Here is a 72089-nt window from a genome sequence, read left to right on the forward strand (position 1 = left end):
CAATCATGCAGGAAAAGGGTTACAATTTTCAGTCTCTGCCTGTACCAGAGCTCCGGCACTCCCACACTCCCACGCTGCCCTCCCACTCTCTGTCTCTCTCTCACTCTCTCTCCCTCTCTCTCACTCTCTCTCTCTCTGTGTTTTTCTCAGAGGCAGTCGTACAATCTGAGCATCCATTGGCCTGATTGTAGTGACCACAGCATCCCAGAAATCCCATTTCCAGTCCAACCACCACACGTGGTTTGTTTCTTTTAATTCAGCGGGGAATTAACTGCCACATTGAAGCGTGTGTGGTTTGAAACGTGGCTTCTGTCTGGGTTTACATTTTTTGCAACATATCTGTGATATCTTTGGTCTTTATACCCAACTTTTTGCCGTGTTCCCTTTACCTTTATAGACTGAAGTGTTTGTACTAGTATTCTTAATTCCTATATTTAGGTATTTAATGATACAGGCTTCTCCATGATCTTTTCTTTTGGTGCACGTTCTTCTTTCTGTATGCAAATGTGCTAACCAATTTATACCAAATAAAAGTACCAGGGTTTTTTTCCAGAAAGTGTCTTGCTGTATACAAACTTTCCTCTTGTGAGAATTTAACACTGCAGTCTATGCTCAGAGGTTCAAAATATTATAGAAGTTACAATGACAGATTTCAGTCTATACCTTGATCACTACAGAATATGCTTGAGTACTTTGTCCCTAAATGTACCAGGAAAGTACCTTGAAAGCAAAGTCTACCTCACACTTTCTTTTCCACATAAGATAAAGTATCATTTGACTCAATCTTTCATAGGAAATTAATGCTGTGTGTTTTTTAGGCAGATACATAGCAGCTTTTGTTTTCTGCTTTAGCAGTGTTTCTACTAACATCATAAGATTTCCTTCTATGTAAAACCACACATTTTATTATAAGGCTTGTGAGTTTGTCCATTTCTCACTTTTTTTTTTTTTTTGAGTGAAAATATATTTTGCAGGATTTATCATTTTCAGATAAAGAGGATATATCATATAGCTCAAAAATGCAGTTTTTTCTGTGGTCTGCTGACCTTGCAATAGGTGTTAATGACAGAAGAAACCCCTGTAACGCTTTGACTGATGTGTTTTGTCAATTTTCTCTTAAGATTTGCTGTGTTAAGATTTTCCAGTGTTGACATCCTGGTGTTCAAAGCTTGGTGTAACAAGATTTCTGTATTAAGTCAATTCATTTCTCAGGTGTAGTCTATAGATTTAGAGAGCTACTGCTGTTTTTGAGCTTTGGGTCCCATGCCTTATTGTAAAACAAATGTATTTCCCTATAAATCAACCTTTTTTCTAAGTCTTTAAAAAAGATATGTTGTTTTGCAAAAACTTGATAGTTATTGAGCCAAAAGTATTTTCATAGAATTTTTGGTGAATTTTTACAATGTGTGCATAATAACATATAACTGATTCTTGGTTTTGAAATCTGGTCTTCTAAACAGATTATATAGAAAACTTATTTATCTATGCTCAGTTTTAATCATGCTGTGGTAGATACACTTGAAGACAAGCTCATATTTGGGATTTGAATGCCTCTTGATAGGTAAACTAAAAGAAAAAATAATGTTTTTAATTTTAATATTCTCTCAAAAGCTAAAGGGTAAAATGAATATGCATAAGATCTGTTTTTATTAACTTGTTCATTACGATTTTTAAAATTTTTGAGACTTTAATAATCTGGGGCTATTTTTGTTGGGGTTTTATATTTGTCTGTTTTTTTGGTTTGAGTTTTTTTGGGGGGGCATGGGGTTTTTTGAGTTTTTTTTTTGGTGGCACATGAGTATTGTAAATGCAGGCAACCCTGATGAGGGGAGAGAATGATGCATTTGACTCCATGTTCCTAGAAGGCTAATTTATTATTTTATAATACCATATATATTAAAGAATACTATACTATACTAAAAAATACAGAAAAGATACTTACTGAATGCTAAAAAGATAGCAATTGAAAACTCATGACTCTTTCCAGTCCTGACACAGCTTGGCACTGATTGGCCAATGAGTCAAAACAACTCACACCAGAGTCCAATCAGGCTCTGAACAGTCTCCAAACACATTCCACACGAGCACAGCACAGGAGAAGCAAATGAGATAAGAATCAGTTTTCTTTTCTCTGAGGCCTCCCTCTGCCTTTCAGCTTCCCAGGAGAAAATACCTGGGAGAAGGAATTATGTTTAGGGAATGTGAATGCCACGCATGAGAATAGAAACATTATATGTTTTTAATTTCTCATGGAAAAATAAGAGTCAGAAATGCACTTTGCCCCCAGTTCTGCCTCTTGATTTGAGTTTGTCGCTCAACCCAGACAACAACAAATCTGTGTTCTAGACACTAGAACAAAGGCTCTTCTAGTCTCCTTAACAGCCAGAAAACATTTTTGTACTGAGTTTAATAGAAAAGATGTGAAGTCTTGGCAAAAAAGACCTAATACGATGAGGACAAAAAATAACTCTTGTGAAAAGTTCCCAGTAGGCATAGTAGTACTGTTCCTTAGACCAAATTGTGCTGATTACTTTGTGCACTTTGGTTTAAGAGAGTGGTTGTAAAGATTTTAAATAGTAATAGCCAAAGAGAACATGTAGAATGTAGAGATATCTTGAAGGAATTTGAAGCTGTGAATGGAAAACATTTTGTAACCAATGCTTATCACAGGTTCTGTATGGAATTTCAGACAAATAAACTAGTTTCTGTCTGAGTCTTAATCTAGCAACTGCAATATTTGTCATATTATCCTTCTCTTATAGACTGTGTGATTGAACCTATATATATTTGTGAACTATATATGTTTCAGCATTATATGAAGGATGTGAAAAACTTGTAGTACAAAGTCCTACTAAGCAGAACAAAGAAATGGCAGAAATTTCTTACCTGCCATGAGCTCTGAAGTATACAGTCTTTTTGGAAAAGAGTCTCTCAATCTCCAAACCCCAAATTTACCTACATGAATTTATTTTCCTTCATGTGTGTGTATGTAATTCCCAGACTGTGAGATCAAGAAAGACGTATCTGTTCTCTTCCAGCAGTAGCTGACTGGTACTGAGGGATGAGCTAATCCAGTAATCTCTGCTGACTAGTGAGTAGTTTAAAAGTGAAGTAGCTATGCTGGCTTATGCACAAACAATAATCTCAAATACAGCTAGTGGTCTCCAGGGCAGAACAGCTTTGGAAAATCAAGATTTTGGTGAATTGACTTTTCACAATAGCACTCTTAATTTCATTCTTACTCTGTACTATGAAATCTTCAGGAAATTTTTTAAACTTTATTATTCGGTAACTTTCTTCCTCCCAATTGATTTGTACACTACCACGACTCTACAAAGGACAATGATTCTCAATGTAATCAGGAAGGATTTGTGTATGTATTACATTAGCACTGTCAATTTAAATCCATTTATACCCCTAGTTACTCCTCCTGGAATGTATTTAATTTCCTATGCACGCATATCTACATCCTATGTGTATATGCCTGGAGGTCTTGGGATATGCACTAGGGACGTACATAAGAAAATAAAGTGGGAGATTACCTCAACAAACATGGGCTATGGTCCATAAACCAGACAAGGTGTGAAATATGCCTGGCCTGGTAATGTTCCCATTAAGATATCCGAAATAAGAGAATGGAGCCAGGCTCTTCATGGTGGTGCCAAGCAATGAGAGGAGAGGAAACGGGCAGAAATTATATACAGGAAGTTCCATGTAAAATATGAGGAAAAACTATACTGTAAGGATGAGAGAGCACTGGAGCAGAGTGCCCAGAGAGGCTGTGGAGTCTCCTTCCTTGGACATACTGAAAACTTACCTAGAAGGCAATCTTGTGCAACCTGTTCCAGGTGAACCTGCTTTAGCAAGAAATTAGGCTACATGATCCCCAGTCCTTTTCTGTATTGAGTATACTTTGTGTCATCAGAAAATTTAATTGACATGGGTTACTTATCAAAAGACTAATAAAATTAGGCAGGTCTGGAGGAGCTCAGCTGTTGATGCTGCTTCACTCTTCTCACTCCATTAATTTTATGCTCTGAACTTCTATTCAGACCCCTACAAACTCTTTGGTTTCTTAACTAATGTCTTCTAATGTTTTCTTTATCTATTTCAGTGAAGATATTGAAAATTTGCCTTAGGCATGATGTCTTAGGCATATGCAGATGCTGTATATCTGAGACTTAAAGAAAATGGGTTTGTGAGAACACTAAGTACAGAGGAGAATAGATACACCTTGACCATGGTTAGATCAAAGAGGTACTTAGCAACTGAGATTCTGAAAGAACAGCTCCAATCCCACTTGGAAAGTTCCCTGCTTGGGAATTTTTTTCTCAGTGGAGAGAGTGCTCTCTCATCAAGTCACCCAACAGAAGCGGAAAAGAACAAAACTCATCCCTTACTAGCTGAATGAGAGAGAATTTTCAGAGTTTTAAGAGAAGAATAAGTGGAAAGAAATGTAAAGGTGGTAATTGGGAGCTAATTGTTCCCAGAAGCACTTTCTGTACTCCCTAAGATGCATGCATGGCAAAAGATTGGAAACAAAAGATATGGTTACTTCAGTTTGACCCTTAAGTAAATGTGTAAATAAAAATATACCAAAGGGAATATAAATCCCAGTTTAATGCTGTATTCCCAAAGGAATATCAGTTAACTTCGGAGTCAAAAGTATAAGGTTGATCTTTGTGCATCAGTTTTTTTTTAACCTTTCTATTGAAAAGAAAAAAGGAAAATAATTTCTCCAGTGTTTTGAAATATATTTTTTAATGTTGCACTCATGCATTTGGTATTGCATGAGTTGATAAACGAAAAGAATCCACATAGCGCATTAATAAAATCATGACATATAAATAAACCCGGATTTATTATGACAGAGCAACCCAGTATTCATCTGTAAGCATGTCTGTTCTGTTACATGAAGCCCTGCCAAAAATAGCTGTTTTCTAAATAATTTTCTTGCTAATCTATGCACATCACCTACAGATGACTGATGGTTTTATTTCTTCAGGGTGTACTATTTTTGGCTAGGGAAGAGTTAACTTCCTTCAGTGTTGAGTATGAGGCTGTATTTTGGATTTGTACTGAACACAGGGTTGATAATATAGAGTTATTTTAGTTATTGATGAGCAGGGTTTACTAAGAGGCAAGTCTTTTCTTCTTTTTATATTGCCAAGCTGCTAAGTAAGTTGGGGATACTAATATATATCAGTAGTTATTGCCACCTGACACAGATTTTCTATTTAATATTACAAAGCAAGAAGTAATGCTGAACTGAGAAATGCATAGGTCCACTACAGAATTCTTTGATATAATCACAGCTGGGAAGACTAGAATGTGTGTGGTACCATTCTGAAAATTAAGTATATAAACCAGGAAAAGGCAGCTATTTAAGGCTGTGTGATGTATTCATACTGTGCAGTGCATCTCCAAGATCTGTTTTTTTCCTGTTCTCTGGATGTTTTCACTGACCTTTTTCTCTAATAGAATTCAACAAAGTATTTTTTCTCTTGTCTGCTGAAGGAGATATATTTTTATTGTGTTGCTTTCTGATGCAAAATGCTTTATCAGGGGAAGGCATATTTTAAGCCCAAATTTAGCCTTAGAGATAAAGAAACAATGGGAGGTTAATGAGTGATGTTTCAAGGTGGTGGTAATCACAGAAGTCAAGGTGAGACATGACTTCATTTTTTACAGAGTAATATGGATGCATCTTAAAGGAATATGGACTCACATGATATAAAAATAACCTATTATTCTTTGGAAAGTGGTTGAAACCCTCTGTCTTTCTGATATGGCAAATCTGTTCAGGTGCTTTGCATTTTGTTTATGGGCCAAGCATAATAAAAAATTGAATAATTAACTGTTTTTTTTTTCTAGAATATTGAAGAGAAAGGATGACAAATGAAGAAAAAAAAATGAACAGAGCAGCAAAAGAAATTAATGGGAAAAAATTGTTCAAATAATTTGTATATTTAGCTAAATGTCCATTTAGTGAGTATTTAGCCCAATAATTTAGACCATCATCAGGGAGGGGAATGCACATTTACAAGAGAACATATCTGACCTTCTGGATAATATCACATTTTCTTTCACTGTATATACACATGCCAAAAATAAATCTACTTCTAATTACATATTTTATAATGAGCCATGAGATTTTTTTTACTTTACAGAAATGTAATGCTGTAATAACTCATGCATCTGTAATCTCAAAAATATTGATACTGGTGGTTTGTTTGTTTTTCTGTTTGTTTTTAAAAATGCCTCCCTTAAACTTGGAAGTTCAATCATTAGGAGGAACATATCTGCTCAAAGTCTACTTTCAGAATTGAGGAACTCAGTTTTGGTTGACTTTAACTTTAGTAAGGACCATTTTTTTCTGCTTTGACTAGAGTGAAATTAGTTAAGTTAGAAAAGAATAATTCATAACCCTCAGTAAAAAAGACTGAACAAAACAAAACCAATTAAACTGTGATAAGAATTTATTGACAGTATTAAATGTCAAAATTTTATTTATCTGAGATTCTAACAAAAAACTTAAGTATTTGTTTGTAAGAGAAATCTATCTGCTGCAACCCTGAGTAGAATATAAGAGTTCAGCCTAGAACATTTCTATCAGTTTGCGGTGACTTCATGTAGCTCACTACTGTTCAGAATAAGTTTTTGTATTGCCACGGATATGAATGCAAAAGCCACTTAATTACGGGCAAATAGCCTAATGCTCCTTCTTGTCTAACTTGTTCTCCTAAAAACTGTTGATGAACTGTTCAAGGACTGAGACAATGTACACTTACATATGTAAGATCCTAAATATGTGATTGGTTTTTTATACATGGGCTTCATAGAGAAAACTAACTTCCAGTACTGAAGTGATTCCATTTCCTTTTTATTTTATTCTTCTTTTTCCTTCCCAAAATGGAAAGATTCAGAAAATCTGTGTTTCATCAAACAAAAGTTCTGATGACCTCCTCTGCTGAAGAAAGCAGCATGTTTTTCTCAAGGAAATGTTTCTCTATCCATATTTTGTACAAGTTTTAATTTGTGCAGAATAACTGACTGAAATTATGAGAAACTGATTAGATTTCTACCCTAGCTTTTTTGGTGGTATTCTATGTGTGGAATGGTAGGGACACAAAGGGAAAAATTTCAAAAATGTCAAGATTTGAACTAAGGTTCCACTCTGCACAATTTTAAAGAGATTTGAAATATAAAATTTTATGATGCCTTTCAGCCACCCGCAGGGAGATCGGTCTTCTGTTCTAGGATCAGGTCACCATTCTTAGCTGTATTTGCATTCCTGTAGGCTTTATTTATAGATTTAAATACTTTTACTTAGTCCTTGTGCAGTTGTACTCTTCAAATACAAACACAATAACTTTTTGCTGCTCAGACCCTAGGGTTCTGTCTGCCCTGATCCTGTCCTGTCCTTATTAATGACCTGAAAAGGTGACAAAATGTATTCCATGAGTTCCTCAGTTGACACCTGGTTTTCAGAGTGGAATTTGCTGGGGGAAGGGGCAGCTTTGGGACACTTAACACCTACAGCCTACAAGGTGTCTACAAGGAGGGAATTGAGAGAACAGGGATAAAGAGTAGTGTGAGACTGCTGCCTGCACAGCTAAGGTTCAGACTGCACATGTTGAAATCAACACGTCACCTTGAGGATAAATAACTGGTGCAACAGAAGTCTCATCTGTGGAGACTTCTGGATGCCCTTGGACAAACCCTGTGCTTTCCCGTCTGAGTTCCCTGTTGGCCCTGCTTGAAGCAGGGGATCACGGCTGAGACCTTCCAATGCCCCCTCCCACCTGGATGATCCAGTGGTGCTGTGTACAAAGCAGAGATGCTGAGAACAGTTTATGCCTTTCAGCAGCAGTTTTGAGATGTCACTTATAGGCTGTATAATGAGTACGAAGTACTCTGTCAGTGAAGCAGAATTCTAATCACCATTTCTGTTTTGAGGCTTCCTTTGCTGTTTTTAGTATTCATGTAGGCACCTGTGCTGAACAGATGGGCTTCCTCATAAGTGATATGAGAGTGACCTTTTAGTTTCATCAACTTTCCCATACATTTTCTATTATATTTCTTCCTTTTTTCCCCTTGCTCTTCTCTCAGGTGCATAGGTTTCAATTGTGAATGAAAGTCATTAACAGACAAAGAGAGATGAATTTTGTCTTCCTAGTGCTGGTACATAGCATTCTCTGGAACATACATTTTCAGTAAATATTCTTGCTGTCTCTCCCTTGTAATTATCACAAAAAGTTAGAATTTTACTTTATAAAGAATAATTTTTATACTCTTAAAAAATAAGTATTTTATTGGAATTTTGTTATTTACTGCAAAGGAAAAATAAAATTTCTGAAAATTTTTTTTTCCTATGTATGAACAATTATTTAAAGGAAGACAGGAGATCCTCTCTTTCACCATTCTGTTTCTGGGATTGCTCAGTTACAAAGCTCTAAGAAAAGTGTGGACATAGAGCTGATCTGCCTTACTGTGTCAGTCATGTAAAACTTGGCATACTGGTGCACTTTGAGCTGAAGAGTGGTATACTGGGCAGGTGAAATGGATGTGTGTGAGAGGGGAAGCTTCTAGTAACACCTACTAAATCTGAGAACGAGCTCTTCCTGTCCATAACAAAAGCTGCCTGTATCCAAGCCATGCATGAGTGGCCTCAAAGACTTGTTCATGACAGACCTCCACCTGCCTTTCCATAGCACTGCTCTGCAGCCTCTGATTCACCAGCCTGTCTCTATGTCCAGGGCTGCCCTGCCCCCTGAGCAGAATCTAGCACTCTTAACTCTATATAGTTAAACTTTATATAGGTGGTGATTGCTCAGCCTTCTAATTTGTCTAGTTTGAACTTGAACTTTATGAACTTGAACTTTAGGTTTATGAATTTGAACTTTACCTTTGTGAAGTAGAAGTTTGTGAATTTTGGCTTTAATTTACCTTTAAGTCTCTTGTCCTATATGTAATGTCCTATTACTAAAAATGTAACCACATGAAAAGATATCTTATTTGGAAGGTAACTTCTTTATATGTTATAAAAAGACCAAACCAAACCAAACCCCTTCTTGCTGGCAATGTATTAATAGGTTATTAAGTATGTATTAATATGCATTAGTACGTACATAGTCATATTATTGATCAACTGTCTGCCCCACAGGTAGTTTGAAGCACTCTGAAGTACTTGGCCCTGGTTCATATACTTTTTTGTCCAACAGGAGTTTGAACAGGTAGTCTGTGTCTATAGTGTTTTACAGTACAGTTTCCTATAAAGGAAACCTATTATTTTCTTTTTCTTCCTTGTCATTTTTTTTCAAAGAAAAAGCAGTCCTTAGGAAAAGGTGTGAGGACTATACATTCTCTTCTAATTTACAGTGCCAAATGGCTTTTAAAAGAATCATAGCAAAATTTTTAAATTTTATTCCTTTGTTATAATTCTTTGCATTTGATTTTCTTTTCTGCTGCTGTTCTGTGCTGAGATGGTATTTCCAGTGATCTATCCATAATGACACCAGTATCATTTCACAGAGTAACAATAATTCACCAGCATATATTTGTGAATAGCTTGATTTTTTTTCCTCTTCTTTTTGTTTTACTTTGAACCTAAGGACATTAAGTCCATATGTCATTTTCTGGCCAAACCTTTGGCACGGTAGGAATCTTCAGCATGACTTCACATCAATTGTCATTTTGCCTGTCTTGAAAATGTTATTTCACTTAGAAGTTTTGTCATGGTAAAATTGGTCTCCTTCTCAGGACTTTAAGAATAATTTGACATTGTACTGCAAGGGAGATAAAAACATTCCTTCTTCATGGTTGTGATACATGGCCATATATTACTACAGAATAGTAATAATAACCGGAATGATACTAACCTACCTTTTTGTGGCAAGATTGATTCCTTTTTCTTCTTGGTGTTTCTAAGGTTTCTTGTTTGGAAAGCTTTCTAAAAAATTCAGGTATATTTTTGTCAGACAGATTCCTATAGTCTCTTACCTTTCTAAGTCCTATGAGGTACGCCAGCATAGTTATGTGACATGACTTCTTTCTATAAAAAACATGTTAACCATTTCCCAATACATCATACTTATGCATGTCTGTTATGCATGTCTGTATCTGTTCTGCAATGACTGAAAAGTGTCAAAGAAAGTTTCCTGGTGGACCATCCAGGAGCCACTCTGCAAGTCAAACATGCATGACCTGAGCTGGAACCGAAGTCCCTTCTCAGCTGCCCCCCTGACTGTCACACAGTCAGACCAGCTTTCCTTACCACCTCAACCCCAGGTTTCCCAAATCAGTCTCAGTGGTCTGGATCCTTCAAATAATTTAATCATGGTGCCAACAACGAAATAACAGCTCAAGCTGGTGCCTCCAAGAGGGACCCTGAGCAAAGTAAAATCTGGCCTTTTATACCCTCACAGTCTAAGCCTGTGATTTTCTGGGATTTTCCAGCCGAGTCACTGTCTCCTGCCCTGTTTCAGTGTGTGCTCACCTGGCTGGGCCACAGGGCCCTGTGTATTTTGTCATGCAAAATGCTGGTGCCAGCTCCTGGCCTCTTGCCTTAGGCTCCTGTGATCCAGACCTTTGGAATTTGCATCTCTCACTGCAGCTGCACGCTGAGCTACCTGCACTAAATGTTCTCCTCAACAAAATGTTGGGATAATTTTCAGCATTAATAAATCACTGAGTTTCCCCCACTTACATGTTTAATTTTCTGTAATGTCTTTATCTTCACTTAGATCAAAATTTCCAGCCATTACAAAATGGAAGTATTAATTTTTGCTTAAGAAGGCCAATTTCGTAAAGTTTAAAAGTAAAGGAATAACTATTATACTGCCAATATTAGTAAGGTAGGTTAACACTTCCTAATTTGAGTATCTTCTTCTTTGTCTTAGAGAAAAGAAAGAGGAAATACTTAGCTTTAGAGTACAGTACTCCTTCAGCATGTACAGAAAAATGTTGTCTGTCTTTCTAGATAAGTTTAATATACTAAAGCAATTAAAACATTCAGGTGTTTGCAGCTAGTTTTAAAGATCTGTCTTCAGTTAGGAAGCTAAAAATTAATGGTTTTTTGCATATATTGCCCTAACAAGAAATTTAATAATAACCAGTAAACTCCGTTTTTCCACTGAAGTTGACTGCCACATGATCAAATCTGCTTTGCAAAGAGACAAAATTCTGCCATGAACAGGAAAATCAGAAAGTGCTTGTGACCTGGTTGTAACCCAAAAAAAAAATTTTTTTTGCACTTGGCTGTTTTCATGAATGTTAAATATTCATGACCAGATTTATTCATTACAGAAATGCTCACTCATACCATTAAGTCATATAATGAATTGCTTCCCCTGTTGAAAGTAGTCATTAAAACTTGTATCTCATCCAATCTGTTATTAAATTTTCCCTCTTCTGTTCGCTGAGGTGCTCTTTTAAATTTTTTCTTTTAATTTTATTTTTAAGAAATAACTCTAGGACTGATATCTTACAGGATTAATTACAACCTGCACCATGTAGTTATAGGCACCTGTTAGGCCTTCTGAAATAAAACAGCTACATAAGAGATTACAGATTGTGTGTGAAAATCTGCCTTCTCAAATGAAAATGAGCAATAGTTTCCAAACATCCTTTATACAGACTCTCCTGTTACAATTTATTTCTAAATTTGGACCTTGGACTTTCTTCTGATCAGATTCCTTTTGTGTCCCCAGCATACACTAATTCCTCTGCATTCTCAGAAAGCAAAAAAACACTATTTATATTTTTTGGTTCAGTGACATGATATTGCAGCAGGAAACAGAGTAGAAATCAGAAGGAATAGAAGTCCAGACTCAGGTGAATTCTCCCTTTTTCCTCCATTCTCAGGACCAGGGCTCCAAGGCTCTGACCTCTACCATTTTCATGTTATGTGAAGATTTTTGTCAAAAGTATCAACAAAAGCCATCTCAGTGATTTCAGTATGGCTTCTGCTTTTCTGCTACTCACTTACAAAGCTATTATGTTATTTGTAGTAAAGATTTACTCCAAGATTTATGTCATACACAGCACTGCAGTGCTTTTAGGTGAGGTTCATGGCTTTCCTGTTTTTTGTCCTATCACTAAATTTTATGATCTGAAAAACTGGCTAAGTTTGTAGATACCATATTGTGGGCAAAACTGTTATGAAATACAGAGGTCAAAGGCTGAGACGTGCATGTGTACTTCTGACTGTGTACATGGAATCACTCTCCAAGAATTTGCCAAACTTGTGTATTGGTTTACATGGCAAAATCAACACTCTTAGGAAATTCAATAATAAGCCTGAAAATTAGGCTCTTTGAGGTTCTCCTTTCTCTAATATCACATGGAATTCATAGAAAACTATGGGAATTTTCAGGAAAAATTTTTTTTTTGCTGAAAAAATGTACTCCACAGAGTTCAAAACATAGACTTTTGACCTGAGTCATAATGTTCTTCTTTGGAATCAGAGAGCAGTAGTAGCACTGAACATCTATCACTGCAAGGACCTGAAAGGAGAAGTACTGAGCACAAACACAGTCCTCTGAGATTCCAGGTGGAGTGTCTGACCCCAGGGGTGATGTGGTGTTAGGGTGATTTGTGAATAGCCCTCATGCCTGTTTGTGTGTGTGACTGATGATCTGACACAAACCGACTTGGATACCAAATTATGCTATGTATTCAAGCTTACTTCTTCCATGCTACTAAACAGAATTAGGAACTTGAGAGACAGAATAACACATAAGAATTTGAAAAATGTTGTTTAGTTCTACATTTAAAGCAGAGCAGGATTTTTTATAAATAAATTTATGAACAATTTATAAATTCAATTATAAGGAATTTTCAAAGAAATAATAAAAAGGACTTTTTTTTTCCCTTTTAGATGCAGCAGTTCACCAATTTGTAAAATCTACTGACAATTTCTACTGTAAGGAAATTTTTCATTTACTTATGATGCTGGAATCAGTGGACCTGTGAGGTAATTATAGAGTAGAAAAATGTTTAAACACTGCTTACTAGTGTTATCTTATTTACGGTGGCTTAGGCAGAAATTCTTACACCTTTATTGATGTAATTAAGGGGAAATTTTCTGATCGTGAACTCTCACCTTCTGATATCCACTTCCTTTCATTTTGCCTGTGTGCAGAAAATAAAATTAAGATATTTCTACATGATAGTAGATTAAATCCATTGCATATTGTTAATTCTTATTGAATATTGTTTTTCAAATTACATCTGGCAAGGCTCTGAATTCTAAATAGCCTAGGAGGAAACTGTGCTTTATGATTTATTCATTCCGAATATTTAAAGTTTATGTAAAATTATAATTAAAATTTTGCAGGGAATAAATTATTCTACTCATATGATTTTATTCATTAGACTGAGAATTAGTGCTGGAAATGGTTGCCATATTAAACAAAAATTCTCTCTGCCAGAATTTTCTATTACTCTATTATTGATATTATTTAATTTAATCTCTGTTTAATGTTAAATGAAACAAAACAGCTGCCATGAAAGAAGATTTTAACTATTCTTTACTAATACATGTCTTCGAGGTGGTGAGATTTTTCCTCATTTAACTCAGTAGGTATTTGAAACGTAATCCCTACTGTTCCAAAATAAGTAACAGAATTTATGGAAGTCAAGAATGACCTGGGTTATGCAAAAGCTTGGTGATCTCCTCATGGCACACCTAATGATAGCTTTTTGTTTACTCTTGCTACTCCCCTAAAGTAATAAATGGCATTGATTTTCCTAAATATCCACTATTAAAGATACAGTCTATGAGAGTGGAGTTTGGGGTGGTTTTTTCAGAATAATATAAGGATACACTGAATGTTTCATTGCATGTACTAAGTGTTGCTATGCTCGTTTGGATGACAAAGACCATTTAATTATCAACAATTTCTTCACAAATTATTGAAGTAGCAGAACATCCAGTCCAGGTTGCACAATTGCTGGTACTAAATGCTATCAGTCCAATAAAAGTAATCTATTGAGAAATTATTTGCATATAAAAGAGAAGTAGCTGCAATCCAGTCTTTTCAGTACACATTAACTTTAAGCAAAGCTGGTTGGAGAGTCAGGACCCAAAATTATCCATTCAAATGGCTAACTTTGGATTTTGAAACAAGTAGCTTTGCTGGATATAAAATTAGCAACAATATACTGTATCATTGCTCCATAGTGAGCTAGTGTAAATTAAATTATTTTTGCCTGAAGAGTGGAGTAAATAAAGAGTTTGTGTGTACTGCTGGTTAAATTTTTTACTAGAACTTTCAGAAGAATTAAAATATTGAAATCTCATGCTTTGCAGTTCTGCTGAGATGAAATGGTTTTATCCAAACTCAGGATCTCGTTATGGGTATAATATTACTTTTAATCCTGAAAAAAATGAAATCTTGCAAAATTGGAGTATTTTCAAACTCAGAATGTGAAAATGTGACCCTTATATTGTAAAGTATTGAATCACTTGAAAATAAAAAATTCTGTGTATTGTTAAAACCAACCAATTATGTTAACTATTAAGAATACACAGTGTACATAAACATGAATATTAATATCAATATTAATATTAATATAAAAATAAGTGTGATTTCTTTAGTTTAAAAAAAAACCCCAAAATTTTGGTTTAAATACTCACTGGAACATCACTTTGTTATTTTATATATTTTGGGGGCAGTGGGGGGATGATGGTGGTGGTCCTTTTATTTTGGGGAGGGTGGTATTTTGTTTCCCATTTTATTTTCACTGTCTGTACAGAAATTAAAGAGCATTAACAAAATTAAACAAATTAAAAGCATTAGCAAAGGTAGAAAGTTGAAACCTCAAAGACATCTGTGGTTACTGTCAGCAAAATTTCTATCAATGCATTTCCTGACATAAATTAATGACTGTCTATGAGATAAAAACTTTTTTCATTTTGACAAATGTTAACCTTCCTTTGCCACTTAAAAAGGCATGTGTCATGATTCCTGTCAATTCCTGTCAGACAACTATGAAGAAAAAATAACTTTAAAATACATTTATTACTTCAGAAGAAATAAAAATATTAGGTTTTCCTATTCAACTTTGCCATTCAGTTATTTTTCTTCTGAGAGTTTCTATACAAAATTACTTTTCTTCTCCAAATAAACTAAAATGTTAATATTGTAATTTTTTCAAGTATTAGTTCATTATACTAGAAGTAAAAAAAAACCAAAAAGCAACAGAATAGATGGTAATGAGTGAGAAAGAGGTCAAAGATTTCTTCTCAATTGTTTTGATTCCTAATATATTTATTGAGAAGAATTTTTTTTTTGAAGAATGTTTGTGTTTCTTCCAGACAAAAAAAAACTAAGAAATCTGCTTCTTAATAGATGACTAAAATTTTAAAGTCTGAAGAGACAAGATAACTGCATGCTTGCCACACTTCTAATAATTAAATAAAAAAAGAAGTTAATATACTGACACAGAGTTGTCTGTAAGTAGTCGTATGCAATAGTTTTGATTTTTTTTGAAGGAAAGCATCTGTTCATGATGATGGAGCAAAACAAAAAGCATAAGGAAAGATAAAACAATGAAAAAAACAAAATCAAGGCAAAACTGTGAATTAAAAGAAAGTATAAAATGAAAATTAAGGAAGTGGGAAAAAAAGAAACCAAATAAAAGAAAACTTAAAAAAAGAAAATTAAATGGAAAAGAAAATGGTAAAAGAAGAGGAGAATGAACAGAAAAATGAAAAAGAGTTTAAAAAGAAAAATGAATAGAATAAGAAAAGAATAAACAGAAGAGGAGAAAGAAAAATGGAAAAGATAAATAAAAAAGAGAATAGTTGGTCTCTGATTTCTCTGCTTAAATTTTTTGTTTTTAGTTCAAGTCCTTGTGACATTTTTCTACCCAATTTCACAAAAAAAAAAGAAAACTGAATTTATACAAAATAATTATCAAAAAGTAGGAACTTGCATATTTTCATATTGCAGTGTGGTTTCCTTTTTGTGGAATAGAAGAAAATCTGCCAATGAGTGGAGCAAATGACTGTTGCAACACAGGACAGGAAGGGTAAGAGCAGAGTCACTCCCATGAAATACGCATATTATCACAAAGTTGAATTTCAAGAATAACAAAAAGTCAGTTGTTTTTTTATTCTTGTGTATAGAGATATTCTCACTTTCATGTGAGTGTTGAATGTGTTTTCTTTCTTCATAAGTGAAATAAATTATTTTGTCTGAGTTTTTAGAATTCGCACTATTTTGGGCAGGAGAAATAGATTTTTTAAAAACATCATTAAGCTGATTAAAGTTCTAGGATTCACTGTCTTCCTAATTGAGTTATGTACTACTGATCTGCCTTGTTTTTAAATGTTTCATTGCCTGAACATTCCTCAAAGGAACATTTCTTCTTTCTCTCAATGTAAAATAATTAAGTAGGAATAATAAGCTTTTAATGAGGGAAGAAGACAGTCTGATTTTTTTTTACATTCCTTCTTGATCTCTAACATGTCAGACTTGTGTAGCTTACTGAATTAGTCTACTAAACCAGGTGAGGAAACTTAGGTTTGAAAGATTGGCAGGAGTTTCAAAGGCTGAATTCATAGGAGTTGAAACGGTGGCATGCGCAAATATAACATTTAGATTCTCAAAGAACCCAGTAAATGCTACACAAATGTCAGTTCACAAAATAGAGTGTTCATCTGTAGCATCCCTCTGTCTGCCTCAACATTCTGTAGCAGGCACACACAGAAAGATTCACACGTGCTCATGTCCACATGTTGACTGACTATTTTGTGTGTGGGGCTTCATCTGGTAAAAGTGCAAACTGCAGCTCTCTCCAAGGTTTATTTTTGAAAGTCAAGCAGGGCTTGCCTGAGAAACTGTCACTTACCTTCTCAAGAGACATCCCAAAGGGTCATCAGTGGGGTATTTATTGTACTATTCCATTATGTGGATATTTGGGATTTTGCCTGCTCCTTCCCTGCCATCAAAAGATGCATGAGTTCCTCACTGGGGGGGTGGCACCAAAACTTAACCAAATGGTTCCTTTCTGCATGTGTTGTCAAAAAAAAAAAATCTAACTTGTCAATATTCTGCTTGAAATCTCTGTACGTACAACAGACGAAGCTCAAACAAATGTGTACCCACTTCTGTAATATATTCTCCACTTAGAATCTGCTAGCTTTGATCTTTTTTTTAACCTTTTCTCACAAAACAAGGTAAGCTACCACAAAATGAGGCTATAGCCAGCTAAACAATCCACTGTTAATCATTCAGCCTTCGTGTGCTTATTACATGTCCACAGTCCATCTCACTTCCCAACTATTGTTTGCAAAAAATTTACCAACAGTTCTTGCCAGCCAGCAAGGCTCCTGACAATTTCATACATTTTATTGAATCAAATAATTTTTGAAACATCCTATTTATCTTAAACTTGCTTAGTTTGTCAGCAAAATTGTTGTTAGTACATCTTTGTTAGACCACAGCATGGGAAGCACAGTGTGTTACAAACTCCTTGCAAGTGGTTTTTCTTACACAAAGCAGTTTATATCTAGATAATTACATTTCCTGCACTGTGGGTAGATTAATGATTTTTCAGTTACTTGCAGATTATTTCAAAACATAAAACCTTTCTGTAGTGCATCCTCTTTTTTTTTTTTTGTTTCACAGAACTCGTCCACTACTCTTAGCCATTTTGTAATGAACAAAATTTTAACTAATTGTTAAGTCATAAAAATATCTGAAATCCCACTCATGTAATTTCCAGATGGATTATTTTTGAAATGTAACACTATCAAGGTATGTCAGCTACTCTTATGACATTGATTGCATTCCTTTCTTGTCCTGAATTGGATGAGGCAGATCTCTACTTAAAGCTAAAAACAACTCCCAAAACCAAAAACCAAAAAACCGCATAATTTATTTACAAATGAATCTACATTCTTCTATTTATTTTAGGATTGTTTTTTAAGAGTAAAATCAAGTGATTTAGTGATTTTACTACTGTCTTGAGAACTTACATCTCAAAGAAGTTTGAAACAGTACTCTGTTCTTAATCTATATGGTACATAGAATTATCTTTGCAAACTTAGTATTCATATCTTCAGAGTCTTTCTAATGTCCCTGTAGTATTTTGCGCTAAAAACCAGAATATTACAGCATTGGAAGATACAGCAAAATTAAAGTATGATGTACGTCTCTGGATTTTCCCTGTTTTTCAGTCAGAGGAAAACCATAAAAAAATCTCCCGTTTAGGCCATAGATGTCATTTACATATCTCGAAATTACTTTGCCATTAGGCCTAAAATCCCAGTATGCTAGACAAAGCAATTCTCATAAAAAATATTTGATGTCTGTATTTGGCATACATATGTATGAAAAGTATTATTGAAGCCCTATTGAGCATTTGCTTTATTCTTTTGAAATCAATTCCACAAAGCCCCTCCACAAAAATCCTGTGGAGACCCTGGGAGACATTGATACAGGAATCATTTACCCAGTGAGGTGGTGGAGGCATCATCCCTTGAAGAATTCAAAAAAAGACTGGATGTGGCACTTGCTGCCATGATCTAGTTGAACAGTTAGAACATCGGCTGGACTTGATGATCTTATAGGTCTCTTCCAGTCTTGAAATTCTGTGATTCTGTGATTCTGTGATCTCCTAGGTTAGGGAGACACAAGAAGCTTCCCTCAAGAAGCTGTTAGGATACCATTGTCTCCTTCCCCTGTTCCTGGGTCCCTGAGGCACTCCCTCTCTGCTCCCTGATTGGCGCTCACCTTTGTCACAGACATCTTTTCATAAAAGTCCTTTCTTTAGGATTTTTCCCCTTTCTGAGAAGCTGTGGCCTCAGCAAGAAAATGTAAACAGTGGTTATCTGCTGCTGTGGAATGCAACAGGTACGTCCGGGATTGGTCTTGGGTGTTTGGATTTACTGACCACTCACGGCAGAGCTGTTCTTGCTTTCTAGCTGGACACAGAACTTTGTTATTCATTCCTTTTCTATTCTTAGCTTGCTAGCATTCTGAGAATTTTCCTTCTATTTCTTTTAGTATAGTTATAATGTAATATATATCACAACATAATAAATCAAGCCTTCTGAACATGAGGTCAAGATTCTCGCCTCTCTCTTCACTCTGAAAAACCCTTGCAAGCCCTGTAACACACCTTGGTGCTGCCCCGAGACCAGGGTCACCCCCTGCCCCTCTGGGGAGAGAAGGAACCTGGAGACTCCCCGTTGGTGTGCCTTGGACCCTGAACATCTCACCATGTGGAAGAATTAAACATCTGTGGGTACCAGGCAAAGGCCCTTTTTGCTTCCTTGCCCTGGACTTGATTAGCAACTATTCTGGCTGCAAAAAAATGCAACATTCAGGCCATTCTTTTTAAGTGATACATAGAATGACATTTTACAATAAAACCATACAGTCTTTTTTGATACCATAATTATTGAAGTCACAGGGTGTGACGTTATAATTAATAGTTAATATAGGTTATATTTCCTTCATCTCTACAATAAATTGCATTTTTCTATATGTGTCTACTACAATGTTTTAAGGAAAACACTTTCACTTCACTCATTTTATTAGTGAAACACTACATTAACTTGAGTCATATTTGCTTTGTTCTTTCAAAAAATTTGCCTTGATTTATTTTTAATTTTCTCAGAGCATTCAATCCAAATATACAAACAGTGAAAAATTCTGCATGTAAGTGAATTACCTGTACTCTGAAAAACTAAGGCAATAGTATCCTTCCTTTTTTCTCCAGAAAACTACCCTATAATTCAGTTAACAACATATAGAGCATCCAGGAGAGTTTATCAATTACATTTTCCTAAAACCAAGCCAACCTAAACCAAAAAGAAACAAACCAAACAAGACCATCAAAAAACTCCACAGCCATGACTGTTTTTTAAACTATTTAACGTTCAAAATATTTAATTAAAAGTTGACAGCAGCATGGGTTTCTCAAAAATTCCAAGGCTCTAACTAATTTTAGGTTACTGTTTACATCATTTGCAATACTGTTGTAAGAGGGTTTGTAACATTAAACCTCTTCTTTAGGACTCTTCTGAGCGAACTAGGTAGAGATGTCTACTTCCACTGTCCCAGTTCTACTTGTGCTTGTCAGAAGCACACATGAAGCCTTTGATTTGTGAGAGTTTGAACTACAAGTGCAAAAAACCCCTAATTGAGAAGGCTGACATTTAGGCTTTTCCAAAATCAGAGGCCTTTGAAACATCCCACTGGACAGATCATGGTGGGCAGCCTGTCACCTACATTCAGATAGTACTGCACTAGTGAAGGAAAGATAACTTTTTTGGTAATGCACTGGATTAATATTTAGGTATTCTGAGTGCGATTTATTTCCCTGCTTGTTTCTATTCTCTCATGGAAACAATCTATCTCATTTCCCTTTCTGTAAAATAGCAATAATATTGCAGTATACAATCGGATGGAGGGGAAGTTCAAAGTTGTGTGGTACACAGTTGTGTGTTATATATTGGTAGTGATTAGGTAGGAAATGTTTCACATGTGTTTCAGGCTTAACTGTGCATACTTGGAAAAAGTATTATTTTTGTTATTTCTCCCATGGGGATATTGATCTCTCTTATGGTTTTGACAGAAAATTAATCCCTGCTGATGCACATTATTTCTTGTCTAATTAATTAGAATTCTGTAGGATTGTATAACCAAGGAAAAAAAAAGGAGATTAAATTCAGAAAGAAGGCTTTCCTCTTTTTAAACTTAAGAAGCTGCAACACAAAATATCTTTTCAATGCACAAATGGTTTCTGACTATTTATGCGGCACGAGAGAAACAAAAGTTTTAATTTGATCAGAGATACTGCTCCTACAGAATGAGACAGCAATTTTATAACCCAGCAAAAGCAGAGAACTATTTAATCAAATAACCCAGATTTTAAATTTTCACAGTAAGTGATAAAGAGCAAACTCAGACTCTGTTTTCCTTCATCTACAGATTTATCCTATCTTGATCTCTACAAAGAAAAGTGATAATATCTCTGTCATCCTGATATGAAAACAAACAAGCGCCCATAGCCTGTGAATTCTGAATGAAGCAAGACATCTGGATGAAACCATGTCAGAGGAGACAACCTACTGGGCCAGAAATTCATCTGGGAAAGAAATAGCCACTCCTGTAATAGCACCAGTAGTGCGCTGCTGTGGCATGTGTTTTCTCAGAAATACCAAAACTTTGTGGTTAGCAGTGTTTACAGCCCACTTATTTCCTTTCAGCAAGGACTGCACTTTTTGCAGCTTTCCACATTAGTGTGCGAAGACAAGACAAGTATCTTTATCTCACAGATCCTGCTCTCGTTCCATTAGTATATTATTCTATTGCACAGCTATTAGACTAGAATCCAGCCCTTCAGGGCTTTAATATCTCATTGGGCCAAAATAATGGAACAGCTATTTCCTGTGGCTAAATAAAAAAGAAAAGTGATATTTTGTAACCTTACTTGAGTTTTGTGCATTTTCATCTTGGTAGGGTACTTTTGTTTTTCTTTCCCTCTACAGAATAAATAAAAATGTGTTTCTAAAAAGCAAAAGAAGTGATTTCATTATCACTTGAAAATTAGGAAAAGTGAAAAGATCCTTATCTATTAAAGCCTCTGTGTAATGTATCTGTATTTTTGGGTGATTTCTAATTTACCGAATGATCAGAAGACATTACATTTAGGCATTTGGGGGTGTTTTTGTCTCTGCAGCTTTTTGTTATTGTTATTGTTGTTGTTATTGTATTGTTTTGTTTTGGTTTTTGCTTTGTTTTGCTTTGTTTTGTTTTGTTTTGGTTTGGTTTTTTTGTGTTCTTTTGGTTTAGGATGTTTTTTGTGCAGCATTGCTTGTTTATTGTGGGGGTTGGTTTCCCAGAAGAAAACCTATTAGTTCTTTAACCTTGCTTTGTTCTACTTTACCTGCAACTTGGACTATGAGGATCTAACTTTCTTTCTGAAAGGATGTAAGACTTTTAGAGAAAGTGATTGGTATTACCTCTGCATTATGGTTTTTTTAAACAACAGTACTGTTTACAGAGCAAGCTCTTGGTAAAAGTAAGTGATATCTGGCTTTGATTAAAACACCTTTTACATCTTTATCATAACAAAAATTATTAAACTGTGTGTATTTACCCAAGTAATATAATCACGTGTTAAAAACTGATGAAACAAAATAATAGTAACAGATTATACAGGTGATAGTTACTAAAATGGGTTACAGAAAAATGAAAATATATTAATTCTTCATCACAAATCTCAAACTAAAAGCTGACAAGGGCGTGTCAGATTGATTATATTTTTTCTTACTAAGTTCAGTCTGCACTTCCCATACATTATTAAAGCACAAAGCTGATTGTCCATATCATCTAGAAGCTAAAAATACAGCTCATACATTTCAAGGCTAAGATGCAGCAATGCATCCAAATAGTAGAACTAAATCCTTTTTTGGTGATGACAAGTTGTGGAGACTGATGACTGGGAATAGACATTAAGTCTTGTTCTCAAAACTTCAATTATTTTCTTTGAAAATGAATATTTACTACCTACTATTGCAAAGCCTGAATAGTTTGCTGTGGTCCATATATACATGCACATGTGACTGTTTTCGTACTTCCTAGGGAGGAATCCATTACACAACTCAATATGTATTTCACTCTGTGTGAAATTCAGACTTTTAATTAGGTATTTCTAATCAGGAAAGAAGGCAAAAAAAATATAAATAAAATATTTGTGTTCCTTTAATTCCTAATCTTCCTTCTATTACTGCCAGTATTATGCTAATCCCAAGGCATTTGTGAGTGCTGCAACTGTCACTGATTTCTCCAGCACCCACTTTGAAGTAGCACTGGTTTTGATCAACTACTTCAATCATAATCAGGGGATAAATCAATTGGCTGCAGCAGTGGGCAATTGTTTAGGAGTATTGCCCAGGTAGCTCTGTTGGAGAAGTAATATTGAAAGTGTACAGGGCTAGTCAATTTCTTTTTTGGCTTTGTTATTGGTTTTTTAAAGTAGGATTCTTTGTGTATAAGATTATCAGGCTATGCTAATGATTGAGAGGGATGATGTACCAGGGTTTGAAAATTTTCCTAAGGTTTTCATAAACTGAAATGAGCAGTAATCTATATTAAACCTGACATGTGGACACGTTGTGTTAAATGCCATTAATGTGATTTTTTTCCTGCAGAAGAAAAATGGCGAATAACTTGCTGGGGTATTATTAGATGGTGTTTGATCCTTTGAAGAAAGGATAAAATACAAGCTATAAGATGTTTAAATGGAACATCAGGAATTTACTACAGCTGAGGATATAGACCTATAACCTCTAAAATGTTATTATATGTTAGATGCATAATGTAGAAATTATAGTAGACTTGTAAGATTTCAGAAGACACATAAATAAAGTTTATAAAAGAAAAAAATATTATCTCATCTGGCAAGTCATCAAGAGATACCCATATTGTGTAAGGGTTCAGTAACTGAGGGCCAAATGGCAAACTTGTGGTCTAACCTCTGTCTGGAAGAGCCTGGATATGCTTTTATTGAGTCAAACTTGAAGCATGCCACTGTTTGAACCCTATTTCCTGTTGGCTTCTAGCCGATATTTTTTGAAAGAGAAGGAAAGAAAGATCAGGGTGATCTTAGTTTTTCCTCTTCTATTTGTAATTCCTGAGTTCTAGTTCAAAAGCAGGTTGCCAAATTCTAGATGACAGTATAAATGTCACATCAGAGTCAGGGAAGAAAACCAGTGTCCTTTTAAGCAGAGGGGGAAAAAGCCTCAAAGAATCCAACAAAACAAAGTTGGTTGTCTCTAATTACAAATGAGACAATTAATTGTCTTCAGGACAACGCGTCTCTACCAATCCCACTTAGGCGCATTTTAAATGTGTTCATGAAGGAAGGGAGATGCAATATTCAGCCTTCCACAACATTTAGTACTTCCAAAAAATAACAAATTTCTGTCCATGCAGACCATTTAATTAGGAATTTTCTTCATTATGTTGGGTTTTTTTCATCTTGTCACAGAGATGATTAAGGTAGGATCTGATTTTACTGTTATATAGTCTAGCAGAACTGAATAGAATTTTCTTCACCTGCATCATTTTATAAAACTGAAGTTTATACCATGTGCTATTTAGTGTTAGTTTCCTAATTTATTTTGCAATTTGCCATTTTATCAAAATTGGAAGAGAAATCTAATCTTTCCCAAAAATTCCTAGAATTATCTAGTTCTCTGCTGATCCATACTTACAAACACTGGACTGAAAACAGGATTATAAAAAGTTCATATAAATTATTAATTATGTCAGTGCTCTTTATAAGCCTGCAGCACTTTACATTCACCCTGACCCTTAACAAATAAAATCAGTAGGTATAATTTAGCAAGAAATCAGAATCTGATATTTCTTGTTGCTTTCATAATAGCTCATGATATCTGTCCCTATAAAATTCCAAATTTATTGAGTAGCAATTTCAAGAGCCAGTTATTCAGCTGTCCTCTAATCAAAGCAAATATGTAGGTGTTATACAGTCAAAAGAAACCTCTGAAGAACTTCATGTTGTAGTAGTAAAGAAAAAAAAAAAAGAAAGGGAAAAATCCCAATCAGCTTTGGTGGTGCTCCTAACACCAAGAGAATGGAAACTCTGTCTCAAGCTTGAAATTTTATTTATTCTCATGCACCATTGACCATATGTCCTCTCAGGCAGGTTTTTGTCCTGAAATCTGCAAACTTTGCCTTGCAAGTTACTGGAGATGAATTTAATGTTTATTAAGATTTTTTCTTTGGTATGTAATGTCTTCCGTATTATTTTTCACTCTAAACCTGACTGGTGCCTCCAGGCTTTTGCCATAGTCAGGGTTGTCCTGAAAGTGGTTTCGTGACTGTGGAAAGTAGCACTGCCAGCAGGCAAGGGACCTGTAATATTTCCTCTCCTGTACCTAGCTGCATGTCTCGCTGCAGTGGGTGCTGTAGGAGGAAGGCAGCTGCAGGTTAAAACTTCAGCAACTCTGGGAGAGTTAAGGAGTCCTTCCTTCAGGTTTGAACATCAAATAATGTTTAGAAAGAAAGGACATAGCTTCTGAATTTTCAAAGGAAAAAAAAAGAAAATAGAAAGAAATTGACTTTTCCTTGTTACCTTTTCTCTCTCCTGTGTTCTTGGAATTCACTGCCCATAAGCTTGAAAAAAAATGTAAGAAACAGTGCTACTGTACTTATTAGGGTTGTCTGATACAGCCATCAATCAGAAATTATTTAGACTTGATAATCTTTCTTTTGATGGCTAGATTATCACTACATAATTTCACTGTCATTAGTGTGTTTTTTGAGTTTCCATACAGAAGTTCAGTGAGAAGTCTACTACCTATTTTAACTGCTGCTTTCTTTCCCCATCTTTATGCTATGTTTAGAGATTATGAGGCTTTTAATGTTTCTTGTTACTGATGTTATAGCTGGTACAATAAGGTATAATCCAAAATAAAATCAATTCCTTCCCCTCAGCAACCTCTCTGAAATTAGAAGATGCACGTGGTTTTGCATCTTCAGACTCCTTTTACTTTGTATTTTAGTACTTCATGTGAGGCTTCAAGACACCCTATTTTAGCTAATGAGTTTTGCAGGCAACCTTCCACATTGCAGATTTACATAAATTGTACTTTGTCGATATTTGAGTAAAGGTTGAATGTTCTTATCTCATCTATGTTTATATCATTATTAAAAGACATAAACCCAGACAGAATAACCTACCTTATTGCTGTTTGTTTAAGTGTTCACTAATTACCATTAATTTGATTAGTACAGCAAATTAAAGCAGAAAACAGACAGAGTTTATTCATGGTTAAATTACAGAAATCAGTGGGTTATGCAGTATTTGCATTTTAATTATGTAGTGAGCATTTAAGGCTATGAGCTGGAAATACAAATGGATTCTCTGGCTTCATTGAACTTTAACATTCATCTCATATTATTTATTTTGTGTATCTGTGTGTCTGATATCCAAAGGTAGAAAAATGAAATTCCGTTACTAATACATGCCCATCACATACCAAAATTAACAAACAATCCATTTCTATAGACCATCAAGACAATCCTACATCTGCACTACAGGTAATTACATAATTTGGTTTTATTATAACAGAATTACAGAATATGCTGTGTTGGAAGGGACTCATAATGATCATCAAGTCCAACTCTTAGCCAGCATGGGACTACCCCCACAGTCACACCATGTGCCTGAGAATATTGTCAAATTATTCTTTATCTCTTCCAGGCTTGGTGCTTCCCTGGGGAACCTGTAGAATAGCCCTGGATCCTTGGCTGTTGGGGATACAGATTATGTGTTGAGAGAACCTTAGATTTGCAGCAACAGAGGACATTAAATTCTGCTAAACTGCAAACCAGAAAAGTTTTCCACATTAGGACCTGTGCAATGTAAAAGCTTTGTAACACGTAGGCATCTGCTCTGCATTCAGAAATGCAGTACAAAATTCTTCTAGGCTGTTTTTATGTATACAATGTAGGTTAAGAATCTGCTGGGTTAGTTCACAGTAACCAGACAAGACTGCAGACAGAGAACCCCTTCAGTGCATATGGGCAGCCCTCTGTGAGATTGATGCTTCCAACCAAAGACATTTCAAGCCAAACAGAAAGTAAGGGCTTGCAGTCTATCTTCAAAATAACTTTTTACTTTTTCCTTACTGGCTTTTGAGAGATTTAAGGAGGATGTTGTACCACTTACTCTCATCTGTAGAACAGCCAGGATGAAGTATTCTCCAAAAAGAAGGGGGATATACAGGTTTCGCTGTCTCTGAAGGTAATCCAAACCATAGTCTTCCACTTTTAAAACATATTCAATTGGTAATGATATTTCAGATGAGGAAAGTTCTTTTACTCATTAAATTCTGCTGAAGTCACAGGCAAGCAAGTGTTTCATCAGGGTTCATTTTATCAGGCACTTGTCCTAAAATCTTATTTATTACACTGGTCAAGGAATAAATCTTGTTACTCCATGAAGATTGGAAAACAGAGATTGAAGGAGTTAAGTCATTCTTTAGGCAAGCACTTGTAAGTCTCTTGTGATGGAAGGGAAGATCTAGATCTAAACCACAGCTATGAATTGGCTACCAAGAAGATGTTGTTTTGTTACTCACACAAGTTGGAGCTGAGACAACAGGGCCTAGAGAAATTTGAACCTCTCATTCACCCAAGTGAGAAAAGGTTTCCTGAAGACATACCACTTTTTCCTAGGCTCCTTTAGCTGCTTGTGAATCTGGGAGTTCTGGAGCTGTGAGAAAATACCAGGAGATTCAGGGTTATGCAAAGCTGTGCTTCATCCCGTCTAAAATCCAACATCAAATTACAAAAACAGTAAAAAAAAAAAGATGTCAAGGGATTTTGTTGTACAGCTCCCATGGACATTAGTGGAAGTTCTATGACTAAATCACTGTGGTGAGCAAAAAATTCTTTCTTTGAAAGGAACAGATAAGGAGAAATAAGGAACTAATTCAATGACTGAATGCAACTTCTGAAAGCTTAAATTACAGTGATTTCCTTCTCCACTCTATAAGAAAATGACTTAAAACCTACAGATTCAGTCCAAGCTCAGTCTGCTGTTCTCATTGGTATGTAGCACAAGCACCATACAGAGTTCTGGCTTTAAAAGAGTTGAAAAGAATAAATGTCAACACTAAATAAATTCTATTGCCAACAAGCTGCCAGGAAATGTCACACTTCTGGTAATGTGCAAAACAGTTACTACACAATGATGAATCATCCCTTATATTACACACATGTTGATCATAAACGTTTATCAGACTTTGGGCTATTTCCAGAATGTTGTAGAGACACTATAGTTTCTTGACAAGAAGGTCTGTCTTCTCAGTAAGCTGATTTCTTCACTTTAAGTATAAGCAAAATGTGTTTAGCTAGTGTTAGATGGTTTTACCAGAGATAAAGGGAAGAAGGTTCTCTTTTGATGTAGTATACAAACATATAGATATCTATCAAGAGATATTTGTTTTACAGTCTTCTGATAATCTTCTTTTGTTTCCCGCCAATTATTCTTTTGTCTTCCATCAATTATTTTATATATTATATATTTTATATCTTAGTATTTTAAGAAAAATGTAATATTTTCTGATAAAGTTGAGAGATTTTTGTGTCACAATGTCACAGTAAATGTTACTCGAATTTCTGTAGGTCTTGATTAGGAAACTTCAAATTTAGCAAAGACTTGATTATGGTTTATTTGGGTACAGGCTGTAGTTTCTACAGTTATAGGAGATACATGCTTCAATCACAAATTTTAAAACATGCATACCAAATCCACCACACAAAGACACATAACATTATGCTGTTGATGGGAACTGAGAGAGCATCTTAGTGGCCTGTGACAGAAGAAAATAAATTTTATCTATTTTTATATACAGACTCATGCCCTAAATGTCACATCATTCTTTCATTTAGACCTTCCCATCAGATCCAATGCTTACTGCAATATTGCTGTGATCAATCAAGGACAGGGAGAATTCAAAAGCATCACCCATTGAGGGCAAAGTGAGACTAGTACTCTGAATTTTTCTCAGTCTGAGAAGAATGACAAAGCCTCCTCCACTATTTTCTGTTTTGATTACAGCAGAGATTTCAAGATGCTTTTTCCTTTAAACATATCTCTCTTTTCCCCTGCATTTGCATTCTATAAAAAGAGAATGGATCTAAGAAAAGGATTATGTTAGCACAAAAAAAAGTCCCAACAGGCTGTTGTCACACAATAAAAAACTAATAAATGCACAGTCTTTTATTTAGGACAGAAATCAGAGAGTTTTAATGTACTTCACTGTAACATTTAAATTGCTACATCATAATTAATTCCATTGTTATCCAAGAATTTTTAACTGGAAATGAAGCTATGCATACCTTAGCATTCTTTTAAATGTGATTCTGAGACTTTCTCCCTCCTTTTGAAATAAGGGCCAATTTTAGGACCTCAGAAATAAAAATTTCAAATCACATAAAGGTTTTGAGGTTTTTTGCTTTTGTTTTGGGGTTTTTTGTTCAGTAGCTGCTAAATTTTTTTGCTTTAGGAATGCTTTGGGCTGTTATAGAGAAGTCCTTTTTAATGAGGTATGTGCTTGAAATAAGATCAAAGGAATTTTGAGAAATAAAATGAAAATGAGGTCTCATAAAGAATTAGTACTGAAAAAAAAGAACAAAACACCTCTAGAGTGTGGTATCCACTTACTAAATAACTTTTGAATTACCTCTGAAATCAGAGCATCCTTTATTATGTGATTTATGAAAATTGCCCGCTCTGGAACCAAGACTGACATAGGGCAATGCAAAGGGTTATGCAACTATATATTAAAAGCCTTTAGGCTCAAAATAACTACCGTCTGCCAAAGGGGTTTCCTGCAGCAGTAAGGTAAGTGTACTGCGTTCCCTTAAAATTTTTCTAGTCTAATAACTAGAGAAAAGTATGATTTAGTAATGGCTCTGGTAATGAGCCTAAATGCATTTTAGAAAGGTACAGAAATACACGGTAGAATGTGCCTGTGACAGCTGAAAAGTGTAAGCTAATGGAACCTAAACTGATTCAGTGTGGAAAGAACTCAAACTTCCTTTTCACTGGGATGAAAGAGAGAAGATGGAAGGCTGTATTTTAGGATGGAGATTGTATATGTTTTTAAGCGTTTCATTTTCCATATAAAGTGTTGGTCTATGCTGAATTGGGTTTGCATGGCAAGAATTTGGTAGGTGGGCCAGGGAGTGGTTACAGAGGTGGCTTCTGTGAGGAGATGCTAGAAGCTCCTGCTATGTCCAGTGAAGCGGTGCCACATAACTCCCAGACAGATCCAGCACAGTCCCCGGCGGAGCTCTTCAGGCGCAGAGGTAGCACCTGTAGGATAGCATCTAAGAGTGTTGGAGAAGTTAATGGAGGACTGTCTCCCAGGGGAGAGACCCCTCACTAAGGCATGGGAAGGATGTGAGTAGTGCTCCCTCTGGAGAGGATGGAGCAGCAGAGGCCATGTGGGATGAACTGACTGTAACTCCCATTCCCCAGCAGCGCTGAGAGGAAAAAGGTAGAAAAATTCTTTGTGGAGTTTTGTCCAGGAAGGAGGAAGGAGCAAGGGAAAGGAGTATTTATGTAAATTCTCTTTCTCATCACCCTGCTGATCTGATTGTTAATAGACTAATTTCCCTGAGCTGTGTTTAGTCCATGATAGTAACTGGTGAGTGATCCTTTCCTGTCCTTACCTAGGCCCACAAATTTGTTATATTATTTCTTCATGGTCCAGCTAAGGAAGGGAGTAATAGAACAGGTTTGGTGGACATCTGTTCAGCCAAAGTCAAATCATCACACATACATCCTTTGTAGTTTTTAAACAATTTTTTTTTATTGCCACGGCCAGACTGAATATATAGAGTAAAGAATAAGTCATTATTGTTACTGTGTTTGTACTGGAAAGAGAATAGACCAAAGGTAATCTGTTAATCTAGTATTTTTCACTCTTCCTATCTTTCCCTATATCTTAGGGAGAAAATACCAAGTAGGAAATCACCAATCTTGCCCTTTTAGTACACGCAGCATTGCTGCAATTGCTTCCTAACCCCAAGGTTCATCCCCATTTGCCTGCTGTGTGCTGCAAAGGGCTTACAAGCTGGAAAGCACAAGATGAACGACAAAGAGAAATGACTGATGTCTATTTTCACAAATGAGGAAAGAAAGTCTAGAGAAATTAGGGAAGGCCTTACAAGTTGCTTAAATAATAATTTGTGAGAATTAAATTGACTTGAGCAGAAATTGAACACTCCTGCTACATTTTTTACTGCACCCAAAGAATTCTGGATTCTATTACCAGTTGTCTTACTAGGACTTTACAGTGTCAGCATAGAGAACTATCAAAACAGTAAAGACTTCTGATACATGCCACAAAAGTCACATGCAAAATTACATGAAGTGTAGGATGATTACTAATCATGTTCAATTCAATCCCTAGTAGCATAACGAATGCAGGGTAGAAGTCTTCACAATGACATTTATAGACATCCTGAAGAATTAGTGTAGAATATAAGAACTAGATTTACAAGTAACTTCTAAAGTGGGATTTCAGTCATCATCAAGACTGTGTATCACAAATTATGTTGCACTGAAAGTCAGCATTCTGGTTTTCACCTTTATTCAGAATGTTAAGTACCATTTGAAACTTCTGGTTTCTTTGTTTCTTCTTTTCTTCATTTGCTTCTTCATATCTCTGTATTTATTCCACATAACCTAGCTGTAATCACTATGTATCATTAAGCATCGCTCCCTAAATATTTCTTTTTTGCTTTATTTTAGTAACTACTCTTGGATGCTGCATCATAAAGCAATTCATGAGTGAGTTGCCATGATGATTTGAGGTGGCTGAAAAATGTCAAGATACAATGTGTTGTCCATGTAAACCTACAAATATGAAAATAAATGCAAAAGTTTTTTTTTTACCACAATGGGATAGAAAAGTAACTACATCAAAATCTACATGAAACTGAAAATGCTAACTACTGTGTAACCAAAAAAGATGTTACATTACCTTTCAGTCACAAAACATTGAACACACAAAAATATTTGTCAAAAAAAAAAAAAAGTACGTGTATAGATGATATAGATATAGATATAAATATAAATTATATAGATATAGATATAGATATAGATATAGATATAGATATAGATATAGATATAGATATAGATATAGATATAGATATAGATATAGATATAGATATAGATATAGATATAGATATAGATATAGATATAGATATAGATATAGATATAGATATAGATATAGATATAGATATAGATGTATGTATATAAATTTTTTACACGTGATACTGCCAGATTTTACAGACTGTTGCCTTTGCCATTTCACCCTCTGGATATAATTTTTCTTTTTTTTGTAGAACACTGCAGATGTGGACAAAATCTTAGTAAAAAACCTCAGATGCTTTAAGTGCCACCTGTGGTGTTTTAATTTGTTCTTGCATGTAAAACATCACCAAGATGTACATAAACTCAATGGATACTTTTGCTCTGCACAATGTGTCATAAAGTGAGATACAAGAAAGAACCGGGAAATTGGAAACTAAACGAAAACTCAGCCTTAAAACTGGGGATCAACAGAGCTGATAGAGATGAACTTGGGCCTTTGATAATGTGTTAAGTGATTTTGAAGACTAAAAAGTTAGTTATTTCTAGGAAAGAAATATTTTGAATTGCTTCACTCTTTCATTCTTCACTCATATCTTTCTGTAAAGATATATTCTTTCTGAATATATCTTTACATATTCTTTATTTATCTTTATATATTTTCCATCTATATAGGTAGACCTGAAGAATAAAGTAAGCTGGTTACATGAGAAAGTGATTTTCAGAACAATCTTTCAGGAAAAAAAATGCCAACAACAAATGAACATCATTTGAAGCACAATCTATATTTCTGGGAAACATAAACAGGATTCTGTTTTTGAATTTAAATTTGTATTATTATATTGGAAAATATTCTTTTATTTCTGATTTACTACATATTTCTATTAAATTTAGAACAATACAACATTTTGTCTCAATTATATGAGTCAAAGAATGAGCCCAGGTCCCCCAGACAGTAATTTCATGTTACTGTGTTTGTACTGGAAAGAGAACAGACCGAAGGTAATCAGTTAATCTAGTATTTTTCACTCTTCCCATCTTTTCCTATATCTTAGGGAGAAAATACCAAGTAGGAAATCACCAATCTTGCCCTTTTAGTACACACAGCATTGCTGCAATTGCTTCCTAACCCCAAGGTTCATCCCCATTTACCTGCTGAGTGCCATAAATGGGGCCAGAATTTATATTGATTGCAGGTTACATAGCTATTTCCCAGGAATGGGAGTGGCTTGGGAGACTAGATAGTCTTATTTTCTCATGCCTGTGATTTAAAAAATAAATAAAATATCTGAAAGGCTCGCCATGATGGTGTTGGAGAGTTATGTTTGGTAATAGGAAGTAAGTTTGAAAGAGTCGAAGTTTCTACTGTCTGCATGGAAGACACCCACGAAAAAACCCATTCTTTAGCATGCCCAAATCTTAGAAGACTACTTATTGGATTTCAGTAAAAATATAAAATGTGTCAGAATCGAGTGTTCTCTGGTGAAGTTATTTTAAAAATTTCACACATCACACACAGAGATGTAATATTTAATACAGTATTTACTTGTTTGATTAGATATTTGATATTACACAGAATTTCTGACCTACTCTTGTTTTGCAAAGAGTAAAACACATAAAATTTAAGTTGTGCTTGGCAAAAAAACCCAGTTATTGTGATACACAGCTTAAACACAATACCTGTGAGATTCCCACTACTGGTCTCTTTAGCATGCTCACTATAATGACACTGGCTAGCTCCACTTCCAGGAAACCATATGTAGGTGGAATACAGGTCAGGCCCATTGTTCTTTATAAAATCCTGCTGTTTTTTCAATTCTTATATTCTTTGATGGGTTGGGACACAAATTCAGTTCCCACATGCTGGTCTGGTTAACCCAGGGAGATACATTTGAATGAACTTGTTGAGAAACACTTAGATCACCAATTGATCCTCTCAGCTGTTGACAGCTATTTATCTAAAACATGGGTCACTCCCCAGTCCCCTTCGTGTTGGAGTAAATTCAGCTTCTTTGCAGTAGCTGTGGTGCGTCACAACCTGAATTATTGAATTAGCACACTTATGGGCATAACAATGCTGCTCATCTGCTTTAATCCTTCTTGCATTTGAGGGGTTTATTGATCAGTCCAAATATGAAGACCATGCACTCAAATATATATATATATATATATATATATATATATATATATATATATATATATATATATATATATGTATAATGGAGGAAGATCAACATTCAAAACAGTAAGACAGTAAGAAGAAAGTCAAATTGAAGCATGGCCAGCAGGTTAAGGGAAGTGATGCCCTCTGCTCTGTTCTCATGAGGACCCGCCTGGAAAACCACATCCAGTTCTGGGGTCCCCAGCAAAACAAGGACATTGACCTGTCAAAATGAGTCCAGAAGAGGGCCACCAAGCTGATTGGAGGGACAGACGATAACCTCTACTATGAGGAAAGCATAGTAGTGAAAGTGAAAGTGAATTGCATTTGTTCAGCCTGGAAAACGGTAGGCTTGCAGCTTTTTTAGTGTGAGGGTGGTGAAAAACTGTAACAAATTGCACAGAAGTTGTAAATGTCCCGTGCTTGGAAGTGTTTGAGGACAGGCTGGAGCTCTGAACAACCTGATCTAGTGAAAGATGTCCCTGTCCTTGGCAGAGGAGTTGGAACTAGATGATCTCTGGGATCCATTCCAATCCAAATGATGCTATTCTATAAAATGTATAGTGTGGAGTAACACATAAACACTAAAGCAAGTGTTTCAGATGAGATGTAATAACATGTTTTGTAAGGGCTGTGTCACAGACATTGTTTACATACATGCTTACGTCCCATTTCTAATAAACAATAATGACAAGCTAAATACTTCTTTCATAATGCCTTAACTGCTGTGCTTCTAATACAAAAATGTTTGGAAGAGGAGTCTGGTTCTTACACAAAGCATAAAATGGTGGGTGTGAGGAAAGTGTTCTCTTTTATGTTTCTGAAGAACTGTTTTTGCTAAATGTCATGTTGACCTGTCTGGGAAACTTTCTTCATCTACAATATAATTCTTTAAAATGGAGCAAGCTAAAAAAAAAATCAAGCAAAAGAATGTAAGAAACCATTGCTAATGCTGAATTACTATATAATTATATGTTTCAAAACAGTAGTTCTCAGTGTGAACAATACAACTAGACATCTTTAAGTTTTTTTATGCTTGTAAGTAGTACAAAGAAGGTTAAGGTCAAAACTTTTTAGTGAGGCCTATTGCAATAAGACAAGATGTATGGGTTTTAAACTAAAAGAGCATTGATTCAGACCAGATATTAGGAAGAAAACTTTTATGACGACAGTGGTGGTGAAACCCCAGCACAGGTTGCCCAAAGGTGTGGCAGATGCCCCACCACAGGAAACATTCTAGATCAGGTGGGTGGGCCTCTGTGCAACCTGATTTAGTAGAAGATGTCTCTACTCATTGCTGGGGAGTTGGACTGGATGACTTTTAAAGATCTCTTCCAAATCAAGTTGTTTATTTTTCTCTAGCAAGGTTCTTGGGTCATGCTACTAACCTTTTAAAGCTCTTATTGTCTGTGTATTGCTATTGCCTTCTGTCTACCACCTGTGTGCTGTTACAAGGCGTTTTCTTCTTTATATGCCTGTTTTTTATTGATAGCATATTTTCTTAATCAAAAATACTCAATTATTTATATTTCAAATTATTATACTTTATGGAAACATATTTTAATTATTACTCAGTTCCCCCATCTGGTTCTGTTGAATAAAAAGGCTTGTAACATTCACCAAGGATAACAATAAAAGCAATTGCAACATAGCTGATTATATTTTTTCAGCCTGCATCTTGGAGCTTTTATTTTCATTTGGTTTTCATTCCAAACTCCATTTGTTAATAACTTACAAAGTAGGAAGAAAATAGCTTTAATATCTATCCTTAGCTGCAGGAATGAGTGGTAATCAGCTATAAATTAGTTCTAGTCATTCACAAGCAGTTAGAGTAGGCTCATGATGTGGAAAATAATAATTAAAAAGCTACTCTTCTTGCAGAATTTAATTTCACTAGCAGAAACTAGCATGGATGATTTGCTATAAAAAGCTGAGACAGCCTACTGTACAAAATGTTTGGATTTTTTTTTCATTTTAATATTGTAATATCTGACTCAGGTGCCATACCAGAGGTATCTTAGGACACACAATTTTTAAGAAAAACTTGTCATTAAAAAGCTTCCTGTTTTCTAAATAATAATTCCATAAATTCATTATGGATTTTCAGACTTTCATGGAAATTCAGGGATACAATTATAAATGGCTACTAAATACTTTGTTTTGACTGACTGCATTTCATACTTCAAAGTGTAGTGTGTGAAGTCTTGTAAAGTACCTGCAAAATATGAAATCTAAGTGTAAGAACTCTGTCCACAGAAAGAAAAACAATATCAGTTTTCCATGATTTTACTAACATTTTTTCACAGGGCTTTACATTTCTATTTTTAAGGAAATCAAAGAAAAATGCTTTTAGCCTTATTAAATATATTTTTCATCTGAACTAATAAATGAAGCATTAATTTTAGAGCTTTTTCTACAAATTTAGCACTCTGATTTTTAAGTTAGAGCTTTAGCTACTCAGGTATCAGAAGATGCCCAGAATTTTAAATTAAAAATATTCAGTATCCCTTTTCAGATAGAAGAGTATGTTTAAAATTTACTATAGTGGAAAATTAGGATATTTTGTTCAAATATAAATCAGAGAACCATGCATTGTAGTACTGATTTTTATCTGTATCAAAGTATAATTTTCCACTATTGACAATGTCATGTGAATGTATCCAGCTATAAATTCAAATTATATTCATGCACAAAAAGTATCATTTGATCACATTCAGATTTGGCCTCTGTAGCACAAGAAAGACACTGACACAAACCAACTCACCAGAGGAGAATTAAGATTGCTCAGGGCTGGAGCACTGAATGTAAAAGTGGAAGCTGAGAAAGAATGGCTCCTTCAGTTTGGAGAAAAAAGGAGAAAAAGAAGTATAGCTATCTGATGGGAAAATATAGAGAGAGCACAGATCAGACTTGGAGAAATACCACAGAAGAACCAAATGCAATGGGGACAGGTTGCTAGAATGAATTCAAGTATTACCTTTTCTCTATGAGGGCAACATAACACCAGAACAGGCTCTCAGGAGATGATGGAACCTCTTGGAGATATTGGATGAAACCTGTGCAACACAATCTCACTGGACTTTCACAGTACATGAGGTTGTAAGAGACACCTGCAAGAGGTTCATTCCAACCTTTGGTACTGTGATTCCATGTATCTGCTTAATGAAGGTTACTCAAGGATTTTACAAGAATTTTTAGACTATTATGGTGAATTATTTTAGTTTGGAAGTTTTTTTCTTAATATGAACTGGATTATAAAATATCTCTTAAAATGTATCAGTGTGTCTTTGTCTATCTATCTATCTATCTATCTATCTATCTATCTATCTATCTATCTATCTATCTATCTATCTATCCATCTATTCACAAGACCATAAATACATATGATGTTGCAGGCTCTTGGGCACATGATATGACTCTTGGGGATGGTGCTATGCAGGCCCAGGAGCTGGAGATGATGATCCTTGAGGGTCCCTACCAAATCAGCTAATTCTGTGATTCTGCTATACTGACTGTTAAATAACATTGCCTTTTTGTCATCGAAGTAATTGAGAATACTTCATGACAGTCCAAGTCTTTTAAAATTGTGACTGCTATCTATTTTTCCTGGTTGACAAGCAGAAGGAAAGTATAAGAGGGGCTTTTACACAAAGCCATGTAGTAGTTTGAAGAAGGGAGAGTGGCATTTAAGTGAAGAGTAGGCTTAGATTAAATATTAGCAAGAAATTCTTTACAGCAAGAGTGCTGAAGCGCTGGAACTGATTGCCCAGAGAGAATGTTAACCCCTTGTCTCAAGGTGCTCAAAGCCATTCTGGATGGGGTTCGGAGTCACCTGGTCTAGTGGAGCATACCCTGCCCAGGGAGAGGGGGTAGAGACTGAAAGTCTTTAAGGTCCGTTCCAATTCCAGCCTTTCTAGGATTCTAACTGAAATAGCATCCCAGTTTAATCCATGAGTTTATGCAGTCTTAGCTTTGATTTGCAGTGTGTAAGCTTTCTGAGTAACAGATAATTGAGCCATGAGAATCTAGGCATACTAATTCAGAAATAGTATTTTGAATTTAATGGGAATAATTACATCTCATTTTTAACACATGCAAATGAAAATGGTTGTGGTATACTACAGAACACTGTTCCTCCTTAGGATTAAACTCTCCATGGACAAATTCTTTTAATATGCAAGTTACCATTCCAGTATGTGTCAATCATAAAAATTAAAAATCAATGTTTCAAATAGCATGACACCAAGTAACATACAAATGGCTCAACAATTCCTCACTGACTGCAGAGGCATATTTGAGTGATATTCATATCAGCAGTATTTGGAAAGTTTAATCTGTCAATATAAAATCTTTCAGTCAATGTAACGGTATATATGTTTAAAAAAGAAAGAAAATATTATTTTTCTTCCTAATATATTGGGTGCTACATTGGCCAATAATATCCACATGTGGATTTGTCAAAAATTGACTAGAAAAATGTCTTACTGCATTAGAATTTTACTAGAGATCTGTAGTGAACTTGAAAAGTTAATTATCATTGTGCTACCATCTATTTATTTTGGAACTATAATCTCAGATTTCAACAGGAAATCACTGCAAAATTCTGTTTTATTAAAGCCCACATAAATAAGACTGGAAATTTCACCTTGCAGGGAAAAATAAAATCAAATTCTATCTACATTTCCTTCATTACCTATGCACCAAGTGACTTAATTTCCAGAATGATTCTTTAAACTAGTAATTTCCCTCTGTTCTGATTTTCATTTGAAATACACATGGCCAAAGGAGAAGGACCAAGGCACTATCAAGGCACTCTGACACACATGACACTACTCTTCATGTACTGTTCAAGTCCCATGCAATTTAGAGAAAGGATTTCTTTTCAATCCAAATTTCTCAACCTAGTCCCTGGAGCTGACAAATGAACATTGTTTAAAATTAATTGTGATGTACCAGAAAGTAAATAAGTCCTTCATTTAGAAGATCCAGCTCAAGGCTGCCATAACAAGCCTCACAGGAATTGCTCTCTGGTAAAGTCATTGGTATTCAAGAACTTGTGTCCTTCTGCACGGCTTTGAGACAGAAATCGATGTATCATTTTTGATATATTAAGGCTAGATACATTCTTCCCCAATTCACACCCATTATTTTGTTGAGTATTTCTGCCATGCTGTCAGTGAAATGATACTGGGTTAATTTAAAAACAGATTTTGATCTGTCATCTTCAGGATGTGCTACAAAAAATAGCAAAGAATTTCCAGACTCTTGTACACTTCCTGAGGAATGGTAGAGCATTTCTATTTTAGACCTGCAGTTTTTGCTTACAAAAGAAACCTCTTGAAGTCTATTTTACCTAATTATTTTCATTATATTTGAGCATATGGACAAAGACATTTTCTTCTCTTAAAAAACAAAGAAATGAATACAAAGCCAGTTACAACTAGAAAAAAGAAACTTATTTTAAAAAAAGAGTTTAGTAGCAAACTCAGTGTTTTTAGAACAGGACACAGTGCTAGCAGAATTCCACTTTTTTGGATTTCTTTATGGTTTCAGGTATTTCAAGAACATGGCAGTTGATTTAGTCCCTGATAACTCATGTGAACAGAACTCAGAATACATGGAAGCAACTTCACCTCTAAAAAGAAATCTAAAAAGATTTCTTTTTAGAGGTGAAGTGATTAGAAAATGATTTCTAAAAAGAAATCATACATTTTTATATGGCCTTTTTAACTAGGTTTTGGGCACCCTGAACCTGGCCAGTGTTCGAGGGTGGGTTGGATGATGCCATGAGCGACCTGATCTAGACGGCGGCATCGGGGGGTTGGTTACAAGGTGATCTTCGAGGTCTGTGCTGGGTGGAGTTAGTTTTCTTTAAATGGCTGGTATTGGGCTGTATTCTGGATTTGTGCTGAACACAGTGTTGGCATGAAAGATGTTTTTTTTATTGCTGAGCAGGCCTTACACAGACCCAAGGACTTTTCTGCTTTATCCGCTGCCACACTGGGGAGAAGGCTGGGGTACATGAAAAGGTGGAATGGGCCACAGCCAAGAAAAGTGGCTCAAACTGACCAAAGAGATATTCCATACCATATAGCATCATACTCAGCATATAAAGTGAGGGCAATAAAGAGGAAAAAGAGGATATTTGGTGCAACTGCGTTTGTCTTCTCAAATAACCATTAAATGTAATGACCACAGATGGGAAGTGTGAATTAATTCCTGCTTGCCCATGTGAAGCAGCAAAATAATTCCTTTTTTTGCTTTACTTTAAAATGCATTTTTTGCTTTCCCTATTAAACTGTTTTAATATCAACCCATGCCTTCTCTAGCTTTTACCCTTCAATGTTCTCCCTGAATAAGTGTCTGCATGGTGCTTGGCTGCTGACTTGGGCAAAACTACAAGGTCCCAAGACACTGTATGATATACAAAAACTTGCAGGAAAGATCTTTGACTCTAATATATGTATATATTCTGCCATTTTAATTATTCTATTTTATTGACTTTTTTTTGTAAAACTGTCAGAACAGACACATATGTCATATGGTGTGCTACATGGCTTATGTATTTAGCATACAGCATGTGCTATTATCTCCATGTATAGATTCATAACTCTTCAGGCATTTTTCTAGGAATTGAAGAAGAGAAAGAAAATTGTTACTTGCAAAAACATTGAGATCATGTTGGAGCACGCTAAAAAATGCAGGGCTAACCACTTGTCACTGAGTGTGGAATATAAATGTGGTAATAAGATGAAATAAAGAATGTGGAAATGGAAGATGAAGAGCAGAGTTTCTTATTATGAAATGTAATTCAAAGTAAAGCTTCTTACAGCAAGATTCAAGTAGGACCTGTCTAAATTTTGTAGTAGAGATTGGCTAAGTAAAGGTTTCTTCAGAACCTTTGAGATGGAGAGGTTTCTGCAAAACTAAGAAATAAAAAAAAATGAAGAAAAGTAAAAAGGGATTTCTACACCCTTATGCTGTCTCTTCTTCCTATGCACTTCATAGCCATTGTAATAAAAGAAAGCAGAATCCACACAGTAGATTTCTAGGCCACAAGATTTGTGTGTGGTGTGTGTACATTAGTTTAACTACCAGTCAAGCTACCCTTAACTGATCAAAGGGAGTACTGTTTGCAGTTAAATTCCTTTATTAGACACAAAGTGACTGAATCCTCCTCTTAATACTCATAGGCAGCCAGCTGAGGTCAATGGCTCATGAATACCCTTAAAGCAGACTGAGCAAAATACTGACATGTATGCCAGAAATAATTTGGCATTACTTTGGGGGCAAAACAGAAGAAGGAGTGAAAGAAGGGATTTCTGGAACCAGGGAAATCTGAGAGAGCATGGAGAAACTGAGCAGGACCAGGCCTGAGCTGTCAAGGGCACTGCTGCAGCAACAATTAGAGATTTAAACACCTCCAGGTAGCCAAGCCAGCCCAAGTGAGGAGAACTAGGTAGACAAACAGAGGGGACAAACAGGACATGACACATCAGAAGGACATGGCATGGGTGTTTGCATGACAGTGTGCCCATAGGAGGGCAGAGTGACCTTCCTGGCTCCTGAGGTGAGTTCACCTGGTGGTTTTTCTTTACCCAACTAGCAAATACCCAGCTATGGTTTCTACATGGTCAAAAGCCATTGCTAGAAGGACTGTGCTGATGCACAGGGAGCTCCCTCACATTTATGCAGCTGTCCGGGTTTCTGGCCACAGAGAGTGTTTGAGCTTTTGTACTGCAGAGCAACAGACCAAGGGGCAGCGTGCAGAACTGGGAGTGCAATGGACAGCCCCGCTGAAGTGCACCTGTACCAATGCATATGGTATGGATAACAAACAGGAGAAGCTTGAAACAATTGTGCAAGACAGCTATGATGTACTTGCTGTGATGGAAATGTGGTGGGATGACTCCCATGCCTGGAGTGCTGCAATGATGGTCATGAGCTCTTCCGAAGGGACAGTGGGCAAGCAGAGGCAGTGAAGTGGCTCTGTACATGAGGGAGAGTTTGACTTACAGAGCTCAAGGGCAGTGATGATAAGTTTGGGTGCCTGTGGGTATGGGCCGGGGAAGGGCCAACAAGACAACCTGACCAACCTGATCTCCTTCTATATCAGGTGATCCGTCTAGTGGATGAATGAAAGACTGTGGATGTAGTCTATCAGGACTTCAGCAAAGCCTTTGACACCATCTCCCATGTCATGGGGAGCTTTCAGCCCATAGCCTGGAGAGGTGTACTTTATTCTGGGTTAAAAATGCCTGGCTATACCCAGAGAATAGAAGTGAATGCTGTCCCATCCTGTTGGCATCCAGATTGTAAGAATGTCCTCAGGCTCAATACTGGGGCCAGTTGTGCTCCATATCTTTACTGATGATCTGGATGAGGGGATTGAGTGTACTGTCAGTAGGTTCACAGATGATGCGAAGATGAGTGGGAGTGTTGACCTGCTGGAGGGCAGGAAGGCTCTGCAGAAAGATCTGGATGGGCTGGATTGATGGGCCAAGGCCAAGGGTATGAGGTTTTACAAGGAGGATTCTGCATTTGGGTCACAACAACTCCATACAGTGCTGCCAGGGACAGACTGGCTGAAAAGTGGCCCAATGGAAAAAGACTCCTAGGGTGAGGGTCAACAGTATCTGAACATAAGCCAGGAGTGTGTCCTGGTGAGGCCAGTGGCATCCTGGCCTGTATCAGGAACCCTGTGGCCAGCAGGAGCAGGGAAGAGATTTTCTTTCTGTTCTTATCACTGCTGTGGCTGAACCTTGAGAGTCCTAAGAGTTGCTGAGCATGCTGGAGGTGTTTGCTCTGGAGAAAAGGAGGCTCAGGAGTGACTTTATCACTCTCCACAGCTACTTGGAAGGAGGTTGCAGCAAGCTGAGGGTGTCTTCTCCCAGGCAAGCAACAACAGGGGGAAAGGACATGGTCTTAGTTTGAACAAAGGGAAGTTAATGTTTTACATCAGGAAGAATTTCTTCACTAAATTTCTTTGCTTGAAGAAAGAATTTCTTCACTTCTTCACTGGAAGAATTTCCTCACTGAAAGAATTTCTTCACTGATTGTTAAGTTTCGGTAGAGGCTGTACAGGGAGGTGGTAGAGTAACTTGTCCTTGGAAGTGTTCACAAAATGACTGGACATGGCATTTAAAGTTAACGTTTTGTTGCTATGCTGGTGTTTTGTCAAAGGTTGGACTAGATTATCTTGGAGGTCTTTTCCAACCTAAATAATCCTATGATTCTATGATTAGATCTTTCCTCTAAGGAATGTAAGTAAGGACATGTCCTCTGACACTAACCTACAATAACTATTTCTCATTAGTTATTTTTCCAAATTTATCTGTTATATTTTTTCTTAGTATTTCTAATTGTCACTCTGATTTGAGCTATCATACCAAAAATTAAATATTTGCCACTTTTACATGTTTTTCTTTGGTTTAGTTTTAAGAAATGACTGATTTTAATTTGGCATATCCTCATGCAGTTATTTTCTAGATTTTCTCACTATACATTCTTGCTGTCCATCATGTCTTATCAAATACAAGGGCCAGAAAGTCTGTATATTTTAGGAGACCAGATGCTCCAGTCTAATTAAAGACAAAATTCCAAAAATAATTTAATCTCCAGCTGCACAAATACAGCCTACTCTTTATAGAGTCATGCCACAAATTAGCAAATTAGATTTCTGCACGTGTTCTTTCCTGTTGATATTGATGATGCATCAGTTATTTAAACAATAATCAGGTGAGTAACAGATGCACAGTTCCTGTTCTAATGTTGAAGGTGTGACATAAAGATAACAAGCTGCCCAGTTTTATACCTCTGCAAATGGTGATTTCTTACTTGTTCCTTTGATAAAGTTGTGGAATTGATAGATCAGAGTGTCACAGGAGACGGTCTGCTTTTTTGTTTTGCTTTGGTTTTTGCTTTGTTTTTTGCTATTGTCCTGTCTATATAGCTAATTCTTATCTTTTCCTGTTTATTTATTTATTTATTTATTTATTCCTCACTTAATTCACGTGGCACTCACATTAATAAAGATAGCATCTTACATCTTTTGAGGCTTTTTCCCATTCTCATTTTCATGTGGATGCCTGGATATCACACTGAAGTGAAAGTTGCCTCCTACTACTAATGCAACAAAATCGTGATAGTAAGGATATAATGTTAGAGAAGTAAATTTAGGGAATTAAACTTATTTTCCTTAAAGCATCCAGTCATAGGGAGGTAGTGTTGCAAAATTACCTTTTTCTCTAATTTAAGCATGGAGTAAATCTTACACTTAAAAACTAAAATGAACTTTAGTGTCAGCTGAGTATTATTCCAGAATAGTTATCCTTACTTTTTATTTCATGTCATTGAAATTTGGTGTAAATTTGCTGGCATATACATATTATTAAACACTCTGAATTGTTAATGAGACCAAAACTTTCTCTCCTTGATGTCAAAGTGAGGCTCGCCCTCCAAAGACACAAGAGCAGTCAGCTACACTTTAGAAAATCCCCACCATGAAACCTTTACATCATCATTATTCATGTTTTAGCCTTTGTAACATCATAATACTTCTAAGAAGGTGGATGGCCAGTATCAGACTATTGTACCAAATATCCTTTTATTTCCCCTTCTTCATTAACTTTGGTGTCTGCCGAGCTGTTTCTCTCACATTTCTTACTTCTCCTTACCATGCTCCTGTGCAGCATTTTTCACCCTTTCTTAAACATACGTTTGCAGTCACCAGCAGCATGACTGGTAGGCTCAGTTGTCTCTGTCCTATGTCTGTGTTGGAACCTATTAGGAACTGTCTGTGTCCAACATGTACAACTCCTGGCCTCTCCTCACAGAGTGAAGCCCTGCAGCTGCCAACACTTCGGCACCAATATCCATTACAGATCAATCGGCCACACAATAAATTAAAAAAAATAGTAGAAAATTGATGGTCATAATTTTTAAAAATAGGGATATCATGGCAAGTTTTGTTATTTTTATATTGAAAAAATAATATATTTATAGAATACTTTTAGGAAGGTGGTAGTATAATTTTTAGGATTAATAGTGATTAGAATGGCTAAAATGCCAAAATAGCAGGCAAAAGGTAATCAGCTTTGTTCACTATGCAATATTTAGAAAAAACTTAAGACAGTGTTTCACAAATTGAAAAAATGTTTCATTAATTGGCAAAAACTTAAAAGTCTTGGCAATGTTTTCCTTTTGGTTTGTACCAGAGTTGATGCAAACCGCCCCTGCAGCAGAGGATGCCACTGTCAGTGAAGGCATGCATACTGGGTAGTTTATTGCCCTCTTTGGCAGTGTGGAGCTCGTCCCACTCCTGTTTCTTAAATAATGTAATACAATCTTCTAGAAATCAACTGACTGCAAGTTGCATGATCTTCCTCATTCTCCCCTTCCCTTTACATGGCTACACTTGTACCCAGTCAAACTCCCAAAATAACATAAATTTCTGTGCAAATCCAACCCAAATACATAGCATTTATTACAAGGACAGTACTACCAAAGGTTTTGTAGGATATAGTCCTGAAACATCAAAGAAAAACTCAAGTTTCTTGTTTACTGGGACATGCTTTAGCTGCTTTTATTTATTTTTAATATCTAGAAGTGATCTACACTAAAATATCTAAGGAATTTGTTCTTACTTGAGAGGAAAATTTTATAGCAGGTGCAATTTTCATATACTATACATGGACAGTATTTACTGTGGATCAGAGAAAAGTACGACTTTTTTTTCTTGTTTGATTTCATAAGGCTTTAAAAGCATGAAATTCTATTTTTTCCCCCTGTTTATTTCTCATGAGGTAGTTCCAAATGTCTGCTTCCAGTCTGAAGAGTACAGACTGTGTACTCTTGAGTACATAGGAGTATGTGAGTCCACCCCCAAGCTATGCCACATGAGAAAGGAAGGCATATTCTGATTTTATTTATTTTCAAGATATTTCTAATTTTTTAAATCTTTGTTTCATTCTAAAAAATGCAGAAACATAGATATGTAGGCGGCAGGTAGCACAGTAAAATATGGTGAGCTGTTTTCTATCATACATTCAAGCATACATACCATTGAGAAGGGGGAAAAAATGCACGGAGAGAAATAACTGATAGCTTCTCTCAGCTACTCATACTCTCTTAATCTAATAAGGTCAAATTCATTCATCAGCCAAAGCTTAATGTATGGAACTCTGACTCCAGCACTACCCTTTAATTTCATTTAATTGGAACCAGCTCATAAGAATCTATAAATGTGTTCTTATCAACCAGGACTCTGTTGGAAAAGTTCCTAACAGAGACAAGGAGAAATGAAAAGTTCTTACTGCATTTTGTTATTCTGCCAGCAGACAAAAAGTTTGGCAAATTCTGCTCCATTTTATAAAATTTCAAATCTGCCCAGTAGTCTGTGGTTTTGAGAGCAAAGCTTACTAGGCCTCTCCACATGTTCACAGTGAACACTCAGGACAGATATTAGTAAACAGCGGGTGAGGAGTGACAGAATCTGACCCCATAAATCCCAAAAATTCCAATAATATTTAAATGAAAATATTTCAGTTCTTTGACAAAATGATACATTCTTCTATGCTTATGAGTGCTAAATTCCAGCTTGATTCTACAGGGACACTTATTTTTATGACGATAATTAGTTTCAGTGGTTATCTTTTATCTTTGATGAATGTCATTGAGCCATATAATGGAAAGGTAAGTGAAATATTTGAGTCTAAAGATGTGGAACAAGTTTATATTTTCAACAACAAACTATTCATAACAAGAATCAGAATAGTTCTTTGTGTTTAGTCAGAGCAAGAGGAGATAAATGCCCTCATCCTATACCATTAGTAAAAGAGAAAAGCAGCAGAACCATATGCATAGTGCATAAACTATTATTTCCTAATCCATCTGCCTTATTTTTCTACTCTATTCAGATATTAAAGCATATACAGATCCTACATTAAGTATCCTAAAGGAGCAATTGCAAGTAGCTATATTTTTTTAAGCATTGTGGATTTCTTTTTTTCTAATTACTTAAATAATTAAGAATTTGTGACAGTTATGTTCCAAATTGATGGCAAAGAAATGAGCTGTAACACACAGAATGTTCTGTTCCATTGCTTACAGCACAATTTGGGAGTATTATTCATATTATGCTTATGCTGATTTCCTCAAATAGCACAAGTCTGACTGGATGCAGTGATAATTAAAAAGTGAACAATCTTACCTACTTGATTCATGTGAGAAGCAAAGGGACTCTAAATTGCTGTGCTTGGAAGTGGGTATATTTCATTTGCTGGCACATGATGTTGGTGAGACACTGCACGTTGCTAGCAGGATTGATCTTAATGAAAACCATTTTCTGGAAAAAGGCTAAATACATTGTGTAAGATAAGCAACAGAGAAAGAATACTGATTGTTGTTTATAATTATTTGGGATTAGAATTTTTTTTAAAAAGAGTCATAAGATCAGTTGCTTAAAAGGAGTAGCTAGCCCTTTACAATTCCTACCTACTTCTTTGCAATTTCTTTGGTGGAAATAAATTAGAATGAAGTAAATTCCTGCAAAAAACATCTCTACCATTTTCTGAATGAAGCATACTTTCTTGTCAGATGCTAAAGATAGATATCCATACTGGTTGTTTTGGGGATGTTGGAAACAGAAGGGAAGCAGAGTCCTCTGTTGGAAGATACATATGTTTCTGTTGTAAGACCTTCTGAGTTGTCTAGGAAGGTTTTCTTCCCCTTGCTGAAGTGAAAGAGGAAATTTATGAAGTCAGCATCTATTTTTCATTCTATATGTTAAAACTGACAGAAAGAAAGCTTATATAATTTAAAAAAAAAATTGAAGTGCTAAACATTTATCACATGAGCAAAATAAATACCTTCAAAATGAGGATAAACTTTCAACTACTAAAAAGAAAATGATATATTAGTGGAGAAATGGTACAAACTAAGGCAGACATTTTTGCCATTTGCTGCTATACAACTGGAAAGGAATTCATGAAGATGAACAGCCCTTGAAGTTCAGAAATATTTCTGTTTTCATTCTGTCAGAATGAAAATTCAAGTTTCATTGGAAACATTAATTATTTGTGATACCATAAGAAGCATCCTATCCACAAAGAATGCAAAATTCTTCATATGGTAAAATAGAGATTTCATTTAGAAGCGTCAGTCTGGGAAATCACTTGCAACATGGAACATAAGAGGTGAGGACCAGCCAACTGGCATTATCAAGGATCAATGGCTCTTGGAAATATCTTGTCCAAATACTTGCATTCATTATGAGAAATAATAGAAAATTCTTGTCTCAAAAAGTCACAGCTAATTGGCAAAATGAAATAATTTCAGAAGAGTCAAGGATCTTGCTGACCAGAATATTTCATTTTTGTATTTTGGTGTACTGACCCTAGCTCTCATTTGCACTGGAGGCCCATTAAGATGTATTTATGCTTTTGTCCATATCACATTTCCAAGCTAGTGAAGACAGAATTCATTTCAGGTTTACAGAACTCCCAGGATTTTGGCAACGTAATTGTCTTTGACTGTTATACTTACTACTGATTCTAAATATAAGCACAGGAATGAATTTGTACTGTAATCTTTCTTCCACTGGGGAAAACAAACCAACAAAACAAAATGCACTTTAAACCTCAAGATAAAGATTTGGGAAGAACTAATTGCTTTAATCCATCTCAATCCAACAGATTACACAGAAGGGTTAATATTGCTGTTGGAGTTTTCAGCAGTAGCTTCATCTACTCATTACACATATTAATCTTAGTGGAAGTATATTATCCTAGCTTTTCCTAGCATAAATACGCTTTTACATTTTCTAACAAATTATTTTTCTCACACTAAATCTGCCAGCATTTTCATTCTATTAGGGAGAAAAATGAAAATTAAGTGTATTCTGACTGGAAGTTTTAATGACAGAGACATCATGTTTTGAGTTTTGGGTATTTTATTTGATATCTATAATTTAATTAGAGGAACATTTTCATTTATAAATTCTTCAAGTTTGATTTTTTTCAGAAGCTCAATATTAATTTAAAAATATAAATTCTTCATTACACAGGAAAAAAACCAAACACTTATCCTTCCTCATACTAGAGGATAAATTGCACAATAAAATATGGAAGAAATGCAAAATTTTGATATACCTTCCAAGATATCAAAACCTGATTTACAGGAAAATCTTGTTGTCTACTCTGGCTTAGTAAAGCTCTTTCTATTTTTTACCTCTGCAAGCAATGCTGAGGATTAGCATGAAGAGGCCAAATAAAACAACAACAACAATGACAACAAAAGAGAAAAAAATAATAAATTGTCCTTCTATGAAAAAATTGCAAATTCAAACCAAAATAGAACAAAACTAAAACTTCATTGTTCCTGAAGGAAGTAGGAAGAGAAAATGGGGTCTCAACTCACTACTATTTGTTGAAGTACAGAAAATAACTTCCTGTATCTCCAGTTAATCACCAGAGCTGAAACCACAGCACTCTGCAATATTGATACTACACATCCATGTCACGAGTTTGCTGGTAGAGAATTCAAGCATTGTGATGAGATATGTCAAGGCATCTTTTTGTTTGGGACACAGAATAATCAATTCATAGAACAGCTGGAGGACTGTAGAGTACAGTCTTTTGGCTGAATGCTGATGGTTATGATGGTTATGAATGCTGGTTATGCACCAGCATATATCTTGGTGCACAATGCTCAAGTGAATATGGATTTATAGTCTTTGAATGACTATAAAACTTGCATTGCAATTTCTAAGATACAACAAAATACTCTTCCCACTCCCCAAACCCCCAAAACCACAAACATACAAAAAAAAAATTAAGAAAACCCACCAAAACCAGCTGTAAGCTGTAAGCAGGATGTGGCTTCTCTGTTTTATGATAGTAGGTAAATTTAGTAATTTAAATTTACTTCAAATACTAGACTTTGACTGATGGCTTCCAGCAGAAAAAAGAATGATTGACAGTAGCTGTCACTGCTAACAGAAGAATTTAAAAACAAACAAGGAAGAGTTAGGAAAGATGTCAAGAGCGTAATCTCTAGGGTAACAGTTTGATCATTTATCCTAGAGACAAAACAATGTCACAGATTCACCTTTTAACATAAGAATAAGCAGCACTGTGATATGAGGATGAAAAATCTAAAAGCAAACTGGATATTCCAGATTTCCAGTTGTGTTAGTGAAATAAATGATTTTTTTAAATTACTGCAAACCACTACCATCCCTGTTTTAATTGCCTCCACCACTTTTCCTTGGACATTCTATTAAAATTTATGACAGTGTTCCCAGATAATGAGAGATCTGTGTTTACTATTCCAGCCTAAGAGTAATAATTTTTTAACAGTCATATTTCTTATATATTTTCACTTTTTGACCCTGTAATACAACAATTAAGAAACTGGACTTCATCAGAAAATTTAGATGTTCGAAGAGACAAAACTCCAGTAACTATTCCATATTTAAGACTATTATCATTTCAAGTTGAAATTAACTTGTATCTAAAAAGACTGTTCAGATCTTGTTTAATGTCACTCACAATAAATATTAACTGTTTTCTGCCGCCAAACTAAATCTAGAGAAAAATTAATGAAACCATTCTGTGAATTACTTATGTGTAACTTCATATGTTACCCCAATCCCCAGATAGATGATGGTGCTCTAAAAAAAAAAAAGTGTCAAAGCTTTAAAAGAAAGGTTTTTGATTTTGTTGGGTTTTTTTTTGTTTTGTTTTTGTTTTTGGGATTTTTTCAACATTTTTTAGCAGATACCTCTTGAAAGAAAGACCTTTTGTATTTAATTTGTATGATTTGATATATTTCATATTTTCTTTTGCTTTTCAAAAATTCATTAATTCTTTTAGCAAATTGTCCAACTGAAATGTGAAAATCCACCTCAACTAGGCCTTTCATTTAAATATTGTTGACAAATATCTGTTGTTTTGATGTTTGCGTCTTTCACTGGTCTGTATCTATATTAATGGATTCCAGTCAATATCTCCTCCATTTAGTGTTCTCTAGTTCCTAAAAAGTCAGTGATCTTTATCAATGGGCTAGTAGTAAGGATTTTAATGATAGCTAGCATAACACCTAAAGTGTTGTGGAAATAAGTTTTAAAAAAGGTTAATTGTCTACTGATCTTATGTTATCTTTGCACACTTAGGTATTTGAATTTTCTGAATACCTGAACCTTGCTTAAATGTTCATCCATCCATCCATCCATCCATCCATCCATCCATCCATCCATCCATCCATCCATCCATCCATCCATCCATCCATCCATCCATCCTCCCATCTAAGTGACATATTTGTGTTGTGATTCTGAAAGAATTTATACATGAAAATCAGAAAGCAAACAATGTATATGCCTTTTCTGATTACTCAAGTTTTCTCATGGTCTTTTTTGACAATATTTGTAATGTTCTATTTATCTGAGTCTGTACAGAACATAAGTATCAGAAATAGCAACACAGAAGGAGTATAAAAATGTGAGTAAAAGCTACAGTGTTACAAAAGCAAATTATTGACATGTTGTTTACCACTAACTTTGGTAGTTTATTTTTGCCAACAGAACAATGACAATAATACTGTATGAAGTGCACCCAGACTTAAAAAGCATTTGTATCAGGATCTGACTATCATTTAAATGTATCCACTGCTAACTTATTCTAAAAAAAATACCACTTAGAAGCATAAAAAGAAGAAAAAGTATTCTCTAAAACCTGCATGCAGCAATATAATATGATACGTAGAATATGATGATATCTTCTGGAGGTGGTGACTTCACAGAGTACAGCACTGGCTTGTGGCAGGTAAAGACAATGAGCATCTGCTGTGTGCAGGAGGGGACATGCTACCAAAATTTGCTCAGAAAAAAACCCTGTATTTTCATGTTTAAAGTTGAGCATACTTTATTCAAGTATGTTCTTGCAACTCGCCATAAACCAATGGATTCTATAAACAATCAATGAATCACAAGCAAAAATATAAAACCAGGCAAAAATATCAGGCATAAATGGAATATTAACAAGAGGGGATTTAGTTTAAAATGACCTGAGAATGTAAGTCCAGCTTTTGTCCAGTCAATCCTCCCCAACATTACCAGAGAGTAAAACACTGGTTCTGTTCAGAAAATCTTTGTTTGGCATTAAATTTTGCCAGGTCAGATTTTCAACTCAAGCAAGCAGTGTAATACAAACAGTATTAATTTTGCACATGACAGTAATAATTTTTCACATTTCATCTTTGTTGTTTTTCTATTCATTGTGCACATGCATCTCAGTGAAGCAAGCATCCAGAGAGGATGACATAATCAATCTGGTTTTCTAACCTTAATTAGAAATGAAGAGTGTGCCAAAATGCACATAGAAAAATAAGGTCTGAGAAAAGTTATTGGAGAAATCACAACAGATTTTCTGGTTTGCAAGATAATGAGCCAAATAAAATCTTATGAAACACTGTAAATATATTTTAAGGAAGTATGGGGAAAATAGCCTGTAATATTGGTAAGGAAAGGAAATGAAAGAAATTGAAAGAAATTATTTAAAAGGAAAGAAATTATTTCAGGAAAACACAACACTTCACTTTAACTTCGATGACTCATTCTCTTTAAAGACTGTGTTCCTATATTACATTAAAGCTTTTCAGAAGAAGAAACAGTGCCCCAGAGTACTTCTGTTAATGCCATGAAGAGGCATTTTATTTCAGCCAGACACATTTGCCTCATCATAACCACTGAAACTTGGAAGAACTAAATTAGTATAACATGATAGAGCCGTTAGAAATAGTGTTTGGAGGTTTAATGCTTTAGTGAGGAGACTTGAAGGCTGATGTCATTATTGTCTACAATTTCCTTATGAGAGGTCACAGAGAGAGATCTCTTCTCTCTGGTGTCTGGTAATTAGATGTGAGCTAATGTCATAAACCTATGTCAGGGAAAGTTCATATTGGATATTAGGAAAAAGTTCTTCACTGGAAGGTTGGTCAAGCACTGGAAAAAGCTTCCCAGGAGGTGATCACGGCCCCATGCTATTTCTGTTAAATATATGAGGGCCTCAATACATAAGGGCCTTTCAACAATGCCCTTATACTTTATCTTTTAAAATTTATCTTTTAGGTTCCCATATGTGGAATAAGGACTTGGACTCAATGATCCTTGTAAGTCCATTCCAAGTCAGGATATTTTATAAACTTTTAATCCAATTGTTTGTTAAGGAATAAGATTACTGTATAAAGTTGATTTTCATGAATTAATAATTAAAATTGTACTTATAGCAAACTTAATATATATTTTTTTATTTGTAATTTGAATAAATTAACAAAAAACAAGATTTAGATTTTTCTTTTTTTTTTTTTGACATGTGTACATATATATATATATATATATATATATATATATATATATATATATATATATATATAGGAAAAAAAAATTTCAGCAAAGGCATTACAAATATACTCAATTTCAGAAGAAAAAATATAATCCTTGAAGTTTTCAAAGTTTCAGGGCTTTGGAACACTCTTGTTTTTTTGTAGAGGAACCTGCTTTCTGACTCTTGAATGATAAAAGGACTACATCACACAGCTGTATGCATGTTATGCATGTGGAAGATACTATTAAGGAGGATTTCCTTAATATGTCAGAATTCGTAAAGGATAGTTACCCTTTTTGTATGACCTTCATAACTGCGGTATATATATGGGCAATGTTATATTATGGGGCAGAAAGTTGTTAAGCAGAATTATTTTTCTAAAGTTTTTGCCTTCTTATTGCTACAGAGTAACAGATTGTAGTCCTCAATTTATTATTTTTAGAAAGCATTTTTTTCTAGATCAGAAAATGAAATTTCCAATTCATTTTAGTCAGTGTTATTCAAAATAAGAGCAAGTATAATAATATATCTAGAAAGCAAAAAATCGAATGGAAACAACTATTTTTAATAGCACAAAATGTATGTACTGCAGTTCATGAAAAGTTCTTTGTTCTCCCATCATGAAATGAGAGATTTTGGTTTTTTTGAGTTTAAATGATATTTAAGATTCCATGTAAAATCCCGTGTGAGCCACAGTGTGCTCTGGTGGTTGCTGCGCTGTCACATTAGTATGGGCTCCTAAATCAAGAGCCCACACTAATGTCATAGCATAGCTATCAACAGAGGACGCTTTAAAAAAGCAAGAGCAAAAGTATAAAGAAATTCAAATTTCATGTTATTACACTTCATTACAATGTCTGGCAGGGAACTTGTTCGACTTTCAGACACAGAAAGAACAGATAAAAAGATGACATTTTTGAAGCTGCTGTTAGATGTTTTTTAGTAAGATTTGCTTATCAGGTGAATTTTGAATAATATGAATGAATCTGTTTGGTTGTAACAAGCTCCTTGCAGATCAGAAATGTACTAATTGCCAAGCTGAACAAAATAAGCACATTTAAATGCATAAATCTTCACTTTAGGAAGAGGATATTCTCAAGCAGAATAAGATGAAATAGACATACTAGAGGGTCTAAAACCTATGAAAACACACTCTTAATATTAAAAAGCATTTATATTATGAATAAAGTTTTGGTGGTTCGGGTACCACCTAATACAAACTCTAATTTTAGTATTCTGATTTTTCAGGAGAAATGCTCTAATCCTATATATGACTATACAAACACCTGATGTTTGTATTTCTAGGCTGACCACACACCCCTGAAATTTCCTGCTGTATTCATAGCTAGCTATTGAGACTGTCTATTTGATCATGGTACTTTCTCCAATACAGTCAGAGTGGCCTTGACAGCTATAGCTGCTGTCATGAGTACAGATCATGAAATTGAGAGCTGTAGCTAAGTTTTGAAAACCAGCTGTTTGTTGAAAGATAAAGATTTTTAAGGATTTTGTGAAGCATAAATATCTTAACTAGACAGATTTTATCGACGGTCATCTTAGTAAGTAAATAAAAGCTAATCTCAACTTCAATTTGAAATTCAGTCACAAAGGTTTTTGTAAATTTACAGCTTAGTTATATTGTTGATAGGTATTGCATAGTACATCGTACAGTTATTGTGATTAAACTTATGATCAAAATGCTTCTGTCATATTTAAACTTTATGCATTAATGCTGTACATCAACTTTCCTCTTGACCATGAAGTATAGGATATACATTGACAACAAACACATTGATGATTTTTGCTTGAATTTTAACATAACTAAGATAATTATAATAGACAAATGCTTGCAGACAAGACTAAATGGACAAGTAATAGACAAAGACTTAAAACCTTTTCTCATGCTATTTGCATTTCTTCTGTGCTAAATGAAACTACTATACTGGTCATTATTCATGAAACCACAATAAAAACTACTGCAGAAGAAAAACATAGAAACAGATAAAATGCTGAAAAGAAAAAAGTTTAAAAATAATAAAAAAATCAAAACCACAAAACCCACTGCCACCACAAATATTTGTCTGTTTAAATGTAAAAATTGTATCCAAAATAAAATTGGTTCTATATTTACTTTTTATATACTTCTGCCTCTTTCTTTCTTTCTTCAGAATGTATTTGTGTGTATAAAAAAGATATCTTAAAAAAACCAAATAGGTATTCTTCAGAGATACTGAATTTTGATTAAACTACTATTTATATTAATAAAATACTAATATGGTTTTATAGTCAGAGTTCAGAAGAACCCAATTTTCTATGACATGGATGAAATTCTGGCACTCAAATATTGTCTAGGACCTCAGTTTCTGGCTTTTTTTTCTAGCTTCCTAGCCCACCCCACCTTCTACCTCCTGTCCGAGAAAACTGAGATCTTCCAGTGCCTCAAACTCACAGTATTAAGAAGTACTTTATTGAATTGCCACTTATGACAGGTAAAAAATTCAGTCAATTTTCATACAACCATTCTTTCTGTAACAGGTGAGTTTTAGGGAAATCATAAATGGACTTTTTAGAGTATTTTTCTCTATGATTGTAAAAGACAGAAGTGCCTTTACAAGACTTGTTCTGACTGTACATTTGGAGAATTAACTGAACTCAGAAATTTAAAATAAAAGAAGAGCTTGAAATATTTTCATTTTTTTTTCTGAAGCACTGCATTAGTTTAAGAAAAATAAAATTCAAACACATTCCATTCTGAAATAATCATGCTCGTTGCATCTTTTTAACATAAACTTTGTCAAAAGGAAGTCCGAGACAAAATGTCCAAAAGTGTAAGTTCAGATTTCAGATGTGGGTAACACCACAATGCACACAATTAAATTCTATATTCAGTGAAGATATTGATTCATGTTAAAAGCACAGATAAGCCTTTGTTAGTATTTTGGCTTTTTAACAGGGTTGGGTTTTTTTTTTTCCCTGATCAATAATAAAAAAATCTTTGTTTCCAGTGCTCAAAATAAATAATTTTCTCTCTTTCTGAATTATCTTTCAATTCTGACTTCTGTAATAGCTAAACTAGGGCAGTTATTTCCAACATGAATAGAACATTAAACTATATATAGTCTCAGTAAAAAGAGGTTTTTGGGCAGAACAAGAAGCAAACCTTCCATGCACAGATGTAAAATAATGAGATGAATACTGATATGTATGAAAATAATTTGCAATTACTTAAAGTAAAATAAAATGTTTTAGAATAGATTTTGGATAGAAAGGTTTCCATAATAGCTCATGGTGGGACGACCAAAATTATGCAGCACTCTCATATAGTCAGAAATACATAAAAGTCATGAATCAAAATGGGTGCTTTAATTTTATTTACATAGTCTGGTATTTTAAGTAATTTTCTGTGACACCAGTTGGTTACCCATACAGTTAGTGTATGGGTAAGTGTGATTGGCCAGGAAAAATAACTTGCAGCTGCTTTGAATTCGCAGGGACTAAAATTTGCCAAAAAATCCTGGACAATATAACCTTCAGTTTCTAAATATGGAAGAGTATCACTTTCATTTTGAAAAGATATATAGATTCATGTACATTGTGAATACATATTCTGAAAGAAATGTTGCATTCAAATGATTTTGGCCTAACATATAAAGAAAAAAAATATGCAAGAACAGGACAAAGTACTATAAATACTAGTGATTTTTTTATTTTCAAAACCTAAAATCCACCCATAAAATGAAAAAGGAATGCTGAAGTGCCAGAGAGAATGAATTATTGAAATAAACAGTAGATAGTCTAATTTTTATATCATGCAAAAAATAAACCGATACACAGTGGAGAATCACATAAATTTTGTATGTAGATTGTACAGAAAAATTGCTAGATGAAATGACATATTTGGAATCCAAGTGCATCTTCTCAAATAAAAAGAACAACAACAACAAAATTTATGATGAAAACTGCTCTTCTTCATAGGGATATTTGAGATTCAGATCACAAAAATATGTGAGATACATCTGTTGATCTGGGGTTTTTGCATGTAAGTTTCAATAATTATTAATGTTGTGCTGTCTCTAAACTTTTCACTCCTTAAGAAACTTCTTGGATAGTAGCTTTCAGAGGTAGGTATGTACAATGATGAAAATAAAATCTTGCTGTTTCATTGACAAAGTAGTTTTGCTAGTACTTTTCCCCATAACACCTGATGGGAGAGACACATGTGTGTTTGAGATAAAATTGGGAGTGATTGGCTTTCAAGAGTTTATAGAGACCAGATTTCTTGTTGGAAGAACTGTTCAATGAACTGCAAATGAATTGCCTTTATCTGAATTCTTTAAGGAAGAATTTGTACCTTTAAAGTAAAGGAGGGTGCTATTATTTCTGTTTCAGTGAGTAAAATGAAAAATTTTCAGAGCTTAATTCTTCAGTTAAGAAGTAGTTTCTTCCTTTTTTTTTTTTTTTTCTACTGTAAAATTACCCCTATCACTTCTCTGATAAGTGGATTTAATTTATTCATAACACAGATTTAACCTAAGATCTTGGCAATGGACATTAGTCAACTGGAGAATTTTACTCCTCATCCATACACGAAATGGATAAAATGATGCACATTGCTTTCACAAGTGAATCTTTGAAATTTTAATGTATTTCACTTTTCAATATATATTTTTCTCAGTGCAACTTCTATGACAGGAGGCAAAGTCGCAGATGACTGAATTATGATGGCCTAGTTGGAAAGGATAGAATGAGCTCAAGCCTATTTCAGTTCATAAAGGAAGCAGCGCTACTTGTTTAAACTGTCACAGTCATTATGATCACCATTTATATGGAAGAAAAACACACTGTAGTTTCAATATGACTGCCCAATCTAATTTCAGTGTGGTAAAATACTTTTAACATACTCAAAAATGAAAAATTCGATGTTTAATATACTCATGTTTAACTTTGCTCATTTTATCAAAGATATTTCTTTAAAAAAATTATAAAACCTAGCAAACTATGAACTTCTGGATTTGGCTAACCACTCAGAAGTTGCTACTCATTTATCCCACCAACAATCAAAAGTGTAGGCAATTACATGGGAATAGTTCTAACAGGTAACACAGGTAAAACAACATGGATAACATGGTTAAAAGGGGCTGTAAGCTGTGAGGTTCTTAATTTATTCTTATTGAATCTCATGCTAAATGGGAGCTTCAGACAGTTTGTTGGAGAATCCATTCTGTTGAGTCACAAGGTACTGAAAGGGCCCTTTTACTTTCTAATTTCCTTAGAGAGGAGACTGTGTCTGAGTCCAGTCTTAGACCCAGTTTTAATCAATGGTTTCTGTCTAAAAATTCGTATGGCCGTAACTGAACCTTTATTCAGTTTTGTCCTTCAGGATTAAAGATAGCAAACAAAATGGCATTCATCATGATAATGAATTGACTAAAATACCTTAATAAGAATTGTTTACTACACAGCATAGGCAGCTATAGCTAGTATTTTTGAAGCAATATTGAAGTAATTATATTGAAGCTTGCAAAACCAATTATTAAGTAGAGATTGGGTTCACATATCCATACCAATGACTGTGGGCAAATCTGTTTCTCTCAGCCTTGACGAGTAATGTTGAGGGACATCTCCGCTGAAAGAAGGAAGGGAGGAATCTCCACACCAAAAAGAGGTGTGTTAGAAGACTTTTCATTTAAAAGAGGGATATTAGGCTTCTGCAGAATAAAGTGGTTAACTATCCATCAGATGTCTCCAGGATGCAAGCTTTAGATCAGTCACTGGTACTATCACTTGCTGGTTCCTTTATCAGGTACATTGTTCATATTTAGGATTTTAACTGTGCTTTTGATGAGTCTGGCTGTCTTCAACACCACCAGCAATAATCTATCTGCCACTGATAGCTTTACAAACAGAGCATTGATCAAGCTATTTTACCCTGACTATAGGCAGAATATGTTGCTATAATGTGCTTTAGGTTTTTTTATAGTTTTTTGTTTGTTTGTTTGTTTGGTTTTGTTTTTTTGTTTTTTTTTTTTAATTATTATTTTTTGTTTTTAAATTTTATTTTCTGATTTTTTTTTGTCATAGTTCAGTTGCTGATATCGTATTAGATATGCAGGAATGTCTTGTTACGATTAAGAAAAACTAAACTGATCTCTTTCAAAACTCTGTTAGTCTCATTGGAAATGAGTCATGTTAAAGATGTGTTAAAGTGGTTGTAAAAGTAAGATATAATGAGTGTGTTTTTTATATATTTTAAGCTTTGTTTAGATGTGATAGATGTAAAAGCAAGCACTGAACTCAAAAGAATTTTTTTACAGGTATACCTTGAATAAACTTCTTATGTTTAAGTGTATTTAAGTATAAAAATGCTGCAGCAAACATGTGAAGAAAGTTATTTTAGCTTAATATTTTAAAATCAGGCCTGTAAGTAAGTTATGGTAAATGCTATATTTTATTTCTATAGTAAGTTTTATCCATTGCTAAGTAGTTTAAGTTAAATTATCTATTAAGTGCCATTAAATGTTAAATACTGTTAAGGTTTAGTTTTGTTAAGTTTATCTCCTGTTAAGTTTAAGTGTTATTAAGTTTAAGTAAAGCTAGATTCTGTTTAAATTATATTAGGTTTAAGTTATGTAGAATTTAAAGTCAGTTAAGTTTTGTTAAAGTTTTGTTAGATTTAAGTGATTTTACATGTAAGTTTTGTTGATTTAAAAATCTGGTAAATTCTGTTAAGTTTAAATATTTTAAGTTTAAGTATTTTAAGTATAAGTGCTATTAAGTTTAAGTGATGTTAGACAGATTTATGTTTTTATGATAGGCGTTTATTTTATGACTTGTGTGCAAAGTGTTGTTGTGAACATCAGAGAAACTTTAGTTAAAAGAGACAATCAGAAGCATTTGTGAGTAAAGCCATTTCTGTTGGAAGTATATTTGCTGTTTGAGAATAGAAAGCAAACTTACCAAGCAAACGATGCAGATGAAACCTGCGCACATGTTACTTCTTTAGCTTATTTTTGTAGGTTGTATTAGCACACCTGAGTTTTGTTTGAGCCATGTAGCACACAGAATTCTTTTTGTATCTGTTATACAGCATATCCTATAAATAGTGATAGCCTTTTTGGTTTGTCTTCCTAGCTTAGATCCCTTATAAGAGCGAAACCTTGCTAGCTGAAAATACTGTTTAGTTATTAATTAAATCTAATAGATTGCTTGGCTTACAGAATATTCATAAGCTTATTATTTGCTGTATAAGTGTTTGATGCTTTCTTCAATAAACTGGACCTGTGATGAACCAGCTGGTGTCCTGGTCCCCTTCCTACGACAGAAGTTCACCTTTCTATATTTTTGTTTTCTCTTCAGGGTCCTGTAAGCATGTAATTTCTATTGCATTTTTTGGGGCAGAAACAGCATTCCAGGTCAAGTTCATACTCCCTGAAACACAGCAAGATTTGTCTAGGTGGGTTCAACGCACACATAAAAGCAATAGAGAGATCTGTCCCAGACTGAGCTAAGAAGATGCTGTGTTTGAATATTCAGTCCCAAGGTATCTATATATGATGCAGGTAGACTGTGCACATATCCCTCAATATATTGTGCAATTTATTTGATGCAATAATGATAGAATCTGGTGAATTAGTCTTTGTGTTGATTTGAATTTAATGTTGACAGATTATTCACTTTATCATTGTGTATATCAGGGTGTGTTGAGGTCGCTGTCTGTCTGCCTGAGACTTCTTCAGGTTTTTAGTATTGTAAAGTTTGCTCTCAAGGTTAAAAATCTGCATCTCATATGTTGTGATTGCACTTGTGTTGCCTTTATGTGAATTTTGGATTGGTATGTGTTTGGGATTTTAAAAAACTTCCTGGTTTATAGTCTAATATGATTTATAGTATATCAATGTAATGAATGCTAGAGATTAGTTGTCATTATGCACAATTCTAAGTCACTCAGGGGAATACAACAGTATAACATTCATTAACACACTGATATTTTCAGCTTGAAAGCTACTCTGTATCTGTCCCTGCACTCCTGCCCCCACTAGGACCTCGCTATATCCAGCTTCTCCTACAATACTCCTTTGTTTTCCACAATTAGCCTGACAATTTAATTATTTAGAAAACTTACTTAATTACCATTTCTTTCTTACCTTCTCCATTCATTATGACAAACTATCTGATATAGCCTGCATTTATAGTCATGAGGAGACTGAAGCTGTTAGATATCTTAATAATTTAAACTGATGTGCATCTTAATTAGATCAAATCAACATTTGGAATATTTAAGTGAAGGAGAAATGAATACCTATGCTCAAAGTTCCACATCCTTTCTCTCCATACGCTTCACTAAACTGATATACAGCACCACCACTAAAGGTTAATCATGACCTTAGACGTACAGAGTACTCTCCTATAAAGTTGGCTAAGAATTTGAGGTGGAAGCTTAAGTGTAAGTGATATATGTAGGAATGGAGAAAAGACCTTTGAAAAACCATTGCATTCATATGAACGTAATGGATGGACTTACTAAAACCAGATCTGTGGCTTATTTCTGAAGGAGGAGAAAGAAAGGAGAAGAAAGCAGGTGAATACCTAAAATGGTACAAACTAATTAAAAGCCTTCAAAGAGACTTGAAATATTGTCTCTTTAAGGTCCAGCTGTATTTTCCTCCATGTAATTCCTCCACCAGATAGGATGCAGCTTTCTGACCACCAGCTGCTCTTGGCTGGGTACATGAAGGGGATCTTCTTGAGCCCACTGACTGGTCCTTAAGGAGCAGAGCAATAGCACTGAATTACATGTCTAGGCTGAGGAATCAGTCTATGGTGTGCTTAACCACCAAGTTTGGATGCCTTGGTTGGAGTATAGGTAACGTCTTTTTGGGTTTTGTGCTCACATAATCCTCCTATAAAAAAACATAGAGGGAAAGGACAAGAAGACAAGAAGAAAGTTGTGTGTGCCAGCACTGAGCCAAGACAATTCACGTGTATAGAGTCTTGGGAAAATGGAACTTGTCCTGGGCTTAATCTTGGGGTTTAGTTTAAATGAAGTGGCACTGTTTTGGAGGTCAGGTAGAATTTGCAAGGAATTCAGATATGAATAAGTTATTTTACTATAACTCATATTTTTAAAAGAAGGAAGCTGAAGTAACTTTTGACTGAGAAAAACATAATTTGGCTATTTCATAGCAAACTTGTGACAAAATGAGCCTCAGGCAAAGAGCTGATGAACAGACAGAGGTTTACTCAATAGCAGTAATGTCATGATGGTATTAGCAAAGTTTGTGGTAAGATTGAAGGTAGGATGCAGATTGCTCATGTAATAGCAGTGATAGCAGCCATAGCAACATCTGGAGTGCAGTGTGCTGCTCCTGATTGTGGTGTCACAAGCTTGATTTTGTCTTCATGAATTTTGGGCACTCCTTAACTATATCTTCTATACAGAAAGATTCCCTTCTTACTCTAAAGAGAGTAAGATTCTTACTTTCTTTAAAGAGAGTAAGATTCCCTTCTTACTCTCTTAAAAGACATTTACCTAAAATATATTTATCTACAAAATTGTGTTGAGTGTCCTCTGCATATGCTGTTTTTCATTTCCAAAACAAACCTTGAGAATTCTGCCAAGCCTGCAGTGAGAGGACAAGAGAAAATGGCCCTCGGCTGGTACAGGGAAGATTCAGATTGGATATGAGAAAAGTTTTTTCACTATCAGGGACGTCAGACATTTGAATATGATTCCCAGGGAAATGGGGGAATGGCCATCCCTGGAGGTGTTTAAGAGGCTTCTGAATATCGCTGGGTGATGTGGTCAAGTGGTTTAGGGGTTTACAGTGGCAGTGTTGCATGTGTAGCTGGATTGGGAACTCTTAAAGGTCTCTTCCAACATTGATAATTCTTTGATTCTATTATTCTGTAATTATGACTCTGGGATCACATATTCTCATTAGTCCATGTAGAAAACATTTTGCACATCCATGGTAGTTTTCTATTCTCATTTGTGTAGAGACTGAGCAAGGTGAAAAAACATCTTTCAGGCCATAAGATACATTATCCCCTTCTGAAACATGATTTAGGCTGTCTATCAACCCCTCTATAAACCTTGCTGGAGAGTTTTAGTATGAAAACCTTGAGCCTTATGGTACAGCATTTATCACATTTTCAAAGTGAGCTCTCTGGAAATACAGGTGTGTTGCAAGGCTCACAAGAGTCTTTCAGGGTGAGAGAGATAGACGAGAATCTTGACTCCATGATCAGAAGGCTGTATTTATTATTTTATGATATATAATACATCAAGACTATGCTAATAGGAATAGAGAGAGAAGTTCAGAAGCTGCTATGCTAAGAATAGAATAGGAATGAATAACAATGGAGCTCTCTCTGATCTGTCCCAGAGAGAGCTCAGTCTCTGACTGGCCCTTAATTGTAAACATGGAACATGGGCCAATCACAGGCACACCTGCTACATTCCACAGCAGCACACAGCCACTGTTTACATTCTTCTTCTGGGGCCTCAGCTTCCCAGAAGGGGAAAAATCCTAAAGAAAGGATTTTTCACAAAAGATGTCTGTGACACAGGTGTATTGTTTTGGTCTATCACCTCTTCTCTTCCTCTTTTCTTCCTTTGCGTTTTTCTTAAACTCGAGTAATATTCAAGCTCCAAGAGAGTGTATATATCATGGTAGCCCAACAGAAGGTCCGCATTTATTCTGAAGTAGTTCACTGAAAGTATTTGTGTGCTTGAAGATATTATTTGTATGTACACACCCTGTAACTTATTAAATATTTATCCATAAGTGATGGAACGTCACAAGAAGCATTTAATTTACATCAAGGAAAGAAGAGGAATTTATCTTTGGCCAACATCACATTATAAGCAAACAAGATAAATATTAGTCAAGGAGATGCAGTACAATTTCACTTTATTTAATAAAGGTCTATAGCTCCTTTTATCACAACTCTGTGAGGAATAAGCTGTAGCTGGTTTTGCAACATTCATGCTAACTATGAGTGATCTAACAAAATAGCAACAACAATAATAAGAATAATTCAAATATCACATTTTCATTATTTTCACTTTTGCTGTAAATGTTTCTTAAATTAACAGCACATGAAACACTTCAAAATGTACACCTGATGTACACAAATGTACACAAAGGTTGTTGGAGGGTTTTTTTGCATACGTTAGGTAAACAAATAAAGATTTACTATAGCCACTGGAAATCACAGCTCATTTGGCTCCCTTTTACTTTGGGTGCGTTTAAAAACTTCATTGAAATTTACTTTTCTGCTTCACAGATTTTCACATAACCAACACATTGTATAACAGAAACATTTAGTGAAATAAAATACAATAATGTTCTCTGGATTTGAAATAGATCCAATCATGAATGATGGAAACATTGCCCAATAGATTTCATAACACAAGTATCAAATTGAGTTATTAAGTAAATTCGTTAGGCAGCATGTTTAGAGCTCCTTAAATACAGCAGATTTTTATAATGAATAATTAATTTTTGGAACATACTGCCACAGGACACTGGAAGCCAAATGTAATTCAAAATAAGTTTAAATATTCTCATGGAATAAAAATCTAACAGAGTCACGAAAGTGGGAGAATATGAATGAATGCCTAAACACATATTTTCATAGTCTGAGAATTTATCTTGTACGAACATGACTGTGCTCTCACAGCTATTGTCAAGAGCTTGATATTTGTCTTGAAAAATCTTAATTTCTATCAAAAATTGCCTTTTTTTCCCTCTCTACAATATGGAAAAGATAAAGCCAATATTCTGTCATTTAGATACTTCTTATAAAACTCCATAATGGCCATAACTTTGTATTTTTCCTGTAATACACTATTAAATTTTTAATTCTTTCTAAAGTCCCAAGATCAAGATTATAGTTTATAGTATATACTGTTTAAACAATCACTTACTCTTTCTTTTACCTATAGAAATTTTACAGGAGAGTATTATAAATTGCAATAACTTTATTATTTTAAATGAGGAATTGTTTTTAAATTACAGTGGGGATTATTTTGTTTTACTTTTGTTTATTCTTTCTTTTAGGAAAGAATTATTGTAAAAGTAAATTTAAAATTAAAGAAGGATAAAATATCAGGGGAATTTTTTTTCATGTCTAGCACATATCCTTAAGAGATATCCCTGATGGTCCTCCCAAATCTCCTTGAGAGTTTCTGTCCCACTACATGGTAAACAAAAAAATGTCAGAAAGAAGAAACCTTCAAGGAAGCCAGTGTAGGCTTAATCAGGTTGTTGAAGGTGATTCACTGAACACCCACGACCAGATGGTTGTTAATGTGCTCCCCCCACGGTGCTGTCTGTCCTCCTTTCCTCTGAGCCTGACCTCCAGCTCTCACATCTGGTCTCCTACCCCACCAACAAGCCCTTGACAGCTGAGATCCTCCATCTATGAACAACCCCATCTTCCACTTTTTCCCTGCCCACTGATACTGAAAAGCTTTTACACAACGACCGCTCTCACTAGTTTTGCAAGATATCTCACCAGATCTCAATTTTTGCAGCAGCTCGCCTGCCTCTAGCTTTTGATGGCCTTGCTTGAATAAATCATTTCAGGAAGCAAGCACTGATTTCTTGGACTGGTTTCAGCATTCTGGTTTTTTAATTTTTTTTTTTTTGGTGTTTTTTTTTTTGTTTTTTTTTTTTTTGGTGGTTTTTTTTTTTTGTTTGGTTTTGTTTTATATAAAGGTACCAGCAATAATTTAGCAATTTAAAGCTAAGGTGCAACATTAAATAACCTTGCAATTACACTGTTTATAAGAACACATGCATGGTCTAGTCAATAGCGATGTGTATGTGCGTCTGCCTAACTGAAAGCTATTTCCTGTGAGTGTTTGCTGCAGGCATGTGGTCTCCTTTTCATTTCTGCTCCCACCTGCACCAGCAACATCCGGATGAGTAAAGAAAGAGAGAAGATTTTTCAGCTCTTGCCAGAATTTTCTGTGGAGACCAGCAGGTTATAAAACAGTAGTATGTAAACAGCCCAGAGCACATACACACACTGTTCTAGCCTAATGGAATTACAAAACATCAGCTACAAAAGATGTTCTTGCTTCACATGGGGCAACCTAGGTAGGAAAAAAGATCACTCTGATGTCTTTGTCGGGATGGCTTTTTAAGTCTATATAACTATATTCAAAACCTACCACTTAGCTTCTCAGTGGAATTCAAATGAAAGACTTTAGTCTAGAAAAGGTAATATGAAGGGAAGAGCATGGAAAAATTGACTGTTTTATACATCTCAAACAATATCATTACTGTTTCAATAGTGTATAACATACTCTGCTGTTTTGCCATTGTCTTGTTAATGTTATGACTCACCAGTAACATCAAGGACCTACATGAAGATTGAGGGGATGATTTCAGTTTGCAGGGAGGAAGAAATTTTAAGAATCACAGATTTTGTGTGGTACAAATTAATCTTGACGGTGATACTTGAGTAGCTGATTTTTTTAGGGATTAAGTCTGTGATATATATATACATATATATATATGTATATATAATTCTATGCTAAGATTCATATGGAAATTGAACATAAAAATCAAACAGGAAGTTTAAGAAGAAAAGAGATTTTAGGGATAGACCTACCCATGGGGTGTGTCTTGTCAACAGCACCGTCTCTCTTACGTACATGCATGACTATTTTTACAATCTACCCTTCCGTTTTATGACCTTCTGTTTTATTTCACAGAAAATTCTAGCTTCCTGAGTTAGATTTAGCTTCAATTCTAAGTCCTTTACCCTACTGTCCTCTGAACCCATACAGACATTTTACATCTATAGGTTCATTTGACAAGGAGTTCTGTTGATATATTGCTCATTATGGGTTGAATAATCACATGTGATTTTTTTTGGATATTTCTACTATTTCCATTGGTGTTCCCTGATTCTTACACCATAAAAAACATTAGCAGTTGACTCATCTTTTTCTACACCCTCCATAACACTAGATTTTCTATAATTATGGTTGCAAAATACCCAGCTTCCTAAGTTCAAATGTTTTTATAAATTGCTCTCTATGTGATTTTTAGAATTCTGTAGTATGGGCAGGTATGTGCATATACACATACTCAAGCATGGAAACATATTGCTCATGGGGATCACGTTCCTTCTTCTAGTGTTTTGAATAGGCAAAGGACCATGTAAGAAAGTGTCTTTTTGTACCTGCATGTACTGTTTATTAATTGCCTATTAGTTGTTCTAAAATAAAAATTTGGAAATGTCTGGAAATTATTTACATTAATGTATATATGAATAAAAGACCTTAAACTCTCTGATATGCTCAGCATCTTGTTTCACGCCCAATACTAGTTCACAAGCATGGGAAGTTAAAACAGACCTAGACTTATTATCTGCTTAAAACCAAAAACTGAAACATAGTGTTTCTTCCAAATGTGGCCTCCAGGTTGGGTTTTGCCTTGTCTGTGTGACAAGAAATTTCCTTACCTACAAGAAAAGTCAGAGAGAATAACTTTCAGAAAGAATGTAACTGACATGAGAACAGTTCTAAGTTTTTTGCAGGTCTATTGAGATATCTTTGTATTGTCATATAGAATCGTAAAATATTAACTTGATTGTGATTATGGCTTCAATTTGTCCTTCATCCATGTTTTAGTATTTCACAGATAAGTGACTTGAACTTCCTAAATCAATGCTTAAGTGGCTACACTGATAGTACATCTCAGCAAAAGGGCTACTTTTGAGTTATGGTGTAAAGGTGGTTGGCAGATGGTGGTCTCTGTCAAGGAAATTTTTACTTGTTTATCTAATATTTGCATGTCTACCTTCTGCTGCTGATACTGTAGCAACATCAGACATAAAGTTTAAAGTAGAGATTGTGTGTCTGAGAGTAGTTCTTCTACATGAGCAAACTGACATTGCTGGAATTTCTGAATATCACTCTGGTGTTGGTTGTGTGATTCAGAGTGATAAACTCATTATAAAACCAGGATTTTGCAGTTTCAGCCCATTAGTTTTAAATTCTATCACCCTTCTTTTATCTGAGTTGTGCTGTCATGTAGCTGAATTTTTCTTATTGCGATCATCAATTTAAATGTTTTCAAATGGTTTATAGGCCAAGAATTAGTCACCATTACTATGGCAGTTTGTTCTAGTTATGCTAAGCCCTACAGATACTGTCTGGTTGTGAGCAAGTATGTGATAAAATCTTTACCCTTAGAAGATTCACCTGGCAATACCTATGCCTCTCTACTATCACAGGTCAAAATACACCATGCCTAAATGCAATATTAAACTCAAAATATGGCAGTTTGAGCTAATTTATCCAATTAGTATCTGCAGTTTTTCGCTATCATATTTGTAGACTTTTATTTTAAACTAATCCCTCAGAATTCTCCTCTACAAGAGTAAGCGATGTTTCTGTGCACCCCCAACAACATCACTAGGTAAATAAATTCTAGCAAAGGAATGCATCTTCACACTGAAATTTTCTTATTGATTATGTGTCAAATGAATAAATGTCTGCTGAAGATGTGAAATTTGATAAACTTCTGTAAATATGGTGTATTCATTATTATAATAGCAGAATATGTGTATATTTAATTTATGAATCTTAATTTATGATAGTCCTAAAAACTCATTAAAATGTAATTAATTTAAATTAACTTAGATAATTTACAATCTTTTAGAAAAAAAATAAAGGAGACAAATAGAGCTATTTCAGTAATATTTTTATGGCAGTATAGTACGTGACACTGTAGGCAACCTTGTACAAGAGTTTAGGTTCAGAAATCTGGAACATGATTTGGAAGATAATTCTAGGAGCCTGAAATTCAGGTAAAAGATGAAATATAAAAAGCCTTTTGGTCATGCAGTTAACTAAATTGAATTTTCACAGTCTTATAGTTATTTCAGATACTTAGTGAATCAAGTAATATTTCTTAGACCTTGTAGATAGAATCAAATAACTAAAACAAATCATCTTTTCTTTTTAACCTTTTTCTACCAAAGTTTCAATGCAAAGCTTGAAAAGATGAATCTTAAAAGACCACAAGAAATAAAAAAAATCCTTATCTGACTGCTTTTTAAAGCAAATTATATGACTTTTTGATAATATTGGATGAATTATTTCTAAATACTGAGGTCTGACATTTATATTACGAATTCTATCTCTCTAATAACATCAACAGATGACCTGCCAGTCTTTTTTCTTTGTCAGAGACATAGACTTATTAATATTATTTGTGTGAAGCACAACAGGATTGTCAATGTAGTATTCTGATAATTACTTGACGGGTTTAATGGAGATAATGTATTTTACAGCTCTCTACTGGAAAATCCACAAACCTTTATGTATATTTCTCATATGATTATAAGAAATAGCAATAGTTCAAATAAATGAATTAATTGTCCTATTTATAGCTAAATTAAAAAGCAAAATCAGGATGACCATGAAAGCATAGAATCAAAAGGGACCTCAAGGGTCATCTAGTTCCAACCCTTCCTACCCCTGCCGTGAGCAATATTGCCACACACGGGATCAGGTTGCTCAGAGACTCATCCAGCCTGGTCCCACTGTCAGCCATGGGGCGTCCACAATGTCTCTGGGCAACTCATTGCAGCACCTTACCACCTTCACAGTAAAGAATTTCTTCCTATCATCTAATCTAAATATTTACTCTTTTAGTTTAAAACCATTCTTGTTTTCCTATGACTAGATTTTACTTGTGTAAAAAGTTTCTCTTTTTTTTATAAGACCTTTAAGTAAAGAAATCTCCAATAGGGTCTCCCTTGGAAGCATTTCCTCTCCCTACTGAAAACTCCTATTCTGTCAGCATTTCTTAGCAGCAGAGGTGTTCAAGCAATCTTCAAGGACTTCCTCTGGACTCATACCAAGGAGCCCACATGTGCTGGGATCCCAGAGCTGTGGGATCATAAAGAGCAGGCAGGCACAGCTTCCCAAGGATATTTCCTGGGAATCACAGCGAGAAACCTCAGAGAAAGAGAAAACAATTTTTATCTCTATCCTCTGCTTCTGTTTTGCACACATGATAGAACATGATAGGAAGATTGTTTACCTGAAGGGATTTGGTTATTGGATTCTACTCAGAGTTGTTTATATTAATTAGCCTATTAGGTCAAAGCTGTGTCCTAGCTGTCTGGAGAGAGTCACGGGTTTTTCTTTACTACATATCTTTGTATATTATAGTAATCTCTTCAGTATAGTTATAATATAGTATTAGTGTAATATAGTTTAATAAAGCAATTGTTCAGCCTTCTGAATCAATAGAGTCAGATGCCAATCATTCCTAGGCATTGAGATCTCCCTGAATTTGATAGAGCTGGATGCAGTGTTCCAGATGTGACACAGAAGGGCAAAATCCCCTCTGTTGACCTCCTCTGAGTGCACCCAAGGATACAATTGCCTTTCTGGGCTGCCAGTGCACATTTTTGTCTCATGTCCAACTTTTTATCAATGGGAACTCCCAAGTGCTTTTCCCAATGTCTTCTCCCAGTCTCTCAGGCATTGCCCCAGCCCAGGCGGCAGTACCTTGGACTTGCTCTAGCAGAACTTTGGGACATTCTTGTGGACACACCTCTCAATCTTGTCCAGGTTTCCCCCTGGCTGGAATCCCTTCCTTCTCTTTTGTCCCCTACATCTCTCAGTGTTTTGTCATCTGCAAATGACCTCACTGTCTGTGAAACTGATCAATATATTGGCCAGCACGAGTTCAAGACAGAGTCCTGAGAGACATCACTGATCACCTTGAGGGACACCTATCATCACCAGCTTCCAACTGGAGACACAGAGCCATCGACCACAAATCTCAGATTTTTTTGATACAGATTTCCTGTTTAAACTACCAAGGAAAAGGGGGTCTTAGATATCATGGGTAATCTAACCACAGGAAATTATTCTTATACAGGATGTAGTGAAAAATGCAGAGGCAGACTGGGGTCCGAAGATTCTGTTGCTTTAAATGAAAATATTCAAAAGTTAAAGATGCTGGAATCATTTCTTACAAAACTAATATTTGCTGATATCATTTCCTCTATAGCTTTATTCCACAGACAGAGCATTTGTACCATGACATACTGGCACATGGTATGTGGAGATAGAGACTCCACAAAGTAGCTGTTTCACTAAAAACTAAACAAACAGTATTTGCCTGGAGAAATGAGGCACCTCATCTAGGAAATGGTTCACCTCATCTAGGAAACCAGTTCTCAAGAAAGTATTTACAAAGAAGAATACTTTTGTCTTTGAATTTCTGTGAAACAAATAAGTAAATCAAATAAGGAAAACTAAAAGATTTTACTCATTTTCAAAAGGAAGAAATAGCTGTGATCATTTAAATCTGAATAGCAGAAACAAGGACTGCCAGCAAATATAATCCATGTGCAAGCAGTGACTCTGCAAGCAGTGCATGAATGGTTTTTAGCCATTCAGAAACAGAAGTAAGCTAAATCCTCTTCCCCAAAGGCTCATTAAAGTACATCTGCGCTCAGGGCAGTTCAGTAATTATGTGACAGGAATAACTTCTGTGATTATAATGCATAATGGCCACTTTCAAACTTTTGGCATTAGAGTAGGAGCAAAAGCACAGCCAAGAGGAAGAAACTGGATGTACTGAAAAAAAATCTCCTTTAGGTTATAAAATTTTACTGGCCAGTAATCACTAGGATAAGAAATCTAACTAGTGTGTGTTTGCATTTACTTCTAACATAATCAGTAATTACAATTTTGTTTTGATCTTATTTTCTCTTTCCCATGGCTCCCTATTTTCCATATCAGAATACAGCACCTCAAACCTGCTAATGTTCTGCATTCCTCTAAAGGATACATGAAAGATTATGTGATCTATTACGGAAAAAAAAAAAAA

Source organism: Melospiza melodia, chromosome Z (genome assembly GCF_035770615.1).
Source record: "Melospiza melodia melodia isolate bMelMel2 chromosome Z, bMelMel2.pri, whole genome shotgun sequence".
Lineage (NCBI taxonomy): Eukaryota > Metazoa > Chordata > Aves > Passeriformes > Passerellidae > Melospiza > Melospiza melodia.